The 72089-nt window shown below is 39.5% G+C and overlaps 1 protein-coding gene across 2 annotated transcripts; it reads right to left on the bottom strand.

Moving 5' to 3' along the window:
* Positions 1-30525: 30525 nt before the first annotated feature.
* Positions 30526-70565, bottom strand: LOC119820498 (probable alcohol sulfotransferase). 2 transcript variants are annotated; one of them, XR_006020862.1, is made up of 6 exons: positions 70194-70562; positions 68749-68957; positions 66984-67110; positions 52774-52868; positions 33963-34213; positions 30526-30714 (listed from the first exon to the last, which is right to left on the bottom strand). XR_006020862.1 is itself a non-coding variant. In XM_038338889.1 (6 exons), the coding sequence occupies exons 1-6, from the start codon at positions 70324-70326 to the stop codon at positions 30602-30604; spliced, it is 855 nt and encodes a 284-aa protein (XP_038194817.1). In that variant the 5' UTR covers positions 70327-70565; the 3' UTR covers positions 30526-30601. The 2 variants fall into 2 exon arrangements, 1 of the variants encoding a protein (XP_038194817.1); XM_038338889.1 differs by having other exon boundaries at positions 34036-34213; positions 70194-70565.
* Positions 70566-72089: the final 1524 nt, after the last annotated feature.

Raw genomic sequence — 72089 nt, 5'->3', positions numbered from 1 at the left:
TTTTCCTTTGCAGCTCTTAATATCTGTTCTTTATTCTGTATGTTTTGTGTTTTGATTATTATATGGCGTGGGGATGCTTTCTTTTGATCCAGTCTATTTGGTGTTCTGTAGGCTTCTAGTACCTTCATAGGAACATCCTTCTTTAGGTTGGGGAAGTTTTCTTCTATAATTTTGTTGAATATGTTTTCTGGGCCTTTGAGTTGTAATTCTTCTCCTTCTTCTACCCCAATTATTCTTAGGTTTGGTCTTTTCATGGTGTCCCAGATTTCCTGAATGTTTTGTGTTAAGAATTTGTTAGATTTGTTTAGTTCTTTAATCTGTGAGTTTATTTCTTCTATAGTATCTTCAGAGTCCGAGATTCTTTCTTCCATCTCTTGTATTCGGTTGGAAATACTTGTCTCTGAAGTTTCTGTTCGTTTACTCAGAGTTTCCATTTCCAGTCGTCCCTCAGATTGTGTTTTCTTCAATACCTCCATTTCATTTATCAGGTCTTGTACTGTTTCCCTTACCTGTTTGATTGCTTTTTCTTGTTTTTCTTGTTTTTCTTGGGTATCTTTGAGAGATTTATTTATTTCGTCTACCTTTTTGTTTGTCATCTCCATTTCTTTATGGCAGTTTTTTACCTCCTGTTTAAGGTCCTCTATTATTTTTATAAAGTACTGTTTAATGTCGGTTTCTTCTATATCTTCTGGGGTAGGGTGTTCAATTCTTGTTGTTTCGGGATGTCTGGCTTGTGGTGATGTCATGTTGCCTTTCATGTTGTTGGAGGAGCTCCTGCATTGGCGCCTGCCCATCTCTTCCTTCAAAAGGAGCGCGGAGGTGTTTGGTGTCCCCAAAGAATGATGGATCCTCCCCAAAGAATGATGGATCCTCCTGCAGACTGTCAGGTCCCCTTGCAGGCCAAACAGCTCTCAGACAAAGGCCTACCTTGCTCCGGGCAGTCAAATGCAGGAGGGGACCTCCCACCGGCCTGGGTGCACTCAATTCCAGGTCCCCAGAGCCCAAACAGGCTGAGCTGTGGGATTTTGTGGCCCCAAAGACGGGAGGATGAGGAAGGGGGAGGGGGGGAGGATTCTGGGTGCAAGCTGGGAAGGGACAGGGAGAGAGAGGCGGTATCCGGGGAGAATAACCCCTGCAGGAAGAGCAGGAAGTGTGCTGGTGGCAGGGGGAGTTGTGGAGAGTCGGTGGTCCCTCACCGGGCAGCTGCCGCGGTTCGGGCACTCACTCCTCACTCACCCCAAAGAACGATGGATCCTCCTGCAGATTTTCAGGTCCCCTTGCAGGCCAAGCAGCTCTCAGACAAAGGCCTACCTTGCTCCGGGCAGTCAAATGAAGGAGGGGACCTCCCACCGGCCTGGGTGCACTCAATTCCAGGTCCCCAGAGCCCAAACAGGCTGAGCTGTGGGATTTTGTGGCCCCAAAGACGGGAGGATGAGGAAGGGGGAGGGGGGGAGGATTCTGGGTGCAAGCTGGGAAGGGACAGGGAGAGAGAGGCAGTATCCGGGGAGAATAACCCCTGCAGGAAGAGCAGGAAGTGTGCTGGTGGCAGGGGGGGTTGTGGAGAGTCGGTGGTCCCTCTCCGGGCAGCTGCCGCGGTTCGGGCACTCACTCCTCACTCACCCCAAAGAACGATGGATCCTCCTGCAGATTTTCAGGTCCCCTTGCAGGCCAAGCAGCTCTCAGACAAAGGCCTACCTTGCTCCGGGCAGTCAAATGAAGGAGGGGACCTCCCACCGGCCTGGGTGCACTCAATTCCAGGTCCCCAGAGCCCAAACAGGCTGAGCTGTGGGATTTTGTGGCCCCAAAGACGGGAGGATGAGGCAGGGGGAGGGGGGGAGGATTCTGGGTGCAAGCTGGGAAGGGACAGGAAGAGAGAGGCAGTATCCGGGGAGAATAACCCCTGCAGGAAGAGCAGGAAGTGTGCTGGTGGCAGGGGGAGTTGTGGAGAGTCGGTGGTCCCTCACCGGGCAGCTGCCGCGGTTCGGGCACTCACTCCTCACTCACCCCAAAGAACGATGGATCCTCCTGCAGACTTTCAGGTCCCCTTGCAGGCCAAACAGCTCTCAGACAAAGGCCTACCTTGCTCCGGGCAGTCAAATGAAGGAGGGGACCTCCCACCGGCCTGGGTGCACTCAATTCCAGGTCCCCAGAGCCCAAACAGGCTGAGCTGTGGGATTTTGTGGCCCCAAAGACGGGAGGATGAGGAAGGGGGAGGGGGGGAGGATTCTGGGTGCAAGCTGGGAAGGGACAGGGAGAGAGAGGCAGTATCCGGGGAGAATAACCCCTGCAAGAAGAGCAGGAAGTGTGCTGGTGGCAGGGGGGGTTGTGGAGAGTCGGTGGTCCCTCTCCGGGCAGCTGCCGCGGTTCGGGCACTCACTCCTCACTCACCCCAAAGAACGATGGATCCTCCTGCAGATTTTCAGGTCCCCTTGCAGGCCAAGCAGCTCTCAGACAAAGGCCTACCTTGCTCCGGGCAGTCAAATGAAGGAGGGGACCTCCCACCGGCCTGGGTGCACTCAATTCCAGGTCCCCAGAGCCCAAACAGGCTGAGCTGTGGGATTTTGTGGCCCCAAAGACGGGAGGATGAGGCAGGGGGAGGGGGGGAGGATTCTGGGTGCAAGCTGGGAAGGGACCCACAGAGAATCTTGATGCTGTATACTATTATGCTCTCTTTGAATTGTTCGAATGCTGAGGAAGGAGCAACAGCTGGTAAAAGACATTTGTTTATAAAGGCTGCTGAACTAATCCAACATAGGTATTTTGAAAATACCTTGACTTCAGAATTTGGATCTAAGTATATGATACTTTGGAAAAGAGATTCTTCTTTTGTTTTTACAGAAAATGAGACCCTATGGATTGCTTCTATCCCAATATGGTATGATAGACCACACCCTCCTGAAAGGTTGCTATGAATACCCTCAAAAAATTACTTCGCGCAACTGCTGACTGAGATGACCCTGGCACACAGGTTATACCATGAAAGATCTGATTAACAGCGCCCCATTCAGCAGGAAGCAGTTTGGAGAGAAATAACTGCACCCATATTCCCAAATATTGTTTATAAGTGTTCTTTTACATTTAAAGTGGATATGATATAGATATAAATAATTTGCATTGATATGGATTTTAAGGTCAATTTTGTTATATGTATATGCATTTCTGATATTGATTAAGGTATTGATTGTGTAGTTCATTTACAAATGTAATGTATATCAGTTATTAATGGATAGTCATCAATAATAGTCAAGCTTATAGTTATGTTAGTTAGATTTTCTAGATATATAGAGATATATTTCAGTTAGATAGGCATTCCTAATATCTTTCAAAGACTACAGAATATGGCATTTAAATGTTTTAATAACTTAGGCTTTTCATGACAATGAGACATGTCTGCTCCTGGCAGCACCAATCTACTTCAAAAGGAAGATGGGCATCGAAGAGGCTCCTTATGGAGTTTGTTAGCCATTTGGACATGAAACTGCTCTTGCCTGGACTGTTGCATAAACTGGACACAGAGAAACCTCACATAGAGGACTGCTGAACTTGCCTAAAGGTGAGATGGTTTTTTTGGGTTCCTGACTCATGAAAGAGTCTGTGAAACATTCTGAAGGACACAGCAGATAGTGACTGAACTGCCTTTGAAATTTCCTGCTTCATGGAAATGTCTGCTGGATACTATGGGCCTGAAGACTGAAGATGGATGCCCCAATGGTACAGAGGAACTTTGGGTGACTGTCTAGGCAGCGAGATGTCTCTGTGATTTCTAGAGTCTTTGTAAGTTGCTTACTTCTCATTTACTTAGGTAATATTGTATCCTTCTGGAGTCTTTGATGGAGTTGAAGAATAGATAGTTATAGTTATTTTCCTTTGTTATGATAAAAGATAAAATAGATATAAATATTGTAACTGTAATTCTTACTTGATGACTGTTTTGTTATATGTAATTATACTATGTTAAATTTAAAGCCTTCTTTTTTGTTTAAACAGAAAAAGTGGAAATGATGTAGGAGTGTTTCTATCTCCTGTTTCATTGGTTAATTAATAAAAAAAACTGCTTGGCCTGATAGGTTAGAACATAAGTGGGTGGAGTAGACAGAACAGGATGCTGGGAGTGAGGTAGATGCCTCGGGCAATTGCCCTGCCTCTCCTCTCTGGGGCAGCTGTGATAAAGCTCTGGCCCAAGATGGACTTATGCTAGAATCTTCCCGGTAAGCCACCATCTTGTGGTGCTACATAGATTATTAGATATGGGTTAAAGCAAGATATGTGAGAATTAGCTAATAAGAGGCTGAAACTTATGGGCCAGGCAGTGTTTAAATGAATAGTTTGTGTGTTGTTATTTCGGGGCATAAGCTAGCTATGTGGGAGCTGGGCGGGATGAAAAGCAGGCCTGCCCACAGCACATCACTACAAGGCACTACCAACTAAATGTTCTTTACAATTAATAACTAGCTCTTTGTATTGTTTTAGTAGTTAGTCCCATTTAATGCCTCTAACAGCTTGATACAGCATGCCTGTATTGCCAGAAGTGGAGAAAAGAAGAATCAGGACTAAAAGGCAGCTCTGACTGCACAGCAGCTCCAATGACTGTGTCAGTTACAGGAGATCCTGCTTCTAAAGGGGGGAAATATCAAAAAAATGTGTATGTGAGTATCTAGGTGTTCAAATGAGAAGAATAATCGTACACACTTAATGTTATCCAGGGTTACATACAAGCCAGACCTGGGAGACACAGACCTGTAATCCCAGCTCTTTGGTAAGTTACACCAAGAGAACTGCAAATTGAAGGACAGCCTGGGCTACAGAGTGACTTTGAGGTCAACCAATTCTTGACCAGAACTTTTCATTCAAAAAAGAGGATGGAGACAATAAATTTATATGAGTAGGGCACCTCTTTCCATTTTTACTATGGACAGGTCTCTGATTGAATCTCTAGTCTTGAGGAGACAAAAAAAGAGGTGAGGAAGCAGCAAAGGACTCAGTTATGTGAGGGAGTCTTGGCTGGAGGCCAATCAGGGCAAATGTCTGGTAAGTGTGTAGACAAATCTTCAGACCTCAACCTTGCTCTCAGGAATTCACCATAAGCCTCAGAGAAACTTCCAGTACAAGAAGATTACTTTAAACGTTTTAAATTATGTCTCATATCATGTAAGTGTTGTGGAGTCACAAGTGAATGAGAGTGGACAAGTTACAGATCTTGTTCTACAAATACATTTACCTGGTCAGCCAAATTTTGTGATACACTGAAAAGTGATTACTTGTTTTTGAGAAAAATATTTTATACATAATATTTTAATCACTTTGGCATGGGGTCAACTTTCAATCCTAATACTCAAAAGGTGAGGGTATTGGATCTCTGGGACTTCATGGTTACCTTTGTCTACAGAATACTTTCCAAGACAACTGGAGCTACACAGAAAAAAATTTCCTAAATACTTAAATGAGTACTCATGGATATATATATATATATATATATATATATATATATATATATATTTTCTCATTCTTTCCACTCACTCATCTTTTCCCCATGTTATGGCCATCCTAACTCATTTCTCTGTTTCATAGAAATAGATACGTAGATAAATATTAATAAATGTCACATACATATATAAATGAATTATTATGGCATCCAAGTAAGCCATTTATTTATGACCTGAACTTGGGGCCTACACTATGTTGTGATATTTTTTCCTAGTTTTAACAACCTGTAAGTGCCAGGTAGTATCGATGCACACCTTTAGTTCCAGAGGTAGGTGAACCTTTGAATTGCAGGCCACTCAAGTATAAATAATGAATTCCAGGAGATACAGAGATACACAGAGAAACTCTGTTTCAGGGGAAAAACATTATGTGGGCTTCTCTTCCACAGAACCTGAACTCAATTCCCAACACCCACAATGCACTTCACAAATATTGGTTTTGGGGACCTAACACCATCATCGAGACATAGATACAAGCAATACACCAATGAAAATAAATAATTTAAAAAACTGGTTTAAAGGAAGCTGTAAGGAAACTGAAGAAATTGTCGTGGGGAGGGCCTTAGCTTTCCACGGGGTGGGGTGATTTGCCCTTTTTTGGTATTGGAGAGGGTGGGGTAGGAGAGTGGGGGGAGTGTGATGAGGGGGAAGGAGTGAGAATTATGATTGGTATTGTTTTAAGTAATAAAAAAATAAAAAGTAAAAATTAAGAAGTCTTATGTCTACCAAATTGGGCAACTGCTTTATAAGAAGACTAAGCATACTGAGCTAACTAAGCCAACACAGCCTCTCTCTCTTCCCATTTTATATTTCCACTAGTACTAGGAGTAAAGGTGTGTGACTCGCTAGAATGGGGATTAAAGTTTTGAGCCACCACCACCTGGATTTGTTTGTGCCTTGATCTTGTATAGCCTAGCATTGCCTTGAACTCACAGAGATCCTTCTGCCTCAGTCTCCGAAATCCTGGGATTAAAGATGTGTGTCACTCCCTGATGTCTTTTGGCTTATCGTTTCCCTTCTGATATTCAGACAAGCCATATGTATTAAAACAAAAACAAAACATCACTATTGGCAATTAATTGTAAATGCTGCGAAACTGGGCAACATGTGGAGTCTGAATTCTTTCTGGCCTTCAGCACCAAGAGGGCAAGGTCCTCTTAATTTCCAATTTTCACAGAACCCTACCATGCCATAATAAATTGGAAAGCAATCATCAAACCAACCAATGACCTTTTGGCCCGCTCCTTAATGCTAATACTCAGGAGAATGAATTAAGGTAGTACCTGTGAGTTTGAGTACATCCTGATCAACATCATGAATTTTAGAATAACCTGGGCTAATAGAAAGACACTGACTTAAGACAAAAAAAAGCAAATACAACAATTTTGATTGAATTAGTAGGATGAAGCCCACTGGGGTGGCGCTAATATCAAGGAATGTAAAACGTTGGGTGTGGGTATGGATTAGAGGGCCTACAGGGAGGGAGGAGCCAAGGAGTGGGTAGAGCTTATTGCATTTTGACCTTGGAGAAGGTATTTAAGCACTGGACCCTGAAGTAGTGATCACTCAGAGACAGGAATCTGAGCAAGGTGCAACAACCTACGGATTTCCTGGTGAGCTGAGGCTGCAAGGAAATGTGTATATGATATGTAGGTTGTGGGGGCTGCCTTGATGAGGGAGAAAAGAGCCTTGGTAAACACGGAAGGGCCTTGGTAACACTTGAGAGCTGGTATATATGCTTGGAGTTTGAAGTTCCTCACATTTACAGCTTAATGGGTAGAGAGAGGCTTCTTTGAAAATTCAGGAGCTGTTACAAGTTTACCTCATAGATGTGACCACTGAGAACCAGGTGAGTGCAGAGATTGGGGAAGCCAGGAGAAGAGTGCTGGTGAGATCCCAGGGTGCTGGGTGGGCCAGCTACTAGGCTTTTAGCAGTGTTCTCCAGCAAAGGTACAGGCCAGAGCACAGTGATGGATAACAAACATGTAGTGGGTGATGGCATGGAAATAGTTATGGAGCTAGGGACTGTGGGGATTCTCTGATCTATGTCTGTTTTTAGTCCCAGGTTCTCTAGTGGAGAAAGAGCTAACAATCGGACCAAATCTCTCTGTTGACTCCAGAATCTCAAGATCCCCAGTGATTACCATTGGTCCCTGGTATGAAAATGATGGGAGACTGCAGTGTCCTTCCAAGTAACGAGTGCTCTAGTTCTCCAGTGAACCCCGACTTTCAAGGTTCTTCACGTACCTCACGTCCACCATGCCCACAAGGTCTCCTGACTTCTCAAGGCCCTCCCAGGTCACACGTTTCTATCAGTGATCTGAGGAAGCAACTGAGAAAATGCACGGTATTCAGCCAGGAACAGAAGCTTGTCCTGCAAAGAACATTTTGATGAATGCATGCACCCAAGCCAAGAGCAATGCATGGCACTGGCTCAAAGATTTGGCTTGAAGGAGTCCCATATCAAGGTATGTCCCTTTTCATGCCTCCCTTCCTCTAGTCAGACAGCCTCTCCCCCAGAACACACCCGTACACTTTTCCTGACTCCTGGACTTTTAGTGCCCTCCATGATTGGAGGTCCTTAGCCCAGTATCAGGTTGTAGAAGGGTAACAATGGTGCATTCAAGGTTGGATTCAAATTGCCCCTAATCTATATATGCAGAACCCTGGTGTGATGCATAGGGATAATACTCTTCATAAATGTGTTATCTGCCTAGACATTTGGCCTCCCTTCTGGGTAGGTGGAAATCCATTGTGATAGGGGACCAGACTGAGGCACTAGGTGACGCAGGTAGATGGACTCGGTGGTGTCACCATTGCTGAAATAGTGACAGCCAGGAATTTCTAAGGCTGAACCGGCCCTTCCCTATCAAAATTTGGTGATCAGTCTCAGGAGAAAGGAGGCAGAAGCAGTGGGTTCTCTCACTTGTAGTGCAGCCCAGTCTATAGAGTGAGATATAGGGCAGCATGGGCTATGTAGAGGAATTATGTATCAATTAAACAAAGAAAAAGAAAGGACAGAAGAAAGTAGGTAAGCCAACTAGCAAGAGAGCACATAGAGAGAAATAAAGAAAGAAGCAAGGAAAAAAGGAAGCAATCAAGATGTAAAGAATGAATGATGGATGACAGCAATAGGAAGGAAAGTGGTGGATTCCTAAGTAGAAACACATCTCCTGAACAGGACAGCAGTAAGTGGAGGCCAGTTTATTTCTGGACTGGAGCCTCAAGAGAGCTCCATTCCCATGGTTTGGCCAAGGCCTGTTAGTTTGTAGGCTCCCTGGGAATCTATCATTTAGTTTATCTGCCCACCTAATGAAAGATGTCCTCAATTGGATCCTTAGGTTTGTAGCCATAGTGTGTGAGGGTCCGCTGGATGTGATGGGATAAACGGTGGTGGAGGAGCTGTGATGGAGAAGACATTTAAATTCAGGTTCTTGGAGTAGAGTTTCAAACACCTGGAGAGATCTGGTCAAAATGGGAGAGCCTGCTGATGTCCAGGGTGAACTGACCAAAATTGATCCTGTGTTAATGGTGAGTGTTAGGGAAGTCTGTGATTGCCTACCCCTGGGTCACTTCACTCTGGTTGGAGACAGAGGGCACCAAAAAAAATCACAGAGGACCTGAGATTTTTATACTCTGGGTAAACGCCCTCTCCATTGCCAGCCTACATGGATTGACAGTTTTGCATTAACACAGTAGTTTTTTTTTGTGTATTTATTCCACTGTTTAGAAAACTAGAGACTCAGGAAACAGCATGACAGGTAGAGAGAAAGTAGAAGGCACTATCCCTGCTGCACAGAAAGTTGGGAACAAATTTGCAAATGCTGGCAAGATTTGATGAGTGAACCCTGGGAACTGTGGAACTATTTTATCCATTTTCTTTTTCCTAGGCTCTCCAGTAGAGGGTAGTACTTCAATAGGGTCACATAGGTATGAGTCCACATTCATCAGTGCCAGGAGTTCTTAAAAAAGATCCAGACAAATCAAGAAATGTAAGTCTCTGTATTCCCCAAATTTCATTCAGATTTCCAATTGCATTCATATACACCTTTGGAAACAGGTTTCCAGATGCCTCAAGATTCTGCAAGGAAGTTAAGTCTGCATATGTCTTCTAGTCCTCTAAGTGCATGTATGAATTCCAATGCAATCAAGCCTCCAAAGTCAACCATCCAATGTAAGCAAAATGAGTTTTCAAATGTCTCAATGTCCCCTACTTCCTCCAGGAATGCTAATGCAGTCAAGTCTTCAACTGCACTCAGATACTGAAAGGAGCCTATGTCCCCAGGTGACCCCAGGACCATCACAGGAACCAAGTCTCCAGGTGCATCCATGTCCCCCAACACCAAGAACTGAAACAGTGTACCCTTTTCAACAAATACCCTCCAATCTCCTTGGTGAGTTCTGGCTGTGAAGGTTCCATAGGCTCTACGTTTACTTCAGATAAATATGGTTATCAGCAATTTTTTCCCGAAGGTCCCAGGAGGCAACAGAAGGAACACACGGTTTACACCAAGGAACAGAAGCTCCTCCTCCAAGAACGTTTTGATAGTTCATGTACCCCAGACTGAAGGAACTTGTGGAGCTGGCACTGGAGATTAGTATGACCAAGTATGAGATCAAGGTCTGTCTCTCTCTTGTCTGTCTCTTGACCCAGAATAGCCATGGTATTTCTACGCTCACCAGAATCCCACACTCTCCACAATTCCACAATGACTGTGGCAGTTTGGAAGAGTTGTGTAAGGTGGATCTATGTGCATCCATGGTTGAACCTGTTTATTCTGCTTCAATCAGAGGTACTACTATGGAGCCATATTATCTGTCACCTTGGCAGGTCTCAGGGACACAGACAAAAGGAACCTTTGTACAACCCCAGATATTCTGTGATGGGGCTCAAAGATGCCACAACAGCTAAAGTGGGTCTAGAAATCTGAGGGTAAAGAATTCTACTCACAATGGGAATCATCTGTCCATGTCTGTTTCTTCTCTCTTCATTACTCATTGTTCCATCCACAACTTGTTCTCCTTGTTCTACATTGTTCTTAGTTCTACTTGTTCTCCTTGTCCTACACATTACTAATTTCCCCAGTCATATGTACCCTAAAACCAACAATTCCCCAGCCCTAGCAGGTTCCAAGGCCGGAATTCCTTTGCCCCATAGGAAATCAGATATGGGATTTCACACACACACACACACACACACACACACACACACAGAGAGAGAGAGAGAGAGAGAGAGAGAGAGAGAGAGAGAGAGAGAGAGAGAGAGAGAGAGAGAGAGAGAGAGAGAGAGAGAGAGAGAGAGAGAGAGAGAGAGAGAGAGAAAGAGAGAGATCCATGGAAGTGGCTAGTACACACCCTGTGAACTCCTTAATGGGGAAAGTTATAATTAAGAAAGGAATTAAATCATTGGGATTCTTAGGGGGGGAAGGTCAGTATGCTACATCATAAGGTGGTAGATAAAAGAGCTAAAAGTTTTATTCTGAGTAAAATTATGAATAGGGCATGGATTGTTCTTTAAATCAGTGCACCACTTCTTCTCTTCTACTAGGCATAGAAGCTACCAGATAACCAGGTAACTTAAGGGGAGCTGATGGCTCTTGATCAGATAGCACCAGACGATACAGTTTCTAGGGACATAGGTCTGGAGTTAGACTTACTGCTCTAAGTGAAGAAGAGACCTGGGCCTCTAAATTATCAGTTCTGGGCTATGCTGTTATCAGCCATTCTGATCGTGGGTGTTGGGAGTCTTTCTCTGGGTTACAGTTAATGATCTCTTCTGCTGTCCTTGAGAGTCCTGAACTAAAATCACCAGTAAACTGAGGTGAAATTGAGTATAAGGGGTGGGTTAAAATCAGAGCAGCAGCTTGGGCAGGTAGTAATTCTATGTCCTTGGAGATCTCTGAATATCTTAGATGGGGTGCTCTATGCCTGGATCCTAAGCACTGATAAAGATAATTGCAGAAAGGCAGATCTTTGCGTTTACCTAGAAGAAAGGAACAAGGCCTTGATGGGAAACTATTTTCACTAAAAAATTCTGAACTGTGGGAATTAATTCCCAAATATGTAAGAGAAATGGGAATTAGCCACAGTGAAAAATCTACAGCAAAAACAACCACTTTATTCACAAAGCAATAATGCTAAAAAGCCTTGCCTTTTGGTTTAGCCATTACCAGATCTCTTGGTGCTCATGAATAGATGGTTGAACAATTACTGTACAATGCTGTGGCTTGTAGAAATTCTAGCTGAAGCTTCCCTAGTCCTTTTGTGTCAAGTCATAAACCTTCCTACCTTCCTATCTTCTTTTAGAGCCCCAGAACTTTATGTTGATGTGCATAGTTGCTAGAGACATAATTTCCACACAGCATTTCCAACTAGACACACAGGTCTTCTGACATCTTTTGTGTCTTTCCAGATCTGGTTCAAGAACCACCATGCCAAATACAAACAGAAAAATATGCAGAAAATTCAAGAAGAACTGCCAGAATCTAGTGGAAACTCTAAGGCTGTTTCTGGGTCAACCTATTCCCATGGTAACTTATCTGTTCTGGCCTCTGCCAATATAGAGTCCATGTCTCCAGGCACATCCACTGTGGGCTCCATTCCCCAAGTCAACCCCAGCCTGGATTCTTCATATCTGGGTCATAGACTAGTGTGTGATGCAGCTTTCCCCTACCTCTCCAATTCTTCTTTTTTTTCCTCCAGGTGTAGTTCAGGAACCAGAGGACAAGATACTTTCAGGAGCATCCACAAGATCATCTAGGATGCCAGGGAATTGAGGAGAAGTCAGATGTCAGTGCATCAGAACAAATGTTCATGGCTCCATCAATGCCCTTGTTATTGTTTATTAAATATTTTATTTTGTTGGATTTTATTAATCGCATATATGTGTAATTAAACTTAACTTCTTTATATGCGTTATATGTACATTGAGCTGGACGCCCCATGGTCAACTACATTTTGTCCAACAAGGCCTTTTAATAATTGTCTCAATCTGCAATATTCACAGAGCCTTGGTGTAGGAGTTGTGTTGTAGATGGTTTAGTTGGGGCTGGATACTACATGATTATTTTTTTTCTGAATCTTGTTTGATTGTGGTTTCTGCAGTGGTCTCCATTTCTTACAAAAATTTTGAGAGGTGAAAGCTACACTTTTTGGTTGGTATAAAGATTTAGAATGCAGTTAGGCATTCTACTGGTTTCAGAACGTGGCAGCAATAGGTCCTGCTATGTTCCATGAACCCAGAACCCACTGGTAAATGGTTAGGTTTAGAGTACCCAGGCATCAATATCCTCCTATTCCAAGACCTTAGGTCCAATTAGATGGCTCTTTGGTGTTATCCACTTATGCTTTTGCCCTTAGACAGGGTCTCATTTTTAAAGTTTTATTTTTGAGATGGGGTCATTGCATAGTCTTGGGCTTCTTAGAACAAATTATGTAGACCTGACTGTCCCAGGGTCTCACTTACCCCTTGTTGTCCAAACTCCAGACACTCCAGCTTACCACCCCTGAATCCATGGATGATAGGGTTGAGTCACCACACCTGTCTCAACTCCTTATCTCACAGGTTTCGGTAGGAATGTAAAAACATATTTACTCTCCCTAACCCAGATCATGATGCTAGGGGAAAGTCTAGAGGACTAGAACTACCCATCTGTATGAATTTTGGATAGCAGAGGGGGACCCCTGTGCTGTGCTTGGGTGGTGAGAAGAACCCTTATGTGAAGGGATGAGTGTCACACCCTTGTTTAGAGTGAGCGAGTGTGGCTTACTGCTTCTCTCTGGGCTCATCAGTGCATTGAGATAGGATTAATTTATTCTTGAAGGCATAGATGGTGAACCCAGAGACCTTTCATCTGAATTCTGATTTACTGTTTAACATAGCTGTTTCAGACTCTCTCATCTCTTATTGTTCTGTCCATTGAGAAAGGGTCTCATTGTTTAACCCTGGGTGTCCTAGAACTCTATGTATACCAGGCTCACCACAAATTATCAGAGTTCCATCTGCCTTTGCCCCTTAAGCACTGGGATTAAAAGTACGGGGCCATATACATGCTCAGCTTTTCTTTCTTGGATACATGCTCTCACGTAGTTCAGGCTGGTCTAGAATTCACAATGTACCAGAGGAAAACACTGTGTCCCTTCATGTCCGTTTTCTACTAATGCATCTCTAATCCACTCTTTAGCTACCATGTTTATGTACTAGTATTACATACACTCACCAATGTGCCAGGTAACTTGAGAAAAAGTTAATCTATTTGAAGTAGTATCTCATGTAGCTCATGGTAGCCTCAAACTCCAAATATGCCTGAGGATGACTTTGAAATTCTGGCCTTCCTGCCTTTATCTCCTGACTTCTGGGTATACAGATGTTGCTAGATATTGAATACAGAGCTTTGTGAAGAATAGGCAAGCACTCTGTCAAAAATAGCCTCTATAAGAGTAACAATTTTTACAAGTGGATAAAAAAATAGAGTAGGGACTTGAGAGAGGGTTCAGAGATTAAGAGTAATTGCTGTTCTTAGAGAATGGGGGTTTGTTTCCCAGTGCCCATATGTTGCCTTACAATCCACTGTAACTCAAGTTCCTGGGGTATCTGACCCCTCTTTTTGTCTCTATGTGCAGTTCACCAACATTTGCATGTACACACTCAGATAAACACACAGACCAAAATCAAATAAGATAAATCTTTTAAAATATTATTTTATTCTTGAGATTATAATCATATCATTTTCCATCTCTCCTTCCTCCATCTAAACTCACCCATGTAATTCTTCTCTCTTTAAATTTATAACTTCTTCATTAATTGTTATATGTATATATATATATATATATTCTTAATTACACAAGAATAACCTGCTCAGTCTACATAATGTCACCTTCATATTTTCAAGGATATTGGTTAATGAATTGGTGAGCTCTTTCCTGTGGAAGACTATTCCTCCTGCACTCAGCTTTCCTTAGTTGCCTGTAGTATTGTGTAGGGTTGAGGTCTCCTGAGCTTTCCTCTGTACATGTTTGTATATATAGTGTCCTCTGAGCTCAGCTTATGTTTAAGTAGCTGTGTTGGTGAGACTTTGCAGTACCCAAGACTATATTAGGATTACATAAAAAAGGAGGGCAGGAGAGAAGGTTCAGTGGTTAAGAGCACTGGCTGCTCTTCCAGGAGACCCAGGTACAGTTCTTAGCTTACACATGTTTGCTCACAACCATTCAGTTCCAGGGATCCAACACTCTCTTCTGGCTTCTGTCACTACCAGGCACACACACATGCAGGCAAAACACTTACATGAAGTAAATAAATCTTAAAAAATACTGTTCTTGTGGAAACACATGTTTGATTCTTAGAATTCACCTCATGGCTCATAACCATGGTAACTCCTGTTCTAAGGGATCTGATGCCCTCTTATGGTTTTGGAGGGCAGTAGCCACACATATATGTACACTTAGTGGCCTGAATATGTGCTCACAGTCTTCTTCTTTTATCATTATTCTACATTTTATGTAACCTAGGATGTATTTATTTGTTTGGTGTGTGTGTGTGTGTGTGTGTGTGTGTGTGTGTGTGTGTGTATTTGTGCTGGTGGTAAGTCCACAGAAGTGGAGATGTACTCTGATGATGATGGTGTTGCATTGTTTGGACTTATAGTTACAGACATTTGTTAACCACCTGACACGGGAACTAGAAGAAGAATCTGGGTTCGTTGCAGTCCCTAATGACTGTTTTTTTCTCGTCTCTTTGTGGTCCAGTAGGGTCATATGGAAGAGTAAACCTACTCATCTGCCAGAACAGAAGGGAAGCTTTATGCGTTCTTTTTTCTTTTTTCTTTTTTTTTATTAAAAATTTCTGCCTCCTCCCCGCCTTCCATTTACTTCCCCCTCCCCCTCCGTTTCCCCTCCTTCTCCTGTCCGAAGAGCAGTAAGTGTTCCATGCCCTGTGGGAAGTTCAAGTTCCTCCCCCACTCCATCCAGGTCTAGGAAGGTGAGCATCCAAACAGGCTAGGCCCCCCTAAAGCCAGTGTATGTAGTAGGATCAAAATCCAGTGCCATTGTCCTTGGCTTTTCAGCAGGTGGATGGAGATAGAGACAGAGCCCCACATTGGAGTATTGGACTGAGCTCCTAAGGTCCAGATGAGGAGCAGAAGGAGGGAGCTCATGAGCAAGGATGTCAGGACTGCGAGGGGTGCGCCCACCCACCAAGATGATGAGGATGATCTAATCGGAACTCACCAAGGCCAGCTGGACTGGGACTGAAAAAGCTTTATGCATTCTTAACTGGTATGATACTGATAGCCACTAGAGGGCAGCAATACACCCACATCCCAACACCAGTGAGCACCCCAACCATGGGTATTTGGTCTTCTGGTTCCTAGTTACTACCTGTTTTCTAGGGTGCCTAACATGTGGGAAAGGGAGGGAGATTTCACTTTTAAGTGGGAGGAAAAGAGGGAAAATCTGCAGAGGGTGTGCAATCTTAGTTAAATCGAAAAACATGAATTTGGTTATGTTTATAAAGATTGACATAGGAACAAAGACTTTTGGGGTGAATTTATCAGCCTGAACTAAAACTTATAACAATACTGTTTTTGTCTTTTTCTTCTCTAAGTTCTTGAGATTGAACCAAGGGTTTATGAATGCTTTTCTAGTGCAATAGTACTGAGTCATGCCACCAGACCTTTACCACTGGATTCCAGGTGGGTATACTACCACTAAGTCACACCCAAGGCCGCACTGGGGTAATTCTAGATACATGCTCTTCTACTGAGCCACATCCATTTGTCCCCTCATTAGTAGATTCTATGTAGCTGTTTTAATGTCTAGACATTTACATCTACTAAGTCATAACACACATTTATTTATTCATATGAATTATTTAAATTCTTAGTTTTAGATAATTTTTGTTAAATATTTTTTAACATTTGAAAGATAAAGTTCCATATCTTTCTTTTTCTCTTTCACTCGTACAATTTCTCTCATATGCTCTACCTTACTGTTTTTCAAATTCATGGCCACCTTTTCTTTCATCAGTCAAATGAATATATTATACCAAAGTCTGTAAGTATAACCTATTCAGTCTGTACAATTTTACTTTTATTTATATTTTTTCAAGACTGACTTTGGCGGAAGCTGCTTGTTTGTTCCCAGCTGTCCAGACCACAAAATAATCACCTAGAAACTATGTTGTTTGAATCACTGCTTAGCCAATAGCTTAAGCATATTTCTGGATAACTCTTATATCTTAAATTAACCCATTTCTATTATTCTGTGTATCACCACATGATTGTGGCTTGCTGGCAAGGTTCTGGCATGTCTTTCTCTGGCAGCAGCTACATGGCCTTTCTCTGACTCCACTTCCTTTCTCCCAGAATCCAGTTTAGTTTTCTCTGTCTAGCTCTGTTCTGTCTTATCATAAGCCAAAGCAGCTTCTTTATTCATTATCCAATAAAAGCAAGACATAGACAGAAGGACTTCCCACACAATTTCCCCTTTTCTGTTTAAAAAAAGATTTTAACTTTAACATAGTAAAATAACATAAAACAAAACAGATATTAAGCAAGAATTATAGTTGCAATATTTATATCTACTTTATCTTTTATCATAACTAAGGAAAATTATAACTATAACTATTCTTCAACTCATCAAAGACTCCAGAAGGATATAATATTAAACAGGATTAATAATTAAACAGAAAGTGCATTGTAAGCAACTTCCAGACTCTAGAATTGACAGAGACATCTTGTTGGACAGTCACCCAATGTCCTTCTGTAACATTGTGACATCCATCTTCAGTCTACAGTCCCATAATATCCAGCAAACTTTTTCACGAAGCAGAAATTTGAATTATTGACCATTTGGTATTAGATAAGCAACTATTGTGATCTTCTCCTGGAAAAATTTATTTCTCCCACCCTAAGAATTCCTTAGTTGCCTGTTCTTTGTCTAGGGTTGAGTCCTCTGGAGATTTCCCCTCTACATGCTATCACATTCACTGGTGGTGTTCTTGTTCAGGTCATGTCTAGGGAGCCATGGCAGTGGTGAAACAACTCTGACATTTCTAGGAGATATAATCCCACTGCAAACTTCCTGGTCCACCGGCTTTTACATCCTTTTCTCTCACTCTGTGACAATAATTCCTGAGCCTTAGGAGTAGGAGTTGTTTTGTAGATGTGTCATTTGTGACTGGGATCCACAAGTCTACATTTTGTTTGGTTGTGTTTTTTCTGTAACAGTCTTAGTCTGTTGCAAAGAGAAGTTTCACTGATGAGGAGTGAGTACTAAATTTATCTGTATGCATAAAAACAAGCATTTATAATGTAGTTGGAAATTATGCTGGCTTAGTAAACTGGTGATTATAGGTTCTCCTCCAAGATCCGTGACTTCACAGGCCTGGGAAATTGGCTAGGTTTCTAGTACCTGGCTTGAATTCCCACTTGTAATGGTCATAAGTCAAATTAGAGAGCAGTTGATCAACAGCAGTTCATGCACACTACTGCTCTCTTAAAGTTATCCTATGCCATTGTGTTGGTACATAGGTTTTAAGGTGGGTAGGACTATTGGTTGCTTTTCTACCTTTGAAGCTTTTAAAGCTCTTTCTGGTACAATCAAAGCTAGTCCTTATGGAGGACTAGCTTTTCGTATCAGCTTGTATCCTTTTAGCCATGAATCTGGAGTGTATGGTGTCTGTAGCAAAAAGGACTTATTTTCCACCTTGGTTGGGGGGGGGGTGCAAATAAGAGCAACAGGAGTACCTTATAGTTATTGAAATTTTCCCAGAAAACCTTGACAGAAAACTCAGTGGAGGTCTTCTTATGCCTGGTGTTTGAAATTTCATCAGACAATCGTTTTGAGGAGCATTGTCAGCACAGATAGGAAATTTTAATTGAAACTATACATGTATATGTGTTTTGTGTTGATAGTGTATACTAAGATTCCTTATGTCATTTTACACATACTCTCAATTTATTGTCCTTTCTTCTTCTTCTATATGTATCTCCCTCCTCCCTAATTGGAACACATCCCTGTATTCTCCATTTCCCCCTTCAGATTACTTTTAACTACTTATTATTTATATTAATTTTAATTTTAAAGAAGTATGTTTATTTATTAAATACTGATATGCTTAAGAATTATAACAATGTTGGAAAAAGTTTCTCAGTATTTTCAAATTTCTCTTCTAGGATAATATCAGTATTTCCAGAAATTCTGAGAAATTTCAAATTTTGGATTATTTTAAACATATTTCTAACAGGCTTTATGCTCTATTGCTTCAATTGATAGAATTGTTTAAAGAATAAAAATTACTGAGCCTAGACATGTATTAAGACATTAAGATGGTTTGCTGCTCTTCCAGTAGACCCAAATTCAATACTCAGCACCCAGTTTGGATAGCTCACAGCATATTGTAAGAGTCTGGGGGGATGTGAGTACTTCTGGCCTCCTTGTGAACCTGCAATCATACACATGTACTTACCTTCAACACTTCCTCAACCATGTAGCTATAATTTAAAAACATCCAGAATTGTTGGCTCAGTACTTTAATCCCAGTATGTAAAGTACTGGGACATCTTGATCTCTGTGAGTTCAAGGTCAATCTCATCTTCATGGAGAATTCTTGACCAGTCAGGTTTACGTGTTGGTCACTCTCGCAAGAAAACCTTTAACAAAAAAGAAAACCCAATGAATAGAATATATTCTCAGCAATCAAGACAATATATATAATTAACATATGTAAAATTAAAAAGAACTACTAGATTAAGGAAGATATAAAGATCAGACCTAAGATTATGGTTTTTTTTAATATGGATGTTTAATAAGAAACGGGTTATGAGGCAGAAGTTATAGGCAAAGCAAAGAGAAACCATTTGCTGAAAATTAATTTCCAAAAGTTCTCCTAGTTAGATCTTCATGATGAAGCAAATAGGACAACCCACAGCTGTTGATACCTACTGGAGGTCAAACAGCAAAAGTCTGTCATTGGTGGGGCAGATGTTCTTTAGGGTCAACCTCATACTGAGAGCTCTAACTGCTAAGTGAGGGAGAATTGTTCTTTTGGGGGGATGTGACCACTGTTAGGGCTTCCATGTTATAGTGAATGATCCCACGCACATATACAAATAAGCAACTGGATTTATTGGGCTATTAAAAATGACATAGAGTTGGGAAGGAACCTGGTGTTTCACAGTGCTATCCTGCCAGCCAATATCAGCCATCTGTAGCCATTCAACTGTCCTACTTGCAAAAAGAATGTCCCACCTGAGTTTATTGATTATTAATATTTTCTCATACATAGAAGAGTTTGGGACCTCACCTGTGTATCCAGTCACTCCTTCCTGGCAATTATCCAGAAATCTGACCTAAATGGACATTGTCCTTCGGGTCTAAAGGAGAGGCTGAATAATAGACTGTGAAAGACAAGAGAGAGGGGATATTTTTTTATCCAGTCTATTCGGTGTTCTGTATGCTTCTTGTACCTTCATGGGAATGTCTTTCTTTAGGTTGGGAAAGTTTTCTTCTATAATTGTGTTGAATATATTTTCTGGGCCTTTGAGCTGTAATTTTTCTCCTTCTTCTACTACTATTATTCTTAGGTTTGGTCTTTTCATGATGTCCCCGATTTCCTGTATGTTTTGTGTTAAGAATTTGTTGGATTTGCTGTTTTCTTTGATCAATGAGTTTATTTCCTCTATAGTATCTTCAGTGTCTGAGATTCTTTCTTCTATCTCTTGTATTCTGTTGGTTATGCTTGTCGCTGTAGTCCCTGTTCATTTACCCAGATTTTCCATATCCAGCCGTCCCTTGGTTTGTCTTTTCCTCATTACCTCCATTTCAGTTTTCAAGTCTTGAACTGTTTCCATTACCTGTTTGATTGTTTTTTTCTTGGTTTCCTAGAGTATCTTTGAGGCATTTATTCATTTCTTCAAACTTTTTGTTATTCTTCTCATCCATTTCTTTAAGGGAGTTTTTCACATCCTGTTTAAGGGATTCTATCACTTTCATAATGTTACATTTATGGTCTATTACTTCTACTTCTTCTGGATTAGGGTGTTCAAGTCTTCCTGTTGTATGTTCACTGAATTCTGGTTTGTTTTTCAAACTGTTGGAGGAATTCTTGCATTGGCGCCTGCTCATCTCTTTCTTCAAACACTGTTAAAAGAGTCTTGGCAGCTTGGTTCGATCTTTGCTGTGTCTAACTGTGTACTTGGGAGTTTTTCTTGTTCTGCCCTCTCTTAAGTCCCCTCAGCACTGGAGTCTCTCAGATCGTCTCCACCCGGTAATAGGCTATGGTAATGGATCTAAGGACCCTTCAGATGGAAAGAAGTGCTTGCGGGAATGGGGTAAGTAGAGAAAGGTAGTAGCTAGGGAGAAGCCCCGCTGAATGGTCCGAAAGTTTAGGGGATTGGGGGTTGCCTGTGCTCCATTCCCAGAGCATTCGACCAGCTGGTCATGCATTCACTTACCCCTCCTGAGGGATAGAACTTCTGGTACTGGATCATGGCCACTTGCTTGCCAGGGACCTCACAGACAAAAGGGCATGCTTGCTGGGTGCAGGCTCAGTGGGACAAAGAAACTCCTGCAGCAGTTGCTCTCACCACTTTGTCCCCAGACCCTCATCCCCAAAGCAGGCTGAAGGTAGAAGCCCCCACTGAATGGTCAGTGAGTTTAGTGGAATGGAGGGTGCCTGAGCTCCTTTTCTGGGGTGTCTGGCTGGCCACCGGTCAGGCACACACTCACCCCTCTAGAAGGACAGATCTTCCAAAATCTTGTGTTCTAAGATGTATGGATGTAGAAGGGAGCTGCAGGCTGCATTCCCGCCCAGCTCCCACGCGGCTAGCTTTACACCAGAAATAAAAACACACACATTGTATTCATTTAAACAATGCCTGCACATTAGTTTCAGCCTCTTATTGGCTAATTCTCACATCTTGCTTTAACCTGTAGTGATGAGCTGTGGGCTGCATTCCCGCAGCCCTGCTTTCGGCCTCCTGACTAGCTTATGCCCCAAAACAATTACACGGAAACTGTATTCTTTTAAACACTGCCTGGCCCATTTTTTGCCTCTTACTCACATCTTGATTAACCCATATCTAATAATCTATGTAACACCATGAATGGTGTCTTACCCGGAAAGATTCAGCATGTCTGACCTGGTGGCTGGCTTCATCGCAACTGGCATCTCTCTGAGGAGAGGCACGGCAGTCTGCCCCAGAGAGGAGAGGCGGGACAATTGTCTGAGCCATCTACCTCACTTCTTTTTTCCTGTTCTGTCTACTCCACCCACCTAAGGGCTGGCCAAGGCAGTTTCTTTATTAAAACAGAAGACCCTCCCACATCATTAACCCACATTTAGTAATCTGTGTAGCACCATGAGGTGGTGGCTTACCGGGAAAGATTTTAACCTGCGACTATCTTGGAGAGGAGATCTATGGCATCTGACTCATTGCCTTCTTCCCAGCATTCTGTTCTGTCTTCCCTGCCTACCTATGTTCTGACTTATCAGGCCAAGGAGTTTTCTTTATTAATTAACCAATGAAACAATGGATATATAGAAGAGCCACCTACATCATGTGGATTGATATCTGGGTCTTCTATTTGGTTCCATTGGTCCTCCTGTCTGTTCTTATGCCAATACCAGACTGTTTTCAGTACTGTAGCTCTGTTGTAGGGTTTGAAGTCAGCTTATTTCTAAATTAAAGCAATTGGTGATGGAATAAGATGCAGGGGGTTATTCCATTTTTTCCCAGTTAAGTTTTGCTTGGTTACAGAGTATTTGGACAATTTTAGAGAAGGTTCTAAGAGGTACTGAAAAGAAGGTATTTTTTGTGTGTTCAGGTGGAATGTTCTATATATATCTATTATACCTATTTGAGTCATATCTTCTGTTAGTTCCTTCATTTCTCTGTGGGTTCCATCTGACAGTCCTATCCAGTGATTCTAGAGCAGTGTTAAAGACTCCCACAATTACTGTGTGAGGTTTGATATGTGATTTGAGCTTTAGTAATGTTTCTTTATAAAATTTATTTTTATTTTTGCCAGTATTTTTTAGTATTGAATATTTTTTTTTTTTTTGGTTTTTTGAGACAGGGTTTCCCTGTAGTTTCTAGAGCCTGTCCTGGGTCTAGCTCTTGTAGACCAGGCTGGCCTCTAACTTAGAGATCTGCCTGCCTCTGTCTCCCGAGTGCTGGGATTAAAGGCATGCGCCACCACCGCCCGGCTTTGAATATTATTTTAAAAGAAAACAAAACTATTTTTTCAGTATACATACCAATCCAAGTTTTCACTCCCTCCTTTCCTCCCATTCCCTCCACATACCCCCACCCCATCCCTATCCACTCTTCAGAGAGGGTAAGTCACATTACTTTGGGAAAGGTCTAAGGCCCTCCCTCCTATACCTAGGCTGAACAAGGTATCCCTCCAAGGAGAATGCATTCCCCAAAAGCCAATAAAAGCAGTAGGGATAAATCCTGGTGTCATTGCCAGTGGCCCCTTAGTCTGCCCCAGCCATGCAACTGTCAACCACATTCAGAGGGTCTAGTTTGGTCCTATGCTGGTTCCACTCATGTCTGGCTGTAGTTGGTGAATTCTCATTTGCTCAGGTAGACTGTTTCAGTAGGTGTCCCCATCATGGACTTAACATCTTTGCTCACATTCTCAGTCCTCCTGCTCTTCAGCTGGACTTTGGGGGCTCAGCCCAATGTGGTGCTGCAGGTCATTGCCTCTGTTTCCATCAATTGCTGAATGAAGGTTCTATGGTGACATTTAAAGTTGTCATCAATCTGATTACAGGGAAAGGACAGTTCAGGCACCCTCTCTCTCCTCTGTTGCTTATTCTCCATTTTATCTATCAGAAAAAACTTCCCCTTAACCATAAAATATAAAACAATATTGTATTCTTTCTACCATTTTCACATTCTGATTTAAATATAAGTGTCTTTATGACATGCAAGTAGAAGGTCACTGTGTGGGAAAAGAATGTAATTACAAAAACAAAAGCACAGGACTTGGCAGTGGAAGAGCAATACTGAGTAAATCACAATGTTGTGCATGTATATATCAGAGTTTCATAATGAAGCCAATAATTTTATATGCCCACTAAACATTTTTACCAAAAAGAAGAAAAAGTGAAATTCAAGTATAATATTCTGAGTCGAAATGTAAGTTTATGAAAGTCTTACACCATAGGCTATTTGAATGAGGGTTGAAAGTCTCTATAAATACAATTTATTTATTCCTTTTGCCCAAGTGTCACAGAGTAAAAATACAGTTTATTGTAGATTTTTTACATTTCCAGTCTATGACAGGCTGTTGGAATAACACCTGATCTAATAATTCATTTAAACAAAACCTTAGATGGGGATAAAGATTTGAATAGTCCTTGAGAATTAAAAACAGAAGCAGAAAAGGAACTGGCAATGGTTGAGGAAAAATTACAGGAGGCATATATGGATAGGGTGAATCCAAAGCTTAGTTGTATTCTAGTCATATTGCCTTCCAGAATTTCTCCTACAGGAATTTTAATGCAGAGGGAAGACATTATTTTAGAATAGATCTTTTTACATCACAAACCAAGTAAAACATTAAAAACTTATGTAGAAACGGTCTCTGAATTAATTATAAAAGGTAAACTGAGACTTCGTCAACTAGCAGGTATAGACTCAGCCAAAATTATACTGCCTTTCACTACTGATGAAATAAAAAATTATTGGAAGACAATGAACCATGGCAAAGGGCTTGTGCTAATTTTTTGGGAGAAATTAATAGCAACTATCCCAAAAGCGGTAGACTTAACCTCATAAACAGAACTTCTTGGATTCTTCCTCAAATTGTACATGATGCTCTAATAACTGTAGCCTGTACATTTTATACTGATGCTAATAAATCAGGGAAGGCAGGTTACAAATCAGACAAATTGAGTAAGGTGGAACAAAGCTCTTATAATTCTGTCCAGAAGGCAGAATTATATGCCATTCTCATGGTTCTAAGGGATTTTAAAAAACCTCTTAATATAGTTAACGGATTCACAATATGCAGAAAGAGTTATCTTGAATATAAAAACCACTGAATTTATACCAGATGATACAGAGCTGACTTCATTGTTTATCCAGGTAAAAGATATAATCAGGAATAGGCTTTGTCCTATGTACATAATACACATCTGATCCCATACGGGTCTGTCAGGTCCTCTAGCACAAGGTAATGCAGAAACTGATCAATTATTGATTGGAAACATGTTGCAAGCCTGAGAATTTCGTAAAAAACATTACGTCAATAGCAAAATTTAAAGAAAGAGTTTTCTATTACATTGCAACAAGCTAAGGAGATTATAAAGAGATGCCCTACTTGCTCTTTCTATAACCAAACACCGCTACCTGCAGGGACTAACCCAAAGGGTACTCGAAGGAATGAAATCTGGCAGAAGGATGTGTTCCACTTTGCAGAATTTGGAAAATTAAAATATGTACATCACACCAATGACACTTATTCAGGCTTTCAATGGGCAACTGCTTTAAGCTCAGAAAAAGCTGATTCAGTAATCACACATTTATTAGAATTATGGCCATCATATGTATACCTGCACAAATAAAAACAGATAATGGTTCAGCTTATGTTTCTAGGAAAATGAAACAGTTTTTTTTGCTTATTATAATATTAAGCATGTTATAGGTATACCATACAATTACAAAAAAATATTAGTAACCACCTGTGTCTTATCAGATCACCATGGATTAAAATTAGAATTCAACAACAATGCTACCCCCAGAAAACCCACAAACTCATGGAAACTGAACAGTCAACTACTGACCCACACCTGGGTCAAGGAAGAAATAAAGAAAGAAATTAAAGTCTTTCTTGAATTTAATGAAAACAAAGACACAACATACTCAAACCTATGGGACACAATGAAAGCAGTGCTAAGAGGAAAGTTCATAGCACTAGGTGCCCACTTAAAGAAAACGGAGAAAGCGCTCATTGGTAACTTAACAGCACACCTGAAAGCTCTGGAAAAAAAAGAAGCAGACTCACCTAGGAGAAGTAGAAGACTGGAAATAATCAAATTGAGGGCAGAAATCAACAAAATAGAAACACAGAAAACAATCCAAAGAATCAATGAAACAAGAAGCTGGTTCTTGGAGAAAATCAACAAGATTGACAAACCCTTAGCCAAACTAATCAAACGGCAGAGGGAGAACACGCAAATTAATAAGATCAGAAATGAAAAGGGGGACATAACCACAGACACAGAGGAAATTCAGAGAATCATTAGATCTTACTACAAAAGCCTGTATGCCACAAAATTGGAAAATGTAAAAGAAATGGACAGTTTTTTAGATAAATACCATATACCAAAGTTAAACCAGGACCAGGTAAATGCTCTAAATCGTCCCGTTAGTCGCAAAGAATTAGAAACTGTTATCAGAAACCTCCCTACCAAAAAGAGCCCAGGACCAGATGGTTTCAATGCAGAATTCTACCAGAACTTCCAAGAAGACCTAATACCTATACTCCTTAAGGTATTTCATAATATAGAAACACAAGAGTCACTGCCAAATTCCTTCTATGAAGCTACAGTTACCCTGATACCTAAACCACACAAAGACTCAACCAAGAAAGAGAATTACAGGCCAATCTCACTCATGAACATTGACGCAAAAATTCTCAATAAAATACTGGCAAACCGAATCCAAGAACACATTAGAAAAATTATCCATTATGATCAAGTAGGCTTCATCCCAGAGATGCAGGGCTGGTTCAACATACGAAAATCTATCAATGTAATCCATCATATAAACAAACTGAAGGAAAAAAAACCATATGGTCATCTCATTAGATGCTGAAAAAGCATTTGACAAAATTCAGCACCCTTTTATGATAAAGGTCTTGGAGAGATTAGGGATACAAGGGTCATTCCTAAATATAATAAAAGCTATTTACAGCAAGCCGACAGCTAACATCAAATTAAACGGAGAGAAACTCAAGGCTATCCCACTAAATTCAGGAACACGACAAGGCTGTCCACTCTCTCCTTATCTCTTCAATATAGTGCTTGAAGTTCTAGCAATAGCAATAAGACAACATAAGGGAATCAAGGGGATTCAATTTGGAAAGGAAGAAGTTAAACTTTCATTATTTGCAGATGATATGATAGTATACATAAGCGACCCCAAAAACTCCACCAAAGAACTCCTACAGCTGATAAACTCCTTCAGTAACATGGCAGGATACAAGATCAACTCCAAAAAATCAGTCGCCCTCCTATACACAAAGGATAAGGAAGCAGAGAGGGAAATCAGAGAAGTATCACCTTTCACAATAGCCACAAATAGCATAAGATATCTGGGAGTATCGCTAACCAAGGAAGTGAAGGATTTATTTGACAAGAACTTTAAGTCTTTGAAGAAAGAAATTGAAGAGGATACCAGAAAATGGAAGGATCTCCCCTGCTCGTGGATTGGGAGGATCAACATAGTAAAAATGGCAATTCTACCAAAAGCAATCTATAGATTCAATGCAATCCCAATCAAGGTCCCATTAAAATTCATCACAGAGATTGAGAGGACAATAATCAACTTTATATGGAAAAACAAGAAACCCAGGATAGCCAAAAAAATCCTATACAATAAAGGTTCTTCTGGAGGCATTACCATCCCTGACTTCAAACTCTATTACAAAGCTACAGTATTGAAAACGGCTTGGTATTGGCATAAAAACAGAGAAGTTGACCAATGGAATCGTATAGAAGACCCAGATCTTAAACCACAAACCTACGAACACCTGATCTTTGATAAAGGAGCCAAAAGTACACAATGGAAGAAAGAGGGCATCTTCAACAAATGGTGCTGGCATAACTGGATGTCAACCTGTAGAAGAATGAAAGTAGATCCATATCTATCACCATGCACAAAACTCAAGTCCAAATGGATTAAAGACCTCAATATTAATTTGAACACATTGAGCTTGATAGAGGAGAAAGTGGGAAGTACTCTACAACAAATGGGCACAGGGAACCGTTTCCTATGCATAACCCCAGCTGCACAGGCTTTAAGGGCAACATTGAATAAATGGGACCTCCTGAAGTTGAGCAGCTTCTGTAAAGCAAAGGACATTGTCACTAAGACACAAAGGCAGCCTACTGACTGGGAAAAGATCTTCACCAACCCTGCAACTGACAAAGGTCTGATCTCTAAAATATATAAGGAACTCAAGAGACTAGACGGTAAAATGCCAATTAACCCAATTAAAAAATGGGGCGCTGAACTGAACAGAGAATTCTCAACAGAAGTTCGAATGGCCAAAAGACACTTAAGGTCATGCTCAACCTCCCTAGCTATTAGGGAAATGCAAATCAAAACAACTTTGAGATATCATCTTACACCTGTCAGATTGGCTAAAATCCAAAACACCAATAATAACCTTTGCTGGAGAGGTTGTGGGGTAAGGGGCACACTCATCCATTGCTGGTGGGAATGCAAACTTGTGCAACCACTTTGGAAAGCAGTGTGGCGGTTTCTCAGGAAATTCGGGATCAACCTACCCCAGGACCCAGCAATTCCACTATTGGGAATCTACCCAAGAGATGCCCAATCATACAACAAAAGCATATGCTCATCTATGTTCATAGCAGCATTATTTGTAATAGCCAGATCCTGGAAACAACCTAGATGCCCTTCAGTGGAAGAATGGATGAAGAAACTGTGGAATATATACATGCTAGAATACTACTCAGCGGTAAAAAACAATGACATCTTGAATTTTGCAGGCAAATGGATGGAAATAGAAAACACTATTCTGAGTGAGGTAACCCAGGCCCATAAAGATGAACATGGGATGTACTCACTCATATTCGGTTTCTAGCCATAATTAAAGGACATCGAGCCTATAAATTTGGGATCCTTGAGAAGATAATAAGAAGGTGAACTCCCAAATAAAGATATAGTAATCCTCCTGGATATTGGAAGTAGACACGATCGCCAGGCAAAATTGGGAACTTGAGGGTTGGGCAAGACTGGGCCAAGGGAAGATGGGGAGAGAAAAGTGTGAAGGGGAGAGCGGGGGGAGCTCGGAGGAATGGGGTGCTTGGGATATAGGAAGGGTGGATATGAGAGCAGGGAAGCATATATCTTAATTTAAGGAGCTACCTGAGGGTTGTCAAGAGACTTGACCCTAGAGGGGTTCCCAGGTTTCCAGGGAGACGCCCCCAGTTACTTCCTTGGGCAGCTGAGGAGAGGGAGCCTGAAAAGGCCAGTTCCTATAGCCATACTGATGAATTTCTTGCATATCACCATAGAACCTCCACCTGACGATAGATGAAGAAAATGACAGAGCCCCACATTGGAGCACCGGACTGAGCTCCCAAGGTCCTGATGAGGAGCAGAAGGAGAGAGAACATGAGAAAGAAAGTCAGGACCGTGAGGGAACCTCCAGCTGGTGACAGATGGGGAAGGTGACTGAACCCCACATTGGAGCACTGGACTGAGCTCCCAAGGTCCCGATGAGGAGCAGAAGGAGCGAGAACATGAGGGAGAAAGTCAGGAACGAGAGGGGTGCGTTCACTCATGGAAACGGTGGGACAGAACTAATGGGAGATCACCAACTCCAGTTGGAATGGGACTGATGGATCATGCGACCAAACCCGTCTCTCTGAGTGTGGCCAACAGCGGGGGCTGAATGAGAAGCAAAGGACAATGGCTCTGGGCTCTGAGTGTTCTGCATGGACGGGCTCTGTGGGAGCCTTCTCAGCTTGGTCGATCACCTTCCTGGACCTGGGGGGAGTTGGGAGGACCTTGGTCTTAGCATAGAGTGGGGAACCCTGATGGCTCCTTGGCCTTGAGAGGGAGGGAGGGGAGGTATGAGTGGAGGGGAGGGGAGGGAAGGGGGAGAAGGAGGGGAGGGAAGGGGGAGGAGGAGGGAAGGAGATGGAAATTTTTAAATATAAAAAAAAATAAACCATGAGGGGAAAAAAAAAACACTAAGCATTAAGGAGATTGTAAAAAAAAAAAAAAAAAAACAAAACAATCCTACAGGTTAAGCAGTCATAGCAAGATCAAATCAAACTATAAGGGATATGTTAAATGAATAGAAAGGGGTGGAAAATGCCCCCAGAAATAGATTACACAATGCCTATCCTATTAACCTTGAATATTCTTAATGCTAATGAGAATGGGATGCAGTCAGCAAACATCAAAAAGCTGTTAAACTCTGTTTTTTTCTGTGTGTCTAGAATTCCTTTTCAAGCCCTCTTAGGTTTTACATGGAGTTAGTCAACCACATTGGGCACCACTCTGTTGTAAGAGCATGGGGCCCCTTTCTTCAGTCCAGCCTGCCTAGCTTAACCCCCAAAATAACCACACAGAAATTGTATTCATTTAAACACTGCCTGGCTCATTATCTCTAGCCTCTTATTGGCTAACTCTCACATATTAGTTTAACCCATCTCCATTAATGTGTATCGCCACTTGACTGTGGCTTACCAACCCGCATGACTCTAACCAGCGTCAGTCTCAGGCAGGAAAACCATGGCGTCTGCCACATTGCCCTTCTTCCCAGAAATCTGTTCTGTCTGCCCTGTCTTCCTGAAATCTGCTCTATCAACTAGACCAAGGCAGTTTCTTTAATAACCAATGAAAGCAACACAAATACAGAAGGATCTCCTGCACCATTAAAATATTACAAGGATTGTTTTAAAGCTGGAATTACATGAAGCAAATTGGAGGTAGCTGACAATGTATAACAGACCAGTAATAAATGAAGCAAAACAGCTATTTGATGACTCAAAACACCAAAATTCTAGGCTGCAGAGATGATTCAGAGGTCAAGAGCATTGTACTATACTTGTATAGGATCTGATTGCAGTTGCTAGGACCAAAAGCAGGTGGCTTACAACATCATGTAACTGCAATTCCATGAGCATCAATGCCCTCTTCTGGCCTCTGAAGGCACTACACACAGAAATGTGTAAACACACACACACACACAATAAAACTAGCAGTACTCAACTTTTACTACCTTTATCACTACTGTTACTACTAATTATTAAAGAACTACACAATTCAATTATAGGATTTATTCTTTGACCACACCCAGTAATTCACAGTTCAAATACATGATTTAAAAGTTTTAAGAATTTATTGCCATGGGAACAGTTCTGGTGGGAAACCAATCATTTTCTCCTGGAATACTTTGTCAAAGGTTTCAGCTTGTGCTACAGTAAAGTGATTCTTCCAGTCTCCAGTCGTGCCTGGAAAATGTGAAGCAGACACAAAGATGGGTTAATGATGATCTTAACACTATCATTTCTTAACTTAAAATGCTTAACATATCTCTCAATCCTCCATTCACATAGATGACAAGGAACAAACAGTATATAAAGTGAAACTGCCAGTGACTCCCTAGATCATCCTTCTTATGCCTTGCAATAATATGCAAACAGACTTCTACCTCTGTGGAAATATTGACCCACCTTATTCTTTCCCATCCTGTCAACTACAAAATCTAACAGCATCAACACTAGCTCAAACTCTTGATGGCCAGATTATTTCTGCTCCCCACTATACCTGATTGCACCACACTGTTCATCCCAACAGAGTTTCTTTCTTTCTTTCTTTCTTTCTTTCTTTCTTTCTTTTTTTTTGGTTTTTCGAGACAGGGTTTCCCTGTAGTTTCTAGAGCCTATCCTGGATCTAGCTCTTGTAGACCAGGCTGGCCTTGAACTCAGAGATCCGCCTGCCTCTGCCTCCCGAGTGCTGGGATTAAAGGTGTGTGCCACCACCGCCCGGCCCAACAGAGTTTCTTATCTTAATTATCCAAGCTGACTTCAGTTGTTCTTTCTACATTTTAGTGTTTACTTATAGATGTTCTGAAAAACATGCAAGCAACTTTTAAAACATCTTTAAAATTAATTTTAATTATGTGTATAGGTACACATGAAATCAGGTGCCTTCAGAAGTTAGAGGCAGCATATCTCTTGGAGCTGGAGATACACACAGTTGTGAACTACATGACAGTAAAGATGCAGGAGACCCAGAAACAGTGAGCAGTGAATGTCCCAGGACTCCTATTTTCAATCAGCATGGTGTTTGGTAATGTATGAACATCTACATTATTTCATACTCTGTCCTTTTTACAATACTTTGGCTTTGATAACTGCATTATAATATTTCTCTAGTTGTAATGTTAAATTGTCCAACTGTTAACACTGCATAGTGTGTACTTTCACACTGGAGTGCTCATATTTTCCATATAATAATGTCTTGTTCTTTTGTTTTCTTATTAATGCCGCTGTAATCATCTCTTCCTTTCTTCCAAGCAGAATTCGGAATCCCCTATTCTTGCTGTATTTTATTTTATAGTTGTGATGCTTTGACATGCTCTACTCATTTCTATTTTATATATATGCACAAAATTAATATATTTGAAATGTAAAATGTAAAATAATTCTTAAATTGTAAAAGTTTTCATTTAATCAAGCACATCAGGGAAAGGGAACATACTCAACATGGGTTTGTTGAAAGCATTCCTGAAAGAGTGAAGAAGGTATTGGCATTGTTCCATTTTGTTGATGCAGAAAAATTAGTTCCTGAGATTTTACTCAGCATGATATTGATGAATTCAAGTGAAGCAAAAAAGACTGGCAATAAAGGTCAGCCTTTTTCTTATCATATTACATTATTTATTAAAGATTTATTTGTTAATTCTGTATATATCATTCTGCCTGCATGTATCTGTGCAAGCCATAAGAGGTCACCAGATCTTACTATCCATTGTTGCAAGTCACCATGTGGTTGCTAGGAATTGAACTCAGGACTTCTGGAAGAACAGTCATTGTTCTTAACCTCTGAGTCATATCTCCAGATCATCACATTATTTTCTGGAAGAATCAAGTAAGTTAATTTTAAGCCTCTAGTGGTATTTATTAAGGAACATATGAAGAATTTATAATTAAATGGTAATTATTAATATACCATATTCAAATAATATACCATTATTTTCTATGAATATAAGACTGCCATCTGTTATGGTAGGAACTTATAAGTATCCTTTTCTTCTCTCAGCTTCATTGTTACCATTGTTTTTAGAACAATTTATTTTATTGTTTCCCACAGCACACCTGGCTTTTAATAAACCAGAATAGATGCTGACATAACAGAACTTCAGTAAATTCAATATAAATGAGTCAAGTTAAGAGAAGCATGTCTTTAAGGTACACACATGAAGTTCTATATTTTCATATAATACATAAGCCATACTATATTTGGAAGAGAGCCAGTTAAAATATGTCAATATCATGTGCACCTTACAAGTAAATACTTCTTTTTCTAATAATCTCCTCAAACTCTGGCGTGTCAGGGGACAAGATAACCCTACTGCATGATGGATTAACTCTTGTTGGCAAAAAAATTCTTAATAGTTCTGGTACCTGTAGGTCTCACAAACATATTTTTGTTAAGACTGTCCCTAGCCTTTCTTATGGCCTGTAGATAGTGGGCTTCTCCCTAGGTCTTTTTCTGTCCCTGTCTAAGACATTCGTACATAAACACACACATATACACACATACAATCACACATACATATATGTATATGTAAATAAATATAAATATATCCTTCTGAGACATATGATACATGAGCCATACTATATTTTGGAAGAGAATAAGCTAAAATCCTATTTTGGTCTCATGCTCCACAACTCTATGATGGAGGAAGCTTGAAGGTTATGACTGAAGCATCTAAATTATTGGTAGAAGAAAATGAAATCCATTATTCTCTGCTTCTTGCATCTATACCCAAGTTCTTTACTCATCTCCAGAGACCTGATATCTGACTCATTCCTTCTTCAACAGAGTCCCATCTCACCAATTATTTGCTAGTAAGGTATATGTGAGTTTCCAGGTGTTACTCACTCTGGTAAAGTTACTCCTTAATTTTACAGCAATGAAACCATGCCACAATCTTTTTCCAGCATAGAGAGATAGCACAGACATAGAGAAGATGGATATTATTATTCCAGGAGAGACATTTTAGAACCAACTGAGTAGCCCTGAGTCTGAAACAATTCAAATTTAGGTTGGAAAATACCATCATATTGTAGCAGTGGTGAATAATTTGCATTGTCTTTATGGGGTCTAGAGTCAGCCTGCTATGAGTCAGCAATCTTGACATATTCAACATTTTTTTTTCCAAAACATTTTGAAGGAAGTGATTTCAGTGTTTATCATCCCAGATATATCTTTGGACCCATGCATTGACATTTTCCTTAGAGTTGAGTTCTAAGATACAGGGAGCCTTACAGAGCTTCATTGCAACATGTCTACACTTTGTTTCATATTGAGGGTACTGGACATATGCAATGCCAAGATACTCTCCCAGAACAAGTCAATTCTTTTTCAGAGTTCCTGAAACCCACATCATCAACATGGAAAGATTCCATTGTAAGGTCTGTATGAAACTATGTTGTAGTGAGAAATGAATTTTGAGACATTCCCAACTTAATTATAGTTTCATTAAAACAACAAGCTCTCCACATATCCTGACATAATTTGAAGCTAGATATATTTCTCTTCACCTTTCCTCATGAGATGCAATACATGAGTAATCACATGTTCTGGCATGAGGCTAAAATTGGACATTTTATTTTCTTTCATGACTTGGAAGGAACTGTACTTGAGGACCAGATCTAGCTCATCTTTCTCCAGTTTCTTTCCTAGGAAGTCACAGATCTTCTCTATAGTTCCTCTTGTGTCCTAAAATAGAAGAAACAAAAAAGATGCTGATGAACAGAGAGATCTGAGAGAACAGATGCAGAGAAGTTAACTGTGGATGGATACTGAAAATGGGGCATGGAGAAAAAAATGATGCCATTAAATGAAAAAAATATTGAAAGATTTGAGGAAAGAAACAGGATATTTACAGATGGCAGAAGTCAGATACACAGCATTTTATAATGAGTTGGGCTTGCAATGTGTCTGATGTCTGGACCTAAAACACAGAGACTGATTTATTTTAGGGAGGAGAGGATACTAGAGACAGGATATCACATACCAAGACTGTTCTTAAACTTATTTTGTAGTAAAGAAAACCTGGAACCTGTGATCCTCCAGTTTCCAATTCTGTAAAGTTGTGTTCATAGATGTATGCCAACACACCCACTTAGTGCACTGGGATATTTTATTCCTTTTTTTTTTTGATTTTTCTTTTTTTTTCTTTTTTTTTTCATGGTTTATTTTTTTTTAATATTTAAAAATTTCCATCTCCTTCCCTCCTCCTCCCCCCTCCCTCCCCTCCTCCTCCCCTTTCCCTCCCCTCCCCTCCCCTCCCCTCCACCCATACCTCCCCTCCCTCCTTCTCAAGGCCAAGCTCTGATTCTTCTGCATGGACGGGCTCTGTGGGAGCCTTCTCAGCTTGATCGATCACCTTCCTGGACCTGGGGGGAGTTGGGAGGTCATTGGTCTTTTTTTTGATTTTTCGAGACAGGGTTTCTCTGTGGTTTTGGAGCCTGTCCTGGAACTAGCTCTTGTAGACCAGGCTGGTCTCGAACTCACAGAGATCCGCCTGCCTCTGCCTCCCGAGTGCTAGGATTAAAGGCGTGCGCCACCACCGCCCGGAGGATATTTTATTCTTTAAACAGGGTCTCATTATTCAGCCTTGTTTGGTGGGATGGAACTTGATATGTAGACTGGACTGCCCTCAAGTTCAGATAGGTAAGGGATCCACCACCTGAATTATCCTCATAAGTGCTGGCATTTAAGGTGTGCACCACCATACCCCACATGCCTGAGCATTTAAAGAGACTTAAAGAGATACTTCCAGATAGTGATAAATGGGAATGAAGGCAGTGTGCACAAAGATTTTGAGAGAAGTTAATGTTTACACCATGTAATACTGTTTCTTATGGGTAACTGGAATAATATAGTTTTGTAGCACTTTCATAAGAATGATGTCAATATTCATTACTTGGGGGTATTTCAGGGAGCCTTTATTCTGTTTTGAGTTAGGTTATCATGCTATACCTCAGATAGCCATCACATTCATAATCTTGCTTCAGATACCCATATGCTGAACTCACAAGTGAGCACTGTCCCAATTGTTAATCAAAGAAGACAGTAATAAAAGGCAGAACATTGGAATAGTAAAGAATGCATTGAATTCTAGTCCTTTCTTGGAACTCTAAAGGTATTATTGGTGCCAAACTTTTATTACGTATTTTCACAGATTCATAATGTTTTATGGGAAGGTAAATAGTCAGGGCAATAACAGAAAATAATATGTTGAATTTTTTGAACAGAAGTCTTATGCAAAACTTCACTAACATGCAGCAAATACACCTGGATAATAATGAATTTAATTTAATTAATTCATTTAATTTATTTAAAATAAATAATAAATGGGAAAGTAAAAGATTTTTAAAGGGCAAGGAGTCTTTAGTGTTGCTACATAAATGGAAATGTTCTTTTCCTGGAAGAAAACATTAAGGAACCAAGTTGTTTTTCTATGATCCAATTTCCCTGTTTTTGTTGCTCCTTTATATTTTTCATTAAAAATTGCTTTTTCTCACTTTTGTCAGGGATGCAGGTAGGCTGGCTGAAGATTTTACATTTCCCTGTGCTCCTCTAGATCCAATCCCCCAGTCTCATCCTCACTTTTGCCACAAAAAAATCTGTGGCTACTTCCCCTATCTAGAGAAGATCTCACAGATGTTCTTCTAACTTCACTGCTCCAGCTCAATGTACTATCCCAACACACTAATCCAAAAGGCCTGTCTTGGGAACTCACAGATGACTCTGGCTAGGGAAGAGGTAAGTTAATTACAGATCATCACATATTCCTCATTACTTTGAGACCAATGTCCCAATGTTACTCCAACTATGTATCAGAACATCTGTATTATTTACCCACATCTCTAGTAGATCTCATAGACCACTCCTAACATCCCTATCCCAACTCATTTCATTGTTCTACACTTTACCTCCACCAAGCACTCCCTGGGTACTCCCAGGCCAAGATGGTCAGGGAAGCAGTGTGGCTAAATGCAGATCTTCACCTCCACATTTGTTACTCCAAGTCCAGTCTCCTAGTCTCATTCCTCGCTCTGTGTAGAACACCTGATTCAATGTCCCTACCACAAATGCTACTGTTGCAAGTGGATAAACAGATCTGAAACTCCAAAGTTCCTTCTCCCTACTCATTGCTTTAAAAGAGCCTCAAAATTCAGAAGACACTCTCTAAGAACCCATATGCCACCCTAACAGGAAAGCAAGTGGGATAACTTCAGCTCTTCTTTACTTCCTCCATTCTCCAATTCCAAGCCTCAGTCTCATTCATAGATTTTTATCAAAATTTCTGCTGTGAATTATCCTCAGTGGCCTCATTCCCAGGTGAATGAGTAGATTCTGTGGAAAACTGCTTGCTTCCGTCCTGTGGATTTTCTTCTGCTCCTCTTAGCCCATTCCCAATTATATGTGTCAGCTTCCTATATCCAGAATCACATTTTACCTGGAATTTCCAGTGGTCACACTGATCAGGATCTCATGCAACACAGAGCCACCACACTGTCTAAGTATCAAACAGGTTAAAAGAATAACGAAAAAAGCACCAATGCAACACAGAAAAGACCAAATCTCAGCACTTAGAATTACAATTTCCGTAATCTCAGAAGTGTAGATTACAGCTTAAAATTATAATCAATATCATCCCGGATAGCATGTCTTCACTGGAGGCCAGCAACACTACTCCAGCAGTCCCTGATGATTTCAAAATAGCTATAGAGCAAGAAAAGGACCTTAAAACAAGAAATGAATAAATTCCATAAAGAAATCTTTCAAAACACAAATATTGGAAAGAAATGAATAAAACTATTCAAGACTTGAAGGTGGAAATAGAATTAATCAAGAAAACTGAAAGTGAAGGAAATCTGAAAAAGAAAAATTTAGGAACTTGAACAGGATCCTCAGAGGTAAGCTTCATGAACAGAATACATGAGACGGATGTGAGACTCTTAAGCATTAAAGCCAACATAGATGAAAAATGGACACATTTGTCAAAGAAAATGCTAAACCTAAAAGGTCCTGTCACAAAACAATCAGGATACCTGGGATACTATGAAAATATCAAGTTTAATGATAGGAATAAAGGAAGAAAAAGAAAAAAAAACAAGGTTAATGGCACAGAAAATATTTTCAATAAACTCAGAAGAAAGCTTCTGTAACATAAAGGAGATTTCTATCAAAGTAAAAGAATTGTACAGAACACCAAATAGATTGAATTTTGAAATAAAGTACCGTAGAATATAATAACTATAAAAAATCTAAACACAGAATACAAATTATGAATAGATAAATGGGTTAGGGCTACAATGGGAGGAACAAGTGAGAAGTGAAAAATAGAGAGGCTTGAGGGAATAAATGTGGTGAGAGACAGCTAAAATTAAGGGATATTTGAGAGAACATATGCAACCTAATATAGTAGTAACTCTACCTACCTACCTGTCTGTCTATCTATCTATCTATCTATCTATCTATCTATCTATCTATCTATCTATCTATCCATCTTTCTATCTAAAGGAAATCCAAATAATATAACATAACAAAAAGGGAATATAATGTTGCAAATGGCCATGTCTTGTCACCAAAGAAGCATCTAGTACTGAGATAGCGTTACATGTAATTGAGTAGTTGGACAAAGAGATCTCGTGGGAGAACCCCTAAACAAGGTTGTATTCCACGAACTGACAGTAAGTCCCTATTGCTCAAGACAACACCGTCATGACTCATTGAATATTGAGATGCTGGGTTGGAGACTATGCAGTGAGTTCCACCCCTACTTGACAGCATATTTGTAACAGGAAGGTACTCTGCACATTATCCAAAGAGAAATGTACATATGAAGTCAGTCACCAATCCTTTGATCTACCATGGTGTCCTACCTGCAAGATATATTAGGGCACAAAGCTGATGCAAGTAACCAACAAATAACTTGTCTTATGTAAGGCCCATTTCCTGAGCTGGAACCCATACCTCATGCTGCTTTGGTGACCAGAGAATAGATAGCTAGGGGACCAAGGGTAAAACAAAATAATACTAGTTTAAAAGTGTTAGTGACAAAATGATTTCTAATGGTATTCTGCAATGTTCAAATTAGTGCCTTGTTCAGACAGTATCAGAGTAGTTGTATCCTGAAACAGTTAAGAATAAATATAGAGATCTACAAACAGATAATACACAGAGTGAGATACTTTTGAACAATCATCTTTACATGAGATGTCTCTACCAAATACCTCCCTTAAGATCTCAGAGAACTCAGATGAAGAAGAAGAAGAAGAAGAAGAAGAAGAAGAAGAAGAAGAAGAAGAAGAAGAAGAAGAAAGACAAGAACAATACAAGAACAAGACAAGAAGAACAAGAAGTACAAGAAGAAGAAGAAGAAGAAGAACAAGAAAGACAAGAAGAACAAGAACAAGAACAACAAGAAGAAAAAACAATAGAAGAGGGAGGACACCAAGAAAACAAATCTCTCCACATCAACACAAGAAAAGCTCATATGAACCCATTACTGAAGAAGCATGAATCTTGCCATACTAGTCTGCACCTATCCTCTGATTATATATTGGGACTTCCAGTTTAGTGGTTTTATGAGCTTCCTGAATGTATGAACATCTGGGCTTCTGCTTGTGCCTTTTCTTGTGTTGTTTTCTTTCTGTTGGTTTGTCTTGTCCAACTGTGAGGTAACAATATTATTTCATTATTTTGGGTTTTATTTTGTTATATTTTAAAAATATGAACAAATGAATGAATGAATGAATGAAAAATCTAAGACTAGGGTAAAGGTTAACAGCTTAACTGTCATTTATAGCAGCTGGGAGAGGAAAAAATTGATTTTATTTAAAGTAATGGCATTGTATTTATTAACCACTTCAGGACAGTCTTCATGTTCAGGATTAGTTGACCAACAGAGATTATACTGTCTTTTCCTATTGTAGAAATTAAAAAAAAATGGGAAAACAATGAACCGTGGCAAAGAGCTTATATTAATTTTGGGGAGAAATTAACAGTAATTATCCCAAAAGTGATAGAATTAACCTTATAAAGAGAACTACTGCCTTTTGTCTATGGGATCCATAGACTAACAAGACTCCCTGTTCCTGTGCTGAGCAGATCCATTCAGATGGGTGAGTGTGTGCCATTCCAGGGTGGACAGTCCAAGAACAAAGCACAGGGCCCCTCCAGCTCCTGCTGCAGGAGCTTCTTTGTTCCACAGGACCCTGCCTCCCCCAAGCCTGTTGTCTGGAAGGTCCTTGGCCTATGAACAGATCCTGCTTCTGCACTGAGGAGATCCAGTCAGAGGGTACTCCTTTCCATCTGCAGGGTCCTTAGATCCACCAGCATGATCGGCTCCAATGCCGAGGGCCCCTAAGAGAGGCCAGACCAAGAAAATTTCCCAAGCACACAGTCAGTCACAGCAAAGATTAGACCAAGATGCCAATACTCTCCTGGCTGCATTTGAAGGAAGAGAAGGGCAGGCACCAATGCAAAAATTCCTCCAACATCCTGAAAGGCAACATGACAACACCAGAATCCAGGGATGATGCAACAAGAAGACTTGATCACCTTATTCCAGAAGAAGTAGAAGAAATCTACTTTAAATATAACATTATGAAAATTATAGAGGACCTTAAACAGGATGTAAAAATCTCCTTTAAAGAAATGAAGAAGACAAACAAAAAGGTAGAAGAAATAAATAAATGCCTCAAAGATACCCAAGAAAACCAAGAAAAGGCATACAAACAGATAATGGAAACAGTTCAAGACTTGAAAAATGAAATGGAGGCAATGAAGAAAACACAAACTGAGAGATGGCAGGAAATGGAAAATCTGGGTGAACAAACAGGAACAACAGAGACAACCAAGTAGAACAATACAAGAGATAGAAAAAATAATTTAGACGCTGAAGATATAGAGGAAATAAACTCATTGATCAAAGAAAATAGCAAATCCAACAAATTTTTAACACAAAACATCCAGGAAATCTGGGATACCATGAAAAGACCAAACCTGAGAATAATAGGGGTAGAAGAAGGAGATGAATTACAGCTCAATGGCCTAAAAAATATATTCAACAAAATTATAGTAGAAAACTTTCCCAACCTAAAGAAGGATATTCCTATGAAGGTACAAGAAGCATACAGAACACCAAATAGACTGGATCAAAAGAAAAAAAAAAACCATTCCCACACCATATAATAATCAAAATACAAAACATACAGAAGAAAGAAGGAATATTAAGAGCTGCAAAGGAAAATGTCAAGTAACATATAAAGGGAAACCTATCAGAATTACACCTAACTTCTCAATGGAAACCATGAAAGCCAGAATGTCTTCAATAGATGTGCTGCAGACACAAAGAGACCATAGATACAAGCCCAGACTACTATACCCAGCAAAGCTTACATTCACCATCAATGGAGAAAACAAGACATTACAGGACAAAAAACAGATTTAAATAATACATAGCCACAAACCGAGCCTTACAGAAAGTACTAGAAAAAAAACCACAAACCAAGGAAGACAACAACACCCATAATAACACAGACATTTGACAACCCTCCATCAGCACAACTCAAAGAAAGGAAACAAACAAACACTACCACCAAAAAATGATAAATAACCAAAAAAAATAAGCAGAGTTCACAACCACTGGTCATTAATATCACTTACTATCAATGGACTCAATTCACCTACAAAAAGGCACAGCTGAAGAGAATGGTTACAAAAACAGGATCCAACATTCTGCTGTTTACAAGAAATACACCTCAACCACAAAGACAGACAGCTACTCAGAGTAAAGGGTTGGGAAAAATGTTCCATTCAAATGGACTTAAGAAACAAATGGGTATGGCTATACTAATATCTAACAAAATTGATTTCAAACTAAAAATCAATCAGAAAAGATGGAGGACACTTTATACTCATAACAGAAACAATTCATCAGGAGGAAGTCTCAATACTGAATATCTATGCCCCTAATATGAAAGCACCCACTTGTGTAAAAGAAACATTACTATAACTCAAATCACACATCAAACCCCACACACTAGTAGTAGGAGACTTCAACACTCCTCTCTCACCAATGGACAGGTCAATCAGACAAAAACCTAACAGAGAAATAAGAGAACTAATGGAGGTAATGAATCAAATGGACTTAACAGACATCTATAGAACATTCCACCCAAATAGGAAACAATATACCTTCTTCTCAGCAACTCATGGAACCATCTCAAACACTGATCACATACTCAGTAAGAAAGCAAACATTGATAAATACAAAGAAACTGTAGTAACCACCTGTGTACTATTGGATCACCATGGAATAAAGTTAAATTTAACAGCAATTCTATCCCCAGAAAGCCTACAAACTCATGGTAACTGAACAGTCAACTACTGAACCACCCTTGAGTCAGGGAAAAAAATAAAGAAAAGAAATTAAAGTCTTCCTTGAATTCAACAAAAATAAAGACACAACATATCCAAATCTATGGGACACTATGAAAGCAGTGCTAAGAGGAAAGTTCATAGCTCTAAGTGCCCACATTAAAAAAATGGAGAAAGCTCACATTGGAGACGTAAAAGCACAGCTGAAAGCTCTAGAAAAAAAGAAGTAGACTCACCAAGGACGAGTAGAAGACTGAAAATAATCAAACTGAGGGCAGAAATCAACAAAATAGAAACACAGAAAACAATCCAAAGAATCAATGAAACAAAAACTGGTTCTTTGAGAAAATCAACAAGATTGACAAACCCCTAGCCAAACTAATCAAACGGCAGAGAGAGAACACACAAATTAATAAGATCAGAACTGAAAAAGGGGACATAACCACAGACACAGAGGAAATTCAGAGAATCATTAGATCTTACTACAAAAGCCTGTATGCCACAAAATTGGGAAATGTAAAAGAAATGGACACTTTTTTAGATAAGTACCATATACCAAAGTTAAACCAGGACCAGGTAAATGCTCTAAATAGTACTGGTAGTCACAAAGAATTGGAAACTGTTATCAGAAACCTCCCTACCAAAAAGAGCCCAGGACCTGATGGTTTCAATGCAGAATTCTACCAGAACTTCCAAGAAGACCTAATACCTATACTCCTTAAAGTATTTCATAATATAGAAACAGAAGAGTCATTGCCAAATTACTTTTAGGAAGCTACAATTACCCTGATACCTAAACCACACAAAGACTTAACTAAGAAAGAGAATTACAGGCCAATCTCACTCATGAACATCGATGCAAAAATTCTCAATAAAATACTGGCAAACAGAATCCAAGAACACATTAGAAAAAATATCCACTATGATCAAGTAGGCTTCATCCCAGAGATGCAGGGCTGGTTCAACATATGAAAATCTATCAATGTAATCCATCATATAAATAAACTGAAGGATAAAAACCATATGATCATCTCATTAGATGCAGAAAAAGCATTTGACAAAATTCAGCACCCCTTTAGGACAAAGGTCTTGGAGAGATTAGGGATACAGGGGTCATTCCTAAATATAATAAAGGCTATTTACAGCAAGCCGACAGCTAACATCAAATTAAATGGAGAGAAACTCAAGGCCATCCCACTAAATTCAGGAATGCGACAAGGCTGTCCACTCTCTCCTTATCTCTTCAATATAGTGCTTGAAGTTCTAGCAATAGCAATAAGACCAAACAAGGGGATCAAGGGGATTCAAATTGGAAAGGAAGAAGTTAAACTTTTGTTATTTGCAGATGATATGATAGTGTACATAAGCGACCCAAAAAACTCCACCAAAGAACTCCTACAGCTAATAAACTCCTTTAGTATCATGGCAGGATACAAGATCAACTCCAAAAAAATCAGTTGCCCTCCTATATACAAAGGATAAGGAAGCAGAGAAAGAAATCAGAGAAGCATCACCTTTCACGATAGCCACAAATAGCATAAAATATCTTGGGGTAACTCTAACCAAAGAAGTGAAAGACCTATTTGATAAGAACTTTAAGTCTTTGAAGAAAGAAATTGAAGAGGATACCAGAAAATGGAAGGATCTCCCTTGCTCTTGGACTGGGAGGGTCAAAATTGTAAAAATGGCAATACTACCAAAGGCAATCTATAGATTTAATGCAATCCCCTTAAAGATCCCATCAAAATTCTTCACAGATCTTGAGAGGACAATAATCAACTTTATATGGAAGAACAAGAAACCCAGGATAGCCAAAACAATCTTATACAATAAAGGAACTTCTGGAGGCATTACCATCCATGACTTCAAACTCTATTACAGAGCTACAGTATTGAAAACAGCTTGGTATTGGCATAAAAATAGAGAAGTCGACCAATGGAATCGAATAGAAGACCCGGATCTTAACCCACAAACCTATGAACACCTGATATTTGATAAAGGAGCTAAAAGCACACAATGGAAGAAAGAAAGCATCTTCAACAAATGGTGCTGGCATAACTGGATGTCAACCTGTAGAAGAATGAAAGTAGATCCGTGTCTATCACCATGCACAAAACTCAAGTCCAAATGGATTAAAGACCTCAATATCAATCTGAACACACTGAAACTGTTAGAGGAGAAAGTTGGAAGTACTCTACAACATGTGGGCACAGGAGACTGCTTCCTATGTATAGCCCCAGAAGCACAGACATTAAGGGCATCATTGAATAAATGGGACCTCCTGAAGCTGAGTAGCTTCTGTAAAGCAAAGGACACTGTCACTAAGACAAAAAGGCAGCCTACTGACTGGGAAAAGATCTTCACCAACCCCACAACAGACAAAGATCTGATCTCCAAAATATATAAGGAACTCAAGAGACTAGACTTTAAAATGCTAATTAACCCAATTAAAAAATGGGGCACTGAACTGAACAGAGAATTCTCAACAGAAGAAGTTCAAATGGCCAAAAGACACTTAAGGTCATGCTCAACCTCCTTAGCTATCAGGGAAATGCAAATCAAAACAACGTTGAGATACCATCTTACACCTGTCAGAATGGCTAAAATCAAAAACACCAATGATAGCCTTTGCTGGAGAGGATGTGGAGTAAGGGGTACACTCATCCATTGCTGGTGGGAATGCAAACTTGTGCAACCACTTTTGAAAGCAGTGTGGAGGTTTCTCAGGAAATTTGGGATCAACCTACCCCAGGACCCAGCAATCCCACTCTTGGGAATTTACCCAAGAGATGCCCAATCATATTACAAAAGCATTTGTTCAACTTTGTTTATAGCAGCATTATTTGTAATAGCCAGAACCTGGAAACAACCTAGATGCCTTTCAGTGGAAGAATGGATGAAGAAAGTGTGGAATATATACATATTAGAGTACTACTCGGCGGTAAAAAAAAAATGACATCTTGAATTTTGCATGCAAATGGATGGAAATAGAAAACACCATCCTGAGTGAGGTAACCCAGGCCCAACAAGATGAACATGGGATGTACTCACTCATAATTGGGTTCTAGCCATAAATAAAGGACATCGAGCCTATAATTCGTAAATAATCCTAGAGAAGCTATATAAGAAGGTGAACCCGAAGAAAAACATATAGTTATCCTCCTGGATACTGGAAGTAGACAAGATTGCTGGACAAATAATGGGAACATGGGGGTCGGGTGGGATGGGGAGGGGAGATGGGGAGAGAAAAGTGTGAAGTGGAGGATGGGAAGAGCTTGGGGGAATAGGATGGTTGGGATATAGGAAAAGTGGATACGGGAACAAGGAATTATATATCTTAATTCAGGGAGCCATTCTAGGGTTGGCAGAGACTTGACTCTAGAGGGGTTCCCAGGTGTCCAGGAAGACGCCCCCAGCTAGGTCCTTGGGCAGCTGAGGAGAGGGTGCCAGAAATGTCCAGATCCTATTGCCATACTCATGAATATCTTGCATATCACCATAGAACCTTCACCTGGCATTGGATGGAGAAAATTACAGAGCCCCACATAGGAGCACCGGACTGAGATCCCAAGGTCCCGATGAGGAGCAAAAGGAGGGAGATCATGAGCAAGGAAGTCAGGACCGTGAGGAGTGCATTTACCCATTGAGACGGTGGGACAGATCTAACGGGAGACCACCAAGTCCAGTTGGAATGGGACTGATGGAACAGGGGACCAAACCGGACTCTCTGAATGTGGCTGACGGTGGAGGAGGACTGAGAAACCAAGGACAACGGCAATGAACATGAACTCTACAGCATGGACGGGCTCACTGTGAACCTTGTCAGTTTGGTTGCTCACCTTCCTGGACTTAGGGGGAGCTGTGAGGACCTTGGACTTAACATAGTGAAGGGAACCCTGATGGCTCTTTGTCTTGGAGAGTTGTGGAGTGGGGGTATAGGTGGAAGGGAGGGGAGGGAAGGGGGAGGAGATGGAAATCTTTAATAAAAAAAAATGAGAAGAAAAAAAAATAAAAAACATGAAAAGGGGGACATAACCACAGACACAGAGGAAATTCTGAGAATCATTAGATCTTACTACAAAAGCCAACATGCCACAAAATTGGAAAATATGAAAGAAATAGACATTTTTTAGTACCATATACCAAAATTAAATCAAGCCCAGGAGAACAATTTAAATAGACCTATAAGTCACAGTGAATTAGAAGCTGTCATCAAAAACCTCCCTACCAAAAAGGCCCAGGACCCGATAGTTTCAATGTAGAATTCTACCAAGACTTCCAAGAGCTAATACCTATATTCCTTAATGTGTTTCACAAAATAGAAACAGAAGAGTCATTGCCAAACTTTTTTTATGAAGCTATAGTTACCCTGATACCAAAACCACACAAAGACTCAACCAAGAAAGAGAATTACAGACCAATCTCATTCATGAACATCGATGCAAAAATTCTCAATAAAATACTGGCAAACAGAATCCGAGAACAAATCAAAAAAATTATTCATTATGATCAAGTGGGTTTCATCCCAGAGATGCAGGGCTGGTTCAACATATGATAATCTATCAATGTAATCCATCATATAAATAAACTGAAAGATATAAACTATATGATCATTTCATTAGATGCTGAAAAATCACTTGGCAAAATTCAACACCCCTTTATGATAAAGGTCTTGGGAGATTATGGGTACAGTGATCATATCTAAATATAATAAAAGCAATATACAGCAAGCCAACAGCTAACATCAAATTAAATGGAGAGAAACTCAAAGCCATTCCACTAAAATTAGGAACACGACAAGGCTGTCCACTCTCTTCATACATCTTCAATATAGTGCTTGAAGTTCTGGCAATAACAATATGACAACATAGGGGATCAAAGGGATTCGAATTGGAAAGGAAGAAGTTAAACTTTCGTTATTTGCAGATGATATGATAGTGTACATTAGTGACCCCCAAAACTCTACTAAAGAACTCCTACAGCTGATAAACACCTTCAGTGATATAGCAGGATACAAGATCAACTCCAAAAATTCAGTAGCCCTCCTATACACAAAGGATAGAGAAGCATAGAGGGAAATCAGAGAAACTTCACCTTTCATGATAGCCACAAATAATATAAAGTATCTTGGGGGAACTCTAACCAACGAATTAAAAAATCTATTTGACAAGAACTTCAAGGCTTTGAAGAAAGAAACTGAAGAGAATACCAGAAAATGTAAGGATCTTCCATGATTTTGGATGGGTAGGATCAACATAGTAAAAATGGCAATTCTACCAAAGGAAATCTATAAATTCAATGCTATCCCCATGAAAATCCCAACAAAATTCTTCACAGACCTTGAGAGAACAATAATCAACTTTATATGGAAACACAAAAAAACCAGGATAACCACAAAACATCCTATACAATAAAGGAACTGATGCAGGCATTACCATCCCTGACTTCAAACTCTATTACAGAGCTACAGTAATGGAAACAGATTGGTATTGGCATAAAACCAGAACTTGACCAATGGAATTGAATCAAAGATCTGGATATTAATTCACAAACCTATGAACACCCGACTTTCAACAAAGGAGCTAAAAGTATACAATGGAAAAAAGAAAGCATCTTCAACAAATGGTGCTGGCATAACTGGATGTCAACCTGTGGAAGAATGTAAATAGATCCATATCTATCACCATGCACAAAACTCAAGTCCAAATGGATTAAAGACCTCAATATTAATCTGACCACACTGAACCTGATAGAAGAGAAAGTGGGAAGTAGACTGCAACACATGTGCACAGGATACCTTTTCCTACATATAACCCCAATAGCACAGACAATAAGAGCAACATTGAATAAATAGGACCTCCTAAAACCGAGAACCTCTGGAAAGCCAAGGACACTGTCATTAAGACAGAAAAGGCAACCTACTGAATAAGATATCTTCACCAACCATGCATCAAAGTCTGATCTCCAAAATATATAAAGAACTCAAAAAAGTAGACTTTAAAATTCTATTTAACCCAATTAAAAAATGGGGTACTAAACTGAACAGAGAATTCTCAACAGAAGAAAAGCAAATGGCCAAAATATATTTAAGGTCATGTTCAACTTTTTTAGCAATGAGGAAAATGCAAATCAAAATAACTTTGAGATACCATCTTACACCTGTTAGAATGGCTAAAATCAAAAACACCAATGATAGTGAGGATGTAGAGTAAGGAGAACACTCATTCATTGCTGGTGGGAATGCAAACTTGTGCAACCACTTTGGAAATCAGTGTGGGACTTTCTCTGGAAACTGGGAGTCAACGTATCTCAGCATCCAGAAATTCCACTATGGGAATATACCCAAGAGATGCCTAATCATACTAAAATACTAAAAGCATTTGTTCAACTATTTGTTCAACTATGTTCATAGCAGCACTATTTGTAATAGTGAGAACCTGGGAACAACCTAGGTGCCCCTCAATGGAAGAATGGCTAAAGAAGGTATGGCACATATACACATTAGAGTTCTACTCAGTGGTAAAAAAATGACATCTTAAATTTTGTATGCAAATGGATGGAAATAGAAAACACTTTCCTGAGTGAAATTACCCTGACCCATAAAGATGAATATGGTATGTACTCACTCATTAGTGGATTCTAGCCATAAAAAAGGACATTGAGCCTATAGTTCATGATCAGAGAGAACCTAAATAATAAGGTGAACCTTAAGAAAAACATATATTTATTCTCCTGGATATTGTAAGTAGACAGGATTTGGGGTGGAGTGTGGGAAGAGGAGATGGGGAGAGAGAAGGGAGAAGGGGAGGATGGGGAGAGCTTAGGGGAATGGGATGATTGGGATGGAGGAAGGGTGGATATGGGAGCAGGGAATATATATCTTAATTAAGGGGGGTATTTTAGGGTTGGCAAGATACTTGACTTTAGAGGGGTTCCCAGGTATCCAAGGAGATGTCCCCAGCTTGTTCTTTGGGCAGCTGAGTAGAGGGTGCCTGAACTGAGCCTATCCTATAGCCACAGTGATGAATATTTTGCATATCACCTTAGAACCTTCATCTGGTGATGGATGGAGATAGAGACAGAGACCCACATTGGAGCACTAGACTGAGCTCCCAAGGTCCAAATGAGCAGCAGAATGAGGGAGAATATGAGCAAGGAAGTCAGGACCTCGAGGGGTGTGCCCACCCACTGAGACGGTGGGGCTGATCTAATGGTTGCTCACCAAGGCCAGCTGGACTGGGACTGATGGAGCATGTGATCAAACTGGACTCTCTGAATGTAACTGACAAGGAGCACTGACTGAGAAGCCAAGGACAATGGCAGTGGGTTTTGATTCTACTGCATGTACTGGTTTTGTGGGAGCCTAGTCTATTTGGATGCTCCCCTTCCTAGACCAGGATGGAGGGGGGAGGATCTTGGACTTCCAACAGGGCAGGGAACCCTGACTGCTCTTTGGACTGGAGAGGGACAGGGAGGAGGAGTGGAGGGAGGGGAAGAGAAATGGGAGGAGTGGATGAGGTGGAAATTTTTAATAAAAATAAAAAAATAAGAGCTGGCTTTGTAGTTGGACAATGACTATCCTTCTCTAATTCCAAGCATGTTGTTAAAAGAAAAATTCAGAATTTTTGTCTCATGTCAGGAGGCATCTGGTATGGGATAGAAAGAAGATAGATTCGAAGGAAATATTTTACTTTTCTTCATGCTCATTTTGTGTATATTGTATCTTTCATGGAATATATGTCTATATGAATAATTTTTAAGTTTTCAACAATAAACACTAGATTTTCTTGTAGTAATTTTTGAAACTCCCATGTAGAAGATGGTGCCTACAATAATGACTCCACCTGATTAATTAAGACATCATGATGCTGATAGCACTACTATGAGACCAGTTTTGGGGGACCAGCTGAAGAAATGGTGAGCATTCTTACAATGCTTTGGTCAGAACTCCAAATAAGAACTTAAAAAAAAAACTCTATCGAATACTCAGAGACCTTATGCCATTATACAAAACAGTAATTTTAAAGTTAACTGTCATTTTGCTTTTACAGAATCTCATAGAAAGAACATTGCCCCCATGACAGCTCAACGCAATTCTAGATGACATCCCCTTTCCCCAACAAAGTTTGTCCTTAGGGTTAGGGACAACATTTTGGGGAAGATTATTATTAATATAGGGTTGGGAGTGAGGGTAGAAATTATGTAGCCCCAGAAATCTAAAAAAAAAACCAGAAAAACTAAAGAGGGAAAACTGAATGGGATGATAGGTAGATTACTGTGAACTTACACTAATAATAATGATAGTGAGTAATAAAGTGAACACTTGTGAGCTATTATTTACCAACAATTTATATTGGTATAAATTTTTGTATATAGATATAAGTTCAAATTCTATTTGTTATATTGAATATGCTCTGATTTCTGATTAACTCTATATTTATCTGTATGTTTGTATACCTATGCAAAGTTATTTTGTCAGATTGTATACATGCATGCTTCTACCTCTGTTTAAGACATTTTGTATATTGATACAATTTTAGAATATATTTATCATATTGCATTACATTTTCTACCTGTGATCAAGATATTTATACATTGTTGAAATTTTGAGGTCATTGTACTCATTTGTTGCACAGTCATTTAAAGACTTTAATATTCCAATATGAAGTCTTAGTCTTTAAGTTATGCTGGTATTAAGTATTATAGGTCAATAGTCATCCATGTTTGTCTGTATATAGTTAAACTAATCAGGTTCTTTAGATACATAGAGATAGATTTTATCTATCCACATAGATAGGTAATCTTTAACCACTTCAAAGATCTGTATAACATGGAATTTAAATAATTTAGGATTCTGTCGATGTGAGACATGATTGCTCTTTGCAGCATTGATCTATTCCTGAGAAAGTATTGAGCACCAAAGACACTCCACTTGGAGTTTTTCTTCTCGGCACAACTGGCTTTTTGCCCATGCCTTGATCACTGACAAAGTGCTCAATGTCCAGACTTGACCCAGCAGGATACAAGAAAAAAAAAGGCTGCCAAACCTTCCCAAGACAGGGTAAGACAGTTCTGAAAACTTTCCTGCTTCTGAAAATGGTCTGTCAGTTACTCTAGGCCTTAGCCAAAGTTGACTGCTTCAACATTGCAAATGAGACTTTGAGTGATTGCCTAGGCAGCCAGTTGTCTCAATCATCTACTGTACATTTTGGAAGCTGCTTCATTGTACTTCCTGCCTACTCAGGTAATATCTCCCTTCCCTTGTCTTCAATGGGGTTGAAGACTAGATAGTCATCATTACCATTCTCTTATGAACTAGTCAAGCTATTTCTACTACAATATTAGACTCCTTAGGATAGAATGTTTATTAGAACTTTAGGATATATTCCTTGCTTAATATTGCTTATGCTGGTTATAATTCTAACTTTATAATTGATATCTGTTCCTAGTGTACATAGTTTTGTATTGGGTTTGGAACTCTTATTTAAACAAAAGGGGGAGGTACTATGGGAGCTCCTTCATTCAATAGCCTTTAAGATACCAGCTCACTTGGGTGTGGTCTCTTATACTATAAATGCAGCTGTAAAGAGTGCAATGGTTCTTTCTCTTTGGACTCTCATTTCTGGCTGCTAGCTTCAGTTTATGTTTCCCGTTTGTGCAGAGGACTGTGATCTAGGACTGAGATCTGTGAGTCTACCCCTAAATAAATAACCCTTTACTATACATAATCCTGAACTAGTGTGGGATTATTTTGTAACTTCCATGATCAAGAGGGAGTATTTTTAACAAAATGAACGTAAAATACACAAAAATATTGTTTCTTTTTTTGGTATTTTTCAAGACAGGGTTTCTCTGTAGCTTTGGTGCCTGTCCTTGAACTAGCTGTAGACCAGGCTGGCCTCGAACTCAGAGACCCACCTGCCTCTGCCTCCTGGGTGCTGGGATTAAAGGCGTCACCACCACCATCCAGCTTAAAAGTATTGTTTCTTAATGGTCTTTTGAAACAATGTCTCTTGTAGTCAACACTGACCTCAAACCAACCATACAAGCAAAGATGATCTAGAATTCCTGAAACAGACTCTTCATCTCAGAGCTGGGTTTTCAGTCAAGTGACACACTGCCAAGGAATTTTTTAAATTTTTAAAATAAGAGATATTTGAGACACACCCAAAGTACTTAAAAATACTTATACCATCAATTGGGATTTTTAATGAAATGAAACCTTCAATGATCAGATAAATGTATAGTCTATCAATCTATTTAAATATGTGGCATTACTTAATGGTAAAACATTTTAAATATTCTCTACTAAGACTTTTGAAGTCTGTAGTGTAATCTAGTCCATCATGAAGAAGCCCCTGTACTGCAGAGCATAGGACACCATCTTTCCTGACTGGCTGCACCCTGTAGATGCCCAGTCAGATTTGTGTAGCACTCAGTACTGTTCCTGTGACTCCAGCACTTGTATTCTCCCAGAACTCACTGATGGTTTTCTCCTTTGTCTCTCTTCTTGCCGTCAAGGGTAGATGACATACATTTTGGCACAACAGTAGAATAACATTACTATCCCCACTAACCACTGACCACTGCATTATCAGATGTATCAAATGTGTTGCCCAGACAGAATTAAAAGCCTGTAGTGCAAGTGTGAGCTACCTCTCCCTTCCTTAGGGTAAAGTAGGGTAAAGAAGACATGGAAAATGGACTAGGAGGCTGGAGAGGAAATGTCAGATGCAGGTCAATAAAGGACATAAGCAATAATCTAACATTTAGTGAGTGTTCATGAGCCTAACACTGACATGTCATCACTGAGGAATGTGGGGTGCTCCATGGGGTGGGTTTGTGAGAGGGTTTGCAGTTGAAATAAGAATGTTGGTTACCTGTTTCATGTCTTCATAGCTCAAAAGCAGGAAGTTGTCCCTTTCTCTCATGGACAGCCAGGCACGGGTGTGCTCAAACCATGATCCATATATAACTGTGTAAAGGGTGGAAGAACGTGTTAGTTACAAAGAATAAAAGTGAGCACTGCCTGATATTCTTCACTTTTGTGCAAATGGTAGATACCTTTATTAAGAAAAATCAAACTGGCATTTACAATATTCAATGTAAATATAGTAAAGAATGACACATACACGGACAATGAGCTGATAAAATTGAAAACACTAGTAAACTCATCACCCCACAACTTTACCACTGATGCCATGAGGAGACAACCTCCTGTTGGGTATCAATTACTGAGGCATATCTTGGGGAAAAGCAATCACACCAGTACAGTAAGCCAGAGGTTTCTGGACATGATCAGGCTTGGACTATTTTAATTACATCATGTCTGAAGAACTTTCTTACCTAATTATGATCACCTTCTACTGGCTTCTACCTCTAAGTTACCACCACTACTCAATAGTCTCTCTTCAACACCCAAACCTCCATAACACAGACAAGTAGAGACCTTCCAAGCCTAAACATCCACCTTCACATCCAAACTTCATTTACATTCCTATGTCTATTGTGATGTGTTCACAATAGATCCTGGTCTAGTGCACTCTCTTCTTGTCTCAGCCTCCATTTCACACTTGCACTGTTACCCATTATCTGAAGAAATAACTGAATCAAATCAGGAAAGAAGGTAAGAGTTAAGTCAGAGTAAGAACATACAATATATGAATTCAAGGATTCTAAGATTTAATTGAAAACTGAGGGTAAATGATCTACCGAGAAGTTATAGAGAGAAGGTGAATTCCACAAGAAACAGCAGAATTAAGTCACTTAAAGAGATTGAAAGCTGGTCTCAGGTGATGGCTCAGTGGAATGCATTTGCCTTGTAAGTATGAGCACCTGAGTTTGAATCCTCAGGAACTATTGAACAAAACAGAAATTAAGGTTCATTACCTAATGTTTTTGCTTGTCTTCCACATTCAAGCTTTGGCATAAGAACAGACATAGTCACACATTTGTTTCCATACAATCATGACACAAACACCTATGACTATCAAAAAAGGCTAAAAGCCAAGCCAGAAGTGGTGGCACACATTTGAAATACTAAAACTGAGGAGTTAGAGTCAAGAGAAGACTGGAGGTTCAATGTCATTTTCCATTACATTGTGAATTAGTGGCCAACTTGAGATACAACTGATCATATCTGAAAATATGCAAAAAACCAAAAGCATGTCAGTGAGAGCATCAAAAATAAGCCAATGATATATACGTTGCTGATAATTAACAATTGTTCTACTTTAGAGGTCATTTTTGAATTTAATGTGTTTATTTGGAGGCTGGGATTACAAAGTATATGTCAACAAGGCTGTCTCTGTCTGTTTTTAAGAAAAGGATTACTTGAAGTATTGATTCACTGTATTCATCCCATAAATGTCAAGAGTGAATGCTTTTAGCATATTACTCATCTTGGATATATTATTTTCTTACACTTTAATTGATTATATATATAGTCAAGTTGTGAGACCTAATGGCTGTGTTCAACAACAATAATAATTCACGTGGTTTGAGTGTTAATGGGGGAGCAATGCTCAATTAGCAAGCAAGTAAGTACCTGCATCCTGGTCAAGTGTTCTAGTGGGACAAAAAAGGTTCAATTACAGAGTTGACAAGAATAGTAACTTATATGGTGTTGGAAAGTGTGACTCAACCTGATACCTAAACAATGCAAAGACTCAACCAAGAAAGCGAATTACAGGCCAATTTTACTCATGAACATAAATGCAAATATTCTCAATAAAATACTGGCAAACAAAATCCAAGGAAACATTAGAAAATTTATCCATTATGATCAAGTAGGCTTCATCCCAGAGATGCAGGGCTGGTTCAACATATGAAAATCTATCAATGTAATCCATCATATAAATAAACTGAAGAATAAAAACGTATGATCATCTCATTAGATGCTGAAAAAGCATTTGACAAAATTCAAAACCCCTTTATAATAAAGGTATTGGAGAGATTAGGGATACAAGGGTCATTCCTAAATATAATAAAGGCTATTTACAGCAAGCCAACAGCTAACATTAAATTAAACAGAGAGAATCTCAAGTCCATCCCACTAAATTCACAAACACAACAAGGCTGTCCACTCTCTCCTTATCTCTTCAATATAGTGCTTGAAGTTCTAGCAATAGCAATAAGAAAATATAAGTGGATCAAAGGGATTCGAATTGGAAAAGAAGAAGTTAAACTTTTGTTATTTGCAGATGATATGATAGTGTACATAAGCAGCCCCAAAAACTCCACCAAAGAAATCCTACAGCTGATAAACTCCTTTAGTAATGTGGCAGGATACAAGATCAACTCCAAAAAAATCAGTTGTTCTCCTATACACAAAGGATAAGGAAGCAGAGAGGGAAATCAGAGAAGCATCACCTTTCATGATAACCACAAATAGCATAAAATATCTTGGGGTAATTTTAACCAAGAAAGTAAAAGATCTATTTGACTAGAACTTTAAGTCTTTGAAGAAAGAAATTGAAGAAGATACCAGAAAATGGAAGGATCTCCCTTGCTCTTGGATTTGGAGGATCCAAATAGTAAAAATGGCAATTCTACCAAAAGCAATCTATAAATTAAATGCAATCCCCATCAAGGTCCCATCAAATTTCTTCACAGATCTTGAGAGAACAATAATTAACTTTATATGCAAAACCAAGAAATTCAGGATAGCCAAAACAATCTTATTCAATAAAGGAACTTCTGGAGGCATTACCATCCCTGACTTCAAATTCTATTATAGAGCTACAGTATTGAAAACTGCTTGATATTGGCATAAAAACAGAGAAGTCGACCAATGGAATCGAATAGAAGACCCAGATCTTAAGACAGAAAGCTACGAACACCTGATTTTTGATAAAGGAGCCAAAAGTACACAATGGAAGAAAGGGCATCTTCAACAAATGGTGCTGACATAAGTAGATGTCAACTGTAGAAGAATGAAAGTAGATCCATATCTATCACCATGCACAAAACTCAAGTCCAAATGGATTAAAGACCTCAATATTAATCTGAACACACTGAACCTGATAGAGGAGAAAGTGGGAAGTACTCTACAACATATGGACACAGGAGACCGTTTCCCATGTATAACCCCAGCAACACAGATACTAAGGGCAACACAGAATAAATGAGACCTCTTGTAGCTGAGCAGCTTCTGTAAAGCAAAGGACACTCACGAAGACAAAAAGGCAGCCTACTGACTGGGAAAAGATTTTCACCAACCCCGCAACAGACAAAGATCTGATCTCTAAAATATATAAGGAACTCAAGAGGCTAAACTTTAAAATGTTAATTAACCCAATTAAAAAATGGAATGCTGAACTGAACAGAGAATTCTCAACAGAAGAAGTTCAAATGGCCAAAAGACACTTAAGGTCATGCTCAACCTCCTTAGCTATCAGGGAAATGCAAATCAAAACAACTTTGAGATACCATCTTACACCTGTCAGATTTGGTAAAATCAAAAACACCAATGATAGCCTTTGCTGGAGAGGTTGTGGAGTAAGGGGTACACTCATCCATTGCTGGTGGGAATGCAAACTTGTGCAACCACTTTGGAAAGCACTGTGGTGGTTTCTCAGGAAATTTGGGATCAACCTACCCCAGGACCCAGCAATTCCACTCTTCTGAATTTACCCAAGAGATTCCCAATCATATTACAAAAACATTTGTTCAACTTTGTTCATAGCAGCATTATTTGTAATAGCCATAACCTGAAAACAATCTAGATGCCCTTCAGTGGAAGAATGGATGAAGAAAGTGTAGAATATATACATATTAGAGTACTACTCAGCAATAAAAAACAATGACATCTTGAATTTTGCATGCAAATGGATTGTAATAGAAAACACTATGCTTAGTGAGGTAACCCAGACCCAAAAAGATGAACATGGGATGTACTCACTCATAATCAGTTTCTAGCCATAAATAAAGGACATGGAGCCTATAATTTGTGATTCCTGAGAAGATAAATAAGAAGGTGTACTCAAAGCAAAATAGATTGCTATCCTCCTGTATATTGGAAGTAGTCCAGACTGCCGGGCAAATATTGGGAACTTGGGGGCGGTGTGGGATGGGGGTAAGGGGAGAATGAGAGGGAAATGTGTGAAGGGGAGGATTGGGAGAGCTTGGTTGAATAGTGATTTGGGAGAGTCTTCTGTTTGTGTTGATTTCATTCATTAATAAAGAAACTGCCTTGGCCAGCCCTTAGGTGGGTGGAGTAGATAGAACAGGAAGAAGGAAGTGAGGTAGATAGCTCAGTCAGATGCCACACCTCTCCTAAGTCAGACAGATTGCCATACCTCTCTTCTCTGAGCCAGACGTGATGAAGTTCCAGCCCAAGATGGATGTATGCTAGAATCTTCCCAGTAAGGCACCACTTCGTGGTGCTACAGAGATTATTAGATATGGGTTAATCAAGATGTGAGTAAGAGGCTGGAACTAATGGGCCAAGCAGTGTTTAAATGAATACAATTTGTGTGTTGTTATTTCGGGGCATAAGCTAGCCAGGCGGCTGGGAGCTAGGCTGGAATGCAGCCCACCACTCCCAAACACTACAGAATGGCGCCCAGGCGTGGTTAATTGAATCCACAGAGAGCCCGAGAAAGCTTGGGAAAGAATAAAGCATGGCTTCTTGGTAGCAGCAATTTCTCGTGTCTGTTCTGTTTGCTAGAGATAAGCATGCGCTCTCATCTAAGAGAGGTTTCCTGACTGAGCTTTAGCTGTAAAACCTTGCAGCTCTTTTAAGAGGTCCTGCCACGAAACACTTAAATGGTGTTTGTTGATGAAAAGCTAAATGTGTATTTTTCAGTTTTCAGTCATAGCAGGAAAAAAAAGCTGTGCTGTTTTAAAATGCCGGCTATCTGGGCCATCCTGCCAGGTCAGACTCTAACTCTTTCAAGCAGGCGATCCTGAGTATGGAGCTTTTGATTATTGTTTAACACTGTTGCAGCTTGCTTGCTGGCAGGGAACTTGAACCACCGCAGAGTTGTGATGATAAACATGGCTATAGCTGGTACCTCTGCCATGAGGCTGGAAGGCTGAGGAATGGGCTGGATCTAGTTGCCAAAGTCATGGCTAACAATATTTTTTGGTAAATTAAAGACTCGTGTGGTCAGAAAAAGAGAGATATACAGTAAAGAGAGATAAAAAAGCTCTAAATGAGCGAGCTGCTTGGCCAGCAAGGAGACCTGACTGTCTACCAGAAGATCCATCATTCATTGGGGTGAGTGAGTGCCAGAACCACGGCAGCCACCCTGAGAGGGACCACCGATGTTCTCTAACCCCTCCACACACTTCCTGCTCTTCCTGCAGGGGTTATTCTCCCCGGATACTGCCTCCCTCTTCCTGTCCCTTTCCAGCTTGCACACAGAACTCCCCCCCCCCCCGCTTCATCCTCCCATATTTGGAGCCACAAAATCCCACAGCTCAGCCTGTTTGGGCACCAGGACCTGGAATTGAGTGCACCCCGGCCAGTGGGAGGTCCCCTGCTTCAATAGCCTGCCTGCAGAAAGGTAGGCCCTTTGTCAGCCAGCTGCTTGGCCAGCAAGGAGACCTGACTGTCGACCAGATTATCCATCATTCATTGGGGTGAGTGAATTGAATTCATTGGGCTGAATTGAACTTCTAAAAGAAGACCCAAAGGGGATTATTCAGAGGAAGAAAATGGCAGGCACCAATGCAAGAATTCCTCTAACAATTTGAAAAACAACACCAGAACCCAGCGAACTTACAACAGGAGGACTTGAACACACTAATCAAGAAGAAGTAGAAAAAACTGACTTTATGAAAGTAATAGAGTCCCTTAAACAAGAGGTGAAAAACTCCCTTAAAGAAATAGACGAGAAGAATAACAAAAGGTTTGAAGAATTGAGTAAATCCGTAAACGATATCCTAGGAAACCAAGAAAAAACAATCAAACAGATAATGGAAACAGTGCAAGACTTGAAAACTGAAATGGAGGCAAGGAAGGAAACACAAACCGAGGGCCAGCTGGATATGGAAAATCTATGTAAATGAACAGAGACTACAGAAAAAGCATAACCAACAGAATACAAGAGATAGAAGAAAGAATCTCAGATTCTGAAGATACCATAGAGAAAATAAACACACTGATCAAAGAAAACAGCAAATCCAACAAATTCTCATCACAAAACATTCAGTAAATCTAGGACACAATAAAAAGACTAAACATAAGAATAATAGGCATGGAAGAAGGAAAAGAATTACAGCTTAATGGTCCAGAAAATACATTTAATAAAATTATAGAAGAAAACTTCCCAAAGCTAAAGAAAGATATTCCTATTAAGGTTCAAGAAGCTTACAGAACACCAAATAGACTGGATCACAAAAAATCATCCCCTCGCCATATTATAATCAAAACACAAAACATACAGAATGAAGAAAGAAATTAAGAGCTGCAAAGGAAAATGGTCAAGTAACATATAAAGGTAAACCTATCAGACTAACACCTGACTTCTCTATGGAAACCATGTAAGAGACCATGGATGCAAGCCCAGATTACTATACCCAGCCAAGCTTTCGTTCACTCTAAATGAAGAAAACAAAATATTCCAAGATAAAAACAAATTTAAACAATACGTAACCACAAATCCAGCCTTACAGAAAGTAATAGAAGGAAAATCACAAACAAAGGAGTCCAGCATTGCCCAAAATAACTCAGACATCTAGCGACCCTTCACCAGCACATCTCAAAGAAAGCAAAAACACAATCTCTACTACCAAATAAAAAATGACAACCGAAGTTAACATCCACTGGCCATTAATATCACTTAATATCAATGGACTCAATTCACCAATAAAAAGGCACAGGCTAAGAGATTGGATACGAAAACAGGATCCAACATTCTGCTGTTTACAAGAAACACACCTCAACCACAAAGACAGACATCTACTCAGAGTAAAGGGTTGGGAAAAGGTTTATCAATCAAATGGACCTAAGAAACAAGCCGGTGTGGCCATACTAATTTCTAACAAAGTTGACTTCAAACTAAAACATTTCAGAAGAGGTGGAAACGGACACTTGATACTCATTACAGGAAAAATCCATCAGAAGGAAGTCTCAGTCCTGAATATCCCACCCAATGAGATGGTGGGCCTGATCTAATTGGAGCTCACCAAGGCCAGATGGACTGGAACTGAAAACGCACGGGATAAAACCCGACTCCCTGAACTTGGCAGACAATGAGGGCTGCTGAGAAGCCAAGGACAATGACACTGGATTTGGATCCTACTATGCATAGTGGCTTTGGGAGGCCTAGTCTGTTTGGATGCTCAACTTCCTGGACCTGGATGTAGAGGGGAGAAACTTGGACTTCCCACAGGGCAGGGAACCCTTACTGCTCTTTTGCCAGGAGAGGGAAGGGGAGTGGAGGGGGAGGTGTGTAAATGTGAGGCAGGGATGAGGCAGAAATTTTTAATAAAAATAAAAAAAAAGAGTGACTCGCATCACTACAGCAACAGGTTGAGTAAAATGCTATGAAGGTATGCATCAAGATTACATGATATTGTTAATAATCATATCAATAAATGGAGTGAGGGGAGTATATCATCAAGTTGAAGTAGAGAGTGGTTGGAGAAGAGGAGAGGTAGTGCAAAAGAGAGATGGAGAGAGAGAGGGGGGAGAATGTTATACATGGACATTCAGAGAACAGGAAGGCTTTAGAAACTTGTAGTTAATGAAATAATTTTTAAAAGAATTATTTTATTTTTATTTTTACATGTTTGTGCATTTTCACATGCATATGAGTGTGTGTGTGTGTGTGTGTGTGTGTGTGTGCCCACAGATATTAGAAGAATGCCAGTTCTCCTCAAGCTAGAGATATGAAAAACTGGGAGTCACTTAATGTTGGTTCTGGAAACAAACTCCCCTCCTCTAAAAATTCTCAACTTCTTTCAACCACTGAAGCATCTCTAGAGCTCCTAATTACATAATTATGAAGAGTAATTGATAAAAACAATTTTATTGCACCAAGAAAAGTAAAAATTAGCACAAATGGTTTACACAATAAATAAATTTGAAATGAAGATACAGATACAAAATTAAATGGTGGCACTATGAGAACAACAGGTAAAAAAGTACTTACCATATACACCTAATGATTAAACTGTCTCTGTAACCCATATAGATTATGAGTAGACAATTGACTCCACAAAGTTGTTATTAGGTTCTCACAAAAGTTCTGTGAGATGTGTGTACACACATAGACACTCTAGCATGTGCATGTGCACACACAGACACACAGAAACACACACACACACACCATATCATCATAAAAAGATATTATTGAAGGAAAAAATATCACAGTATGAAGGCAAGGTGGGGGACTTGGGACAATTCAATAAGAACAAAGTTGGCATAATAAGAAGACAGGAATAGGAATCAAAAGATATCTGCCCCTCTATGAAAAGATGAAATGCAAGGTTCATAGGTATAGAAAACATTTTTATTATCATATCCCATAGATGGAAAAGATATGTTGTGTTTAGTAGCCTTTAATATTAACTTAACACAACATATAACTATCTTGAAAGAATTTGAATGAGCAATATTCTAGATTACATTGATCTGTGGACATGTCTTTGAAAGGTTGTTCTTATAGTTCATTAATAATGTAGAAATGTGGAACACAATGTGGGCAGCATAATTCCCTACTCATCGTAGTGTAGAAAAGTAGGGAAAAGAAAGTTAGTTGCAAGCAAGAAAGCAGGGCAAACATATTGTCTCTCTGCTTTTGACTGTGAAATGTGCTTTCATTTCCTACCAAAACTTTTCAATAATAAACTGTAACCTGGAGTTGTAAGCAAAACCAAAACTTTTCTCTCTGCTATTGGATTTTCTTTTATTCTAGCCCTATGTTGGAATGCTGAAACATTGTTGGCTGCTTTACTCTTTTTTTCTTTGCTCTTTGGGGGGGTTTGCCTCACAGCTCACAAATAAATCAGACATGGAGACTTATTCTTTTTTATAAATGCCAGCCTTAGCTTCGCTTTTTTTCTAGTCAAAAAATAAAATTATCCCATCCATCTTTTGTCATTGGGCTTTTATGTTTTCCTATTTCTTGCATATCTTTTCTTTCTTCCTTACTCTGTGACTTGCTATATAGCTGGATGACTAGACCTCAAAGTCATTCTCCTTTCTTTCTCCTCCATGTCTTTTCCATGAGTTCTCTTCCTATTTATTCTCTCTGCCTACCAGCCCTGCCTATCCTTTCTTCCTGCCTCAATATTGCCTGCTTAGCTCTCTATTAGAACATCAGGTGTTTTAGACAAGCAAAGTTTCACAGTTTCACAGAAGTGAACAAATTAATCATAAAAGAATGCAACACATCTTTGAAACATTAAAATAAATGTCTACAACATAAATGAATATAATAAATCTTAATATTCCAAAATATCTCTATAAGTTGCTTTCTGTTGGAACAGATGCCAACTTAGATACAGGAGGAAAGTAGGGCACCACAAAGACTAAAATAGAATCTTCCCTCAGAATTGTATAAGTAAACAAAGAAAGTACATTGTAATTGTCAAGAGAGAAACACCAAGTCTAATGTAATAGAAGGTCTGTTAGAACTGAGATTTCAACTGAGATTTGAAAATCTGTGTGATGCAATGTAAACAGACCTAAAAGAGATGTTTAAAGGCCAATGTACCTACATTAAGAAAACAGTTAGATATCCAATAAATTAGTTAATGATTCACCTTAGGGCTCTCTGGAAAAAGAACAAGTCAAATGCCAAAATCAGTAGCTGTAAAGTAAGCACAGACATTAATGAAATAAATAATTTGAAAACAACCCAACAGCAAAACAAACCAGAGAGTCAACGAAACAGATGTGATTCCTTCAAAATGTAAACAATATTGACAAACCTTAGATAAACTAACCAAAGGGAAGAAAAATTACCAAAACTAATACAATAAGACATGAAATGGAGCATTATGACAATTACCAGTGAAAATCAGAAAATTACTAGAGTTTACCTTAAGAAATGCCACCAAGACAGGCGGCGGTGGTGCACGCCTTTAATCCCAGCACTCGGGAGGCACAGGCAGGCGGTTCTCTGTGAGTTCGAGGCCAGCCTGGTCTACAAGAGCTAGTTCCAGGACAGGCTCCAAAGCCACAGAGAAACCCTGTCTCGAAAAACCAAAAAAAAAAAAAAAAAAAAAAAAGAAATTCCACCAAACTGGAAAATCTAAAACATATGGATAAACTTCTGTATAGATAAAAATACTAAAATTAAGCTAAGATGACATTTAAAAAATAAACAGGTATATGGTGGGGAGAAGGCTCAGCAGTTAAAAGCATTCACTGTTCTTCTACAGGACCAGAATTCAGTTTTCAGTATCTACATGATAGTTGTCAATGTACTCTTTCAGTCTCTGTGGGCATCAGACACATATGCAACAAAGACAAATAAATGCAAACAAAACACTTCTACACCGAAAATAAAATGAACCTTAAAATTAATCAGGCCTGCCCCTGCCCCTTCCCTGCCACCTCTCAATTAGGAGAAGGCACAGCAAAGACCAAGATGTAGCCAAGTTAGATAACATGAATGACATTGTGATTTTGAGTCCCAGTATTTAATAAACACAACATGATAGTAGGTGCTTGTATTCCAAGAACTCAAGAGGAAAATAGAGGAGGAGCAGAACTTCAAGGTCACCCCTGACTATACAGAGAGTTCAAGACCAGCCAAAACTATATCTCATCTTGTCTTTAAAAATGTCTTTGAGCCCCGGGCTTTAAGAAGAGCTAATATCTATTCTCCTTAATGTGTTCCACATAATAGAAAGAGAAGGGTCATTGCCAAAGATGTTTTATGAAGCTACAGTTACCCTGATACAAAAACTGCACAAAGACTCAACCAAGAAAGAGAATTACAGACCAATCTCACTAATGAACATCGATGCAGAAGTTCTTAATAAATTACTGGCAAACCAATTCCAAATATACATCAAAAAATCATCCATTATTATCAAGTAGGCTTCATCCCAGAGATGCAGAGCTGGTATAACATATGAAAATCTATCAATATAATCCATAATATAAATAAACTGAAAGAAAAAACCATATGATCATTTCATTAGATGCCAAAAAAGCATTTGACAAAATTCAACACCCCTTCATGATAAAGGTATTGGAGAGATTAGGGATACAAGGATAATATCTAAATATAATAAAAGCAATATACAGCAAACTGACAGCTAACATCAAATTAAATGGAGAGAAACTCAAAGCAATTCCATTAAAATCAGGAACAAGACAAGGCTGTCCACTCTCTCTATATCTCTTCAACATAGTTCTTGAAGTCCTTGCAAGAGCAATAAGACAACATAAGGAGATCAAGGGATTCAAATTGGAAAGGAAGAAGTCAAACTTTCATTATTTTCAGATGATATGATAGTGACCCCAAAACTCTATCAGAGAACTCCTATAGCTGATAAATATGTTCTATGCTAAGGAAGGATACAAGATCAACTCAAAAACATCAGTAGCCCTCCTATACAGAAAGCATAAAGAAGCTGAGAGGGAAATCAGAGAAACATAACCTTTTACAGTACCCACAAATAGCATAAAGTATCTTGGGGGAACTCTAACCAATGAATTAAAAGATCTATTTGACAAGAACTTTAAGTCTTTCAAGAAAGAAATTGAAGAAGATACCAGAAAATGGAAAGCTCTCCCATGCTCTTGGATAGGAAGGAACAACATAGTAAAAATGGCAATTCTACCAAAGGCAATCTATAAATTCAGTTATTCCCATTAAAATCCCAACAAAATTCTTCACAGACCTTGTGAGAACAATAGTCAACTGTATATGGAAAAACAAAAAACTCAGGATAGCCAAAACAATCCTATATAATAAAAAAAAACCTCCAGAGGCATTACCATCCCTTAAATCAAGCTCTATTGCAGTAATAGAAAACAGCTACAGTAATGAAAACAGCTTGGTATGAGCATAAAAACAGACATTGACCAATGAGATAGAATTGAAGACCTGAATATTAATCACACACCTATGAACACACGATTTTTGACAAAGAAGCTAAAATTATACAATAGAAGAATGAAAGCATCTTCAACAAATGGTGCTGGCCTAACTGGATGTCAACCTGTAGAAGAATGAAAATAGATCCCTATTTATCACCATGCACAAAACTCAAGTGAAATAGACTAAAGACCTAAATATTAATCTAACGACACTGAACCTGATATAAGAGGAAATGGAAATTAGTTTACAACACATTGGCACAGGAGACCACTTCCTAAGAATAACCCTAGTAGCACAGACAATAAGAGCAACAATGAATAAATGGGCCCTCCTGAAACTGAGAATCTTCTGTACAGCAAAGGACACAGTCAATAAGACAAAAAGACAACCCACTGAATGGGAGAAGATCTTCACCAACCCCACATCAGACAAAAGACTGAGCTCCAAAATATATCAAATACTAAAGAAATTAGATATTAACATTTTAAATAACCCAATTAAAATTGAGGTACTTAACCAAAGAGAATTCTCAACAGAAGAATTTCAAATGGTGCAATAATACTTAAGGACATGTTCAACTTCCTTAGCAATCAAGGAAATACAAATCAAAACCACTCTGAGATACCATCTTACACCTGCCAGAATGGCTAAGATTAACAAAAAACCAATCATAGCTTATGCTGGAGAGGATGTGGAGTCAGGGGGGACACTCATTATTTGCTGTTGGGAATGCAAACTTGTACAACCACTTTGAAAATCAGTGTGGTTGTTTCTCAAAAAATTAGGAGTCAACCTACCACATGATCCAGCAATACCACTCTTGGGAATATACCCAAAAGTTGCTCAATCCTACTACAAAATCATTTGTTCAACTGTGTTCATAGCAGCACTATTTGTAACAGCCAGAACCTGGAAACAACCTAGATGCCCCTCAATGGAAGAATGGATAAAGAAAATGTGACAATCTACACATTAGAGTACTACTCAGTGGTAAAAAAAAATGACATTTTGAATTTTGTATGCAAATGGATGGAATAGAAAACACTATTCTGAGTGAGATAACAGACCCCAAAATATGAATATGGTATGAACTCACTCATTAGCAGATACTAGCCATAAACAAAGGACATTGAGCCTATAGTTCATGATCCTAAAGAAGCTAAGTAATAATGTGAATCCAAAGAAAAACATATATTTATCCTCCTGGAAATTGGAAGCAGACAAGATTGCCTGACAAAATTTGGGAGCATGAGGGCAGGGAGTAGATTGAAGGGAAGAAGGGGAAGAAAAGGAAAGAAGTGGAGTATTGGGGAAAGCTTGAGGGAATGGGAGAGTTGAGATGGAGGAAAGACAGATATGAGAGCAAGAAAAGAGATATGTTGATTGAGAGAGTCATTTTGGGGTTAGCAAGAAACATGGCTCTAGAATAACACCCAGGAATCCACACTAAGACCCTAAGCACTAGAGAGGGTGTCTCAACTGGTCTTGCCCTGTAGTAAGACTGATGATTATATTAAACATCACCATAGAATCTTCATCCAACAACAGATAGAAACAGAGACAGAGACCCACCTCCGAGCACTGGACTGAGCACCCAAGGTCCAGTTGAAGAGTGGAAGGAGGGAGAGTATGATCAAGGAAGTGAAGTCCACGAGGGGTTCACCCACCAAGACAATGTGCCTGAACTAATGGGAGCTCACCAACTCCAACTGAACTGGCCATGAATGACCATTGGATCAACCTAGTCCCTCTGAATGTGGTTGACAGTTGTGGCATACTGAGGGGTCAATGACAATGGCACTGGGATTTGTCTCTATTGCATGTACTGGCTTTTTGGGATCCTTTTCTTTTTGGATGTATACCTTGTTCAACCTGGATTTAGTGGGGAGGGCCTTGGACCTTCCACAGATCAGGGAGCCTTGCCCCCTCTTAATATTTGAGGGAGATGGGAGGAGGATGTGTGCAGGACTGGAAGGGAAGTGGGAGGAGGAGAGGAAGTGGAAATTTGGATTGATATTTTTTAAAGTAATAAAATCAAATAAATGACTAGCAACTCCTATATTTAATAGGACACTCACCACTTCCTTTGAGGAACCGTTCAAAATAATTTGTCAGAGACTCTGGATTCTTAATAAGGTTTGTCTTATGGAAGAAAAAATAACCAGAGACAAGAACATCTCTGGGATTTCTGATGACATAGATCATCTAAAATGGAAAAACATGTACATGATGGTCAATATAGTCATTCTCCACTTTTATCTGGAACAATTTGTATGAAATGTTAATCAAATATCATGATGTTTCTAAAAACATTAATTTTATGTGTAAAAACCATACTTAAGTACAATATAGTCAAGATCCTCTTTCAGATTTTAATTTGATTTACAAATACATAACAGCAAAATGACTGAGGTCACTATTACTGTAAAAACAAGAAAAATAATAAAAATCCAACACTGATTCTATAGTTTTAAAAAACAAATCTTAGAGTGTGAAAGATAATCCATCTGATGTGAAAGAGCATATTATCTACACAGAATATTGAGTACTGTGTTCAATCAGTCTTTGATATGACAAACTTTTTGGTTTTTTTAACTATAACTACCAAATATAACCCTCAAAACAATCATGGTGCAGAGCTTAAAGCCAATGTGCCATTATACAATGGTGAAAACAAAGACCTACAGGAAACTAAGAAATGAAGAGAGTCAGAGAAAACAATTTCCTTTGGGAAAAGCATAACTATTGGTCACATAATGCTGAATCCTCATCCCAGAAAATATACAGACAAGGAACACTGTACAGTCAGAGCTGATTGTACTTAAGTATTTATACATATGTGTATATGTATAAATATACATATATACTAACAATGAAAAAGAGACCATAAATCTGGAAAATGAGGGCTATAAAAATGAGTTTGGAGGAAGGGGATGGAGGGCTGATGTATATAATTAAATTGTAATCTCAAAAATAAAATAAATAAGTTAAAAGTAAATAAATTTAATAAAAGGATACTTATATTTTGAACCAATGCATTTGTGACATTATTCTAGAATTTATCTCTTCATGCCTCAGTTTCTCCAGTCCAGAGTTTGCCAAGTTCAGAAAAGACACAAACACATATTTTTGAATGGTCATAACTCAATTGTGATATTTTTAATAGAGATAGTTCTTCTAAGAGTGTCTTTGCAGTTTAATCATAAAATAATATTAACTTCTGTGGTGGAGGGACTTCCAGTAAATGTTCTTACTAACAAGAAGCTACGAATATTTCTGATCCTTTCTGTAGTTCCTCTATCAGGAACATGCGTGATTCCTGTGGTTATGGATCTCAATGGACAGCTAGACCCAGCAAGACACAGTGGATACAGATGAGCCATAATTGTTGAACATCTACATGTTTAGATGCCTGTTCATGCTGTTTTACCTATGAGGTAGTCAGTGTTGGGTAATTCACCCACAGTGCATGGAGTATTTATAGAATCAAGATTAGCTAATTAATTAATTAATTACTTTGGTGACAGCAAAACAGTAATATCTACTATATACTATAATTTTAACTCTATTTGACCCTGTATATGTAGTTCCTTGATGGTCTAATATGTTGTTCCACTTTCTGTCATATATCTGCCAGGATTACTGTGTGGTGATTGACATCATGGTACTTTGATTTAGTCTGAGGAGGGAACACATCAATATCACCTAGTGCATGAGAATCCCAGCTTTCCTCCCTCAACCTAAAAAATCAGAGTCCATTTAAACAAGAGCTCCAGGGTCAGACATGGTAGAATAAGTTCAATGAGCATTTGATCAAGCATTTCTCAATCACTGGTTACTGACCTTAGCCTTGGAACTGAAGAAAGACTTGGGGAAAAGATGGAAGGGAAGATGAGAGGTGATGAGGCGTGGTCCTTCCTGATTGATTAAAATTGGATGTCCTATTTGAGTCTCTACCCAGGGTGAGCGTTCCCAGATGGGCCTAGATTGAATCCACTTGGGATTCCCCTTGGTCTGAATCAAGCAGACAATCTCAATCAGCCAGTTAGTTCCTGAACAAGAATAAAAATTGGTGGTCAGTAATTTCAACATTATTTGTTAAATAGCGTCAAGTAGAATATACAACCACACTTTTACAGTACAGCTGTTTCCAAGTACACAGACCTGTGGTGTTGACAATGTCTACATGGTGTTAGCACAAAGTATATTTATCTAGCACACCCCCAATGCTTCACTTGGAAAAACTGAGATTATACTCAGTATACTTCACCTGCTTCCTGAACATCCCCAGCAGTCCTGGGCATCATCAGTTTACATTCTGGTGGAGTGAATTTGAATATCCCAGATATTTCACAGGAATGAAGTTAAAAAATCTGTTCTAGCTAGCTAAAAAAAAAAAAATAGATGAGCTCCCTTCTTTTAATACAATGCCCCTGAGATACATCCATCCTGCAGTGTGTCTATGAGTACTGCTTGTCCTTAAGGTAAATAAATGCCCTCTTGTCTATTTAACACACACACTCTATCCATGTTTGCTCATTTGTCAGTGGATATTTATCTACCTTTCTTCCCTGGGCTATTGTCTGAATCTTTATCCTGAATTCCAGTGTCCTTCACTTTCCAAGTTACTGCACGTTCCTTGTCAGCAACCTATTACTTTCCTAATGGTCAATGCTTCTTCCACCCAGCAAACATCCCTTCCCCAAAAGTCATTTTTGGTTCCTTGAGTTTGAGACTCTTTCTACAACCTGAACAAGAACCATGATGATTCTCTACGTGACCTTTTACTCTCCACCACATATTCTTATATCCATGACTTTTTCCTTGATGTTACTTCTTTGTTTATTCTCATCATTCTCCCTCTTTCACTCACTCTTCCACACAGAGACACAACAACGCCAGAGTCTGCCTTAGGATCCATTGACATTGCTCTCTTTTTTCATTCTGTTTTCAAAAAAATTATTAGTTTTTTTTAAAAAATACCAGCCCAAATTCCCACTTCCTCCCCTCCTACGATTTCCTCCATACACCCTCCTACCCTACTACCAATAAATCCTAAAAGAGGGTAAGACAACATTTCTCTCTTGCCTTAACTGATTTTTCAACCACACATAGCAGGCTAGAAGTCTTTCTCTTGGTGTAAATGTGCTGACACACAGCTCTCCTTACCCACAAAGCATTTTAAGCATCTGATATACAGAACACTCCACTCATTGCCTAAATTAATGAGGAGCAAAGTCCCAACCTTCCTCATACAGTTCAAGATCATTCTCACTAACAGTCCTTACCTGATTTGGGATAAGTCAATATGACTGTGTCTTCATCTCTAACCACAAACTTATCACCGATTTCTTCAAGTATTTCTTTTTCAATCCATAATGCAGGGAAAGGTATTCCTTCAAACCAAAGGTAGTCTGACATGGCAAAGAGCTCTTTGTAGGTGCTGTTAGGATTCCACCTTTAGCCACCTGTACAGCTTCTAGCAAATTCTGAGAGCTAACATTCATAGTACAGTGCAAAGAAATCATTAACAGCCCATACTTCATTTCAAAACTAACTACTGAGAAGAAGAAAGAGATATTGTAACAATGAGTCAAAAGTTGTTGTATTAAGCAATTGTGAACTCATACAGAGATTACTCTGTACAATTTCTGAGCTGGAGTTAATGACTCCAAACTAGAAACTCAATAATAAGTGCTAGGTCATAGAAATGGGACTTACTTATGATTTCTAATTCAATATAGCTTTCAGGGTGGTTTCAAATGTGCAAAAAAAATACAGAGATCATACAAAAGGTTGCAACATGCAATTTCTTTTTTTTCATTTTTAATCAGATTGTTTCTTTTCTTTTTTTTATTAAAAATTTCCATCTCCTCCCCTCCTCCTTCCTCTTCCCTCTCCTCCCTTCCACCCATACCCCCCACTCCCTCCCTCTCCAGGCCAAAGGGCCATCAGGGTTTCATAACTATGCTAAGTCCAATGTCCTCCCCACTCCTCATAAGTCCAGGAAGGTGAGCAACCAAACTGACAAGGCTCACAGTAAGCCCGTCCATGCTGTAGAGTCCAAGCCCATCACCGTTGTCCTTGGTTTCTCAATCCTCCTCCACGGTCAGCCACATTCAGAGAGTCCGGTTTGGTCGCCCGTCTGTCTCAATGGATGAACGCACCCCTCATGGTCCTGATTTCCTTGATCATGATCTCCCTCCTTTTACTCCTCACAGGACCTTGGGAGCTCAGTTCGGTGCTCCAATGTGGGGCTCTGTTATTTTCTCCATCCATTGCCAGGTGAATGTTCTATGGTGATATACAAGATATTCATGAGTATGGAAATAGAATCTGGACATTTCTGGCACCCTCTCCTCAGCTGTCCAAGGAACTAGATGGGGGCATCTTCCTGGACACCTGAGAACCCCTCTAGAATCAAGTCTCTGCCAACCCTAGAATGGCTCCCTTAATTAAGATATATAATTCCCTGTTCCCACATTCATCCTTGCTATATCCCAACTATCCTATTCCCCCAAGCTCTCCCCATCCTCCCCTTAACACTTTTCTCTCCCCATCCCCCCATCCCACCCCACCCCAAGTTCCCATTTTTTGCCTGGTAATCTTGTCTACTTCCAATATGCAGGAGGATAACTATATGTTTTTCTTTGGATTCACCTTCTTATTTAGCTTCTCTAGGATCATGAATTATAGGCTCGATGTCCTTTATTTATGGCTAGAAACCAATTATGAGTGAGTACATCCCATGTTCATCTTGTTGGGCCTGGGTTACCTCACTCAGGATGGTGTTTTCTATTTCCATCCATTTGCATGCAAAATTCAAGATGTCATTGTTTTTTTACCACCGAGTAGTACTCTAATATGTATATAATCCACACTTTCTTCATCCATTCTTCCACTGAAAGGCATCTAGGTTGTTTCCAGGTTCTGGCTATTACAAATAATGCTGCTATACACATAGGTGAACAAATGCTTTTGTAGTATGATTGGGCTTCTCTTGGGTAAATTCCCAGCAGTGGAATTGCTGGGTCCTGGGGTAGGTTAATCCCAAATTTCCTGAGAAACCACAACACTGCTTTCCAAAGTGGTTGCACAAGTTTGCATTCCCACCAGCAATGGATGAGTGTACCCCTTACATCCTCTCCAGCAAAGGCTATCATTGGTGTTTTTGATTTTAGCCA

Source organism: Arvicola amphibius, chromosome 8, assembly GCF_903992535.2.
Source record: "Arvicola amphibius chromosome 8, mArvAmp1.2, whole genome shotgun sequence".
In the NCBI taxonomy this organism is placed as follows: domain Eukaryota; kingdom Metazoa; phylum Chordata; class Mammalia; order Rodentia; family Cricetidae; genus Arvicola; species Arvicola amphibius.
Note: the sequence above shows the minus strand (reverse complement) of the source record. Positions and strands in the feature narration are given on the sequence as shown.

Excerpts from the sequence above, each read along its gene's own strand:
- LOC119820498 (XM_038338889.1), bottom strand. The coding sequence starts at position 70,326 with ATGTCAGACTACCTTTGGTTTGAAGGAATACCTTTCCCTGCATTATGG. Across the intron at positions 67,111-68,748 it reads TCTTCAGTTCCAAGGCTAAG|ATGATCTATGTCATCAGAAA; the intron begins GTCAGTAACCAG and ends TTTCCATTTTAG. Across the intron at positions 34,214-52,773 it reads GCTATGAAGACATGAAACAG|GACACAAGAGGAACTATAGA; the intron begins GTAACCAACATT and ends CTTCTATTTTAG.